The sequence below is a fragment of the Astatotilapia calliptera genome, chromosome 16 (assembly GCF_900246225.1).
Source record: "Astatotilapia calliptera chromosome 16, fAstCal1.2, whole genome shotgun sequence".
NCBI classification, from domain to species: domain Eukaryota; kingdom Metazoa; phylum Chordata; class Actinopteri; order Cichliformes; family Cichlidae; genus Astatotilapia; species Astatotilapia calliptera.
Window position 1 is genome coordinate 33,684,938 of NC_039317.1, and position 65,953 is coordinate 33,750,890.

General features: G+C 41.3%; 1 protein-coding gene across 1 annotated transcript; it reads right to left on the reverse strand.

Moving 5' to 3' along the window:
- Positions 1-37,086: 37,086 nt before the first annotated feature.
- wnt10a (wingless-type MMTV integration site family, member 10a) lies at positions 37,087-60,384 on the reverse strand. The gene is made up of 5 exons (XM_026145304.1): positions 60,143-60,384; positions 59,929-59,998; positions 58,092-58,357; positions 52,996-53,369; positions 37,087-39,407 (listed from the first exon to the last, which is right to left on the reverse strand). Exons 2-5 carry the CDS (start codon positions 59,988-59,990, stop codon positions 38,904-38,906), a joined length of 1,206 nt encoding a protein of 401 aa, XP_026001089.1. The 5' UTR covers positions 59,991-59,998; positions 60,143-60,384; the 3' UTR covers positions 37,087-38,903.
- Between the last annotated feature and the right edge of the window lie 5,569 nt (positions 60,385-65,953).

Sequence of the window (65,953 nt, forward strand, 5' to 3'; positions counted from 1 at the left end):
CCAACAGATGGAAATGAAGTTTATCTGCAGCGAAACACAAAAAATGCACAACAACAATCTTAGTCAGACATCGCTTTCCATTCGGGGTTTGTTTTTACTAATGAGGGTAAATCAGACGACAGACATCTTTCCATCCACGCCTCTATTTGACTTTTTTGATTCCGTATAGATGTTAAGGTTCACACGCAGGTTCAAATCCAATCTGTTTCTCAGTTGGAAAGGACTGCAGCGATGTTTACACAGTAGGGAGATTCCTGCTCCGTAGGAGCGCAGAGAGGAGGCTTTGATGCTCAATAGGAGCTACTGAAAGAGAGCAGGAGGAAGACAGAGAGAAACTGCAGTTGGACAGCGAGCAAAATGATGATGACCCTTCTACAGAAACCTTGGATTGCTCCTCTTGAAACAATCACAAAATATGGGTAACAGATGTTTTCTGTTTTTGTCTGTGGGCTTATCGTGCCCACAGGCCAGCAGCACTGTGATCTGGCCTCGTTTCTCGGATTCTTGGACATTTAAAATATAACACGGTGAAACTCTTGATTCAGAAACAGACTCCTTTAAGTAAAAGACGCTGACTTGAACGTCATTGTTCCACAGGGGGGGAAAAAGCTGCAGGTGCAAGTCCAACTCACACACCTGCCATAATCTTCTCCGCTGTGAGCCGCAGACAACGAAAATACCCTCGATATCCACGGTAACGGCAGAAACAGCAAGCCGAGCTTCGATGCAAATGGACCCTCTTCAGCCCCCTCTGCCCTCTGGCTGTTGTATTTTCACTGAGCCAGAGATCAGGGAGAGCTCTACAGTTCTGTGGATGCCGGCCAGCTGGCTGATACAACCAAGTGGTGGCTATCTAACTTCCCCTCTGTCCCACATCCTTATCTCCCTCCTCTCTATCATTCTCACATCATATTAGCTCAAAAAATGTGCGCTTCAGAGTTATTTACATTTGTTTAAATTTGAAAGTGTTTGGAGGAGAGATTACAAAAGTAAAATATGAGCTAGAAGCCAGAATTATCTGCAGATAATTGAGACAAACAAGGAAGAGAAAAGCTGTGGTTTCCATCTGATCCTGCAGCAAGAGTTCACACTTAAAGTGCTGAAAATTAACACTCTGTCCTCATGCCTGAGCAAAATAGGCACAATAACATACACCAGTATCTGTTTTAGTGAATGCTTTCAAAGCTGCAGTGCTCGTGCTTCAGGTCAGGGAATGCAAACCCTTTAAAAAATCCACAGTCTGAGGAGGAAGCTGACGTGATGGTGATCAAACACAAGGAGATTCTGGTTTGTGTGACCTGTGGGATTTAAGACAGTTTTCTGAATTGTTACTTTCATTTATGATCTTTATTTGGTAAATATTACACAACAACACTAGCTGGGATTAGAGAAACATAATGCTAATCTTTCTCATCTTCACGTGTAAATTCTTGGTTGACACTGAGATGAATCCCACTGCAGCCACACTGAAGACTTCCGGCTATGTGGCTGTGAGAGCTATAGACTGCATTCACAGGTGAAGTCGTGCAGCTGGCTTAAGGATGTATGAATGGTGCAATTTAGTGACTAATGAATAGATTAATGCAGGTTATTGATTACTGCTATATCGTGTGAAAATCCTTCATTTCCAGCAGCGAGACACAGATTTGTCCATTTTTTCACCCAACAAGAGAGGGCAGCATTGCATCCCAGATTTCTCCCGTTCTGCGTGTTTGTGTATTTCTCTTTTTCTCCCGCTCTTAAAGCTGGAACACATGACATCAACCCCTGCATTCTCCCATGTGAATTACCAGAGTCCTCACCCAGGGGTAAGGAGTCATCCAAGGAAAACAAACCAAAGCAACCAAAGGGCTCTATTACTGGAATGTGGGTTTGTTACACCCACAGTGGTCTGCCATCTCTTCAACAGGTGCTGAAAATATGTGCAGGGCAGTTTTCATTAGTTTGATTTCATATGTGTTTTATTTAAATATGGAAAAGTAATTTCAGTGTTTAATTTTACACCTTTTACATTTGGGTGACTGAACGTCTTTTTCCAAGCTGATAAATACTTCCACTTTTCACATACAGCTGAGCAGAGAGCCGTAACCTCTGACCTCTCCACTGCGAGAAGGCGAGGAGAGAAACGACAACACTGGCACCAGATTTAGGACAAAAGCTTAGTTACACGTCAGACAGCGAACGCAAATCTTCTGTTCCGCTCATGTTAGATTTCCTGTTGCAGAGCAGCGGCATCGCATATCACACTGCAGGCAGCAGCACAGCCTAACACGCCTAACAGATCACATGCCTGCTACTAGTGTGGATCTTGTTATTGCAAGGGCACTCTGAGGAGCATTTTAGCCCCACAGTGGGCCTCTCTTACTAGGCTGCTATCGTCCCACATCAGTCCTGGGCTTCTTGATGTGGTTTGGGAGGACGTGATGGGGCCGAGCGGGGCCCAAAGTGATCAGTCGTGCAGTAACATCTGAAACCCATTTCCCCACAATTAAAGAGAGAGAGAGAAACTATCAGGACCAAACATCGCCTGTTTCCACGGCATTGAGTCAAACATTTGCATGTGTGTGTCGATGTGTGTGTGTGTGCTTTACATCCCCGCCACAATCACTCCCAGACACGCGCGCATACGCACACTCCTTTCCCACCCTAAAACAGTGACGGAGCATTTCCAAATGTGTTTACTTACAACGAAAACCGCTCGACACCAGAATATGACACACATCCAGACAAAGAAGCCGAGCGACACAAAGAGCCGGGAGACAGGTGGACGAGTCGGGAAGAAAGGTACTACCTTTGCACACTTGTGCTACAGCCAGTGCAGAATATGCTTGCTAAACCGTGTTGAAACTCCTTTCCACCGTGTGTGTTTGTGTGTTTGTGTGTGCGTGTCTGTATCAGCGAGCTACGCCTGCTGAGCCGCTCCGTCTCGATGCTCGTCGGACATCAAACACAATAAAGCGGCGAGCGGAGCGGAGCTGATTGCTATCTCCAAACGTAATCAAACCAATTCAACCCACTAAAGCACACACACACACACACACACACACACACACACACACACACACACACACACACACACACACACATGCTGTCCTTGTCCAAACCCAGAGTAAAGGCTGCACTCTTCCAGTCATTTCTCAGAGCCTCCCCCTCGGTTCAGATCATTGGTCACGATGTGCTCACCATGTCCTTGGCCTGTGATGTACAGCACAGTCACCCAGGGCTTCTCTTTACTGTGGGATCGGTGGTCGGCCGTTTTACAAACATCCTCCGAGAGAACCTGTCAACGAAGTTCCTATCCAGTCGAGCCAAGAACTGCAGCTTCCCATGACCCTCGGCTTTCACGGGTTAGGTTGAAACCCAAAGATGACCTGTAGGAAAAGCTCACGGTTTTTGATGGCTTTGTTATGAATGAGGCATGAACATGATAATATCAGACTGTGTAAGGGCTGCACTCTGCTCTGAGAGCTCAGCGGTTCTCCATAATGACCTCCGTGTGCACGTGTGGATAACAGATATACAGAGAGAGATGGAAGCAGAAAAATGCTGCATGTGTGAGACAGAGATAAGTTTCAGGATAACTTTAACTACACAGTGAAAAGTGGATGATATCTGACACCAAGCAGAACATACGTTTCATTTTGGGATGTGAGGAAAATCTTCTAAATATCGCTTCTGGATGGATTTGGCTGACAGGTTGTGTGAGAAGCTCAGAACTGGTCAAATCTCTTTTTAGCTCTATGATCATGTTTGAATTAGCAAGCTCTGTGTGCGGGTGTGCATATGTGTGTGTGTCAGGGCATGCTTCATCTGTGTTTGGACAGGTTTAACATGAAGAGGAGAAAGACTGACGAGAAAAGAAAGTGGAGACGGAGGAACACAGAAAAAGCCAGAGATGAACCAGAGGTACAGATGAAGAAGCGCAAGCGATGTACAGAGTGCTGAGATAAAAACCTTGAGAGAGGACGAGAAGGCACTGACTGAGACGAGAGCCAAGCGGACACGCAGCCAAATCACCAGTGTTTGGGTCCTCGCTAAGACAAGCATGATCCGAGTATCTAGGAGTGAGCAGTACTTTCATTGGCCTTCTCTGAAAACACCATCACAGGGAGAGGCATTCCTTAACCTTTCACCTTTTGTAACTTGGCAACAACCAGCTATCGTCTCCTACTGCCTTCCTCGGGAGACGGGAGGGGAGCCGACAAGCATGACATCAATTTGTGGCCGGGGAAAATCAAAGCTCTGAAAAGAGCCGAGCCAAACTAATCTGTTGTGCGTTTGGATTATAAGGCTTGCTTCAACTGCTCGATGTATACAGGCCAGACAGTTTGGGGATAATTAAGATATATTATAACCAAGAATAAGCTAACAGTGTGATGGAATCAGAGACTCAAACACACACAGTTGTATAAATTGTGCATAATCCAATCTCGTTTGTTTGGTTTCTGCATTTGCATTCTGTTTAATTTATTTATGTTATGCCTGTCATCAGAGAGGAGGTTATCCGTGCTAAGCTGACCCAGCTGAAAGGCTTTCCAGACAGGTTGCACTACTTTCTTCAGCACTAAGCGCACAATAAAGCCAAACTTTGGAGCAGTAAGTTCATATGGAAATGACTTTTTCCATCTTTACATTACAGTACGCTGGTATGGCTCAGATCATTCTGATTCATTTTCTCTGCAGCACAGTGTCGCACCTGTAGTGCTGACCTCTGCACGGGGCCCCTCTTGCACAGTCATATGAATCAGATTTACCTGCCCAGTGCATGAACAGGAGAACTGCAGCAGGAAGAAAGAGAAGACAAAGCAGTAAAGAACGTAAAAGGAGGGAGAGAGAGAGAGAGATGGGGTGAGGGAAGATCCTCTGAGGGCAGCAGCTCTGGTTTCATCCAGCCACTGATGATGACTGGCAGCCATGTCAAAAGCTAAGAAGTCAAATGATGCAGTCTCAAGTTCATCTTTAGGGCATGACAAACTAAAGCTTATAATGCATGGTTTTGCAGGAATGTGCAAATACACAAACTCTCACACACACAAATACCTACCTGACTGATTTGAGAAAAAGACACACACACACACACACACACACACACACACACACACACACACACACACACACACACACACACACACACACATACATACATACACACACACACATACATACACACACACACACACACACACACACACACACACACACACACACACACACTGCTCTTTATCATAAGATCTTGACAGTCTGCATTTAATGAGCAGAAAAAACTTTCGGGGTTATTATCTTCACCTAGCGAGTGGATTAAACATCATTACTGCTCTGAGAGCTTCATCTGGAGATTATCTCTGTGATGTACAGTGAAAAACTCAGGCTTAAAGCTTTGTTAGGGCCCAGGGCTCACAGGTAGCAGTGGAAAGATAATTACGTGCACTCTTGCTTTTCTCTGCGCTTGAGGTCTTTTGTAACATTTACAGGTTATGATTTATGCCATGCTTGGATTTGTTCCACCTTTCTAGGTTGAAGGTTTCCAGCTAAAGGAAAACTGTGAACAAAGTCAAGCAAAGTTACAAAAGTGCGTTCATCTTTGCACTTTGTAAATATCTGCATTTCTACAGAAAAACAAGGGACTTTCTGTCTGGGGTGTCTTGACCAAAACCCATCAACACAACACAAACCACTTTTTAAATAGAAATTGGATGATTGGATTTAACTGTGGGGCAGACACATGCATACATAACCGCTGTGTGACAAAACAAAGAGTTATAATTCAAATAGTTTGTCAGTCCAATCAATGCTTTTTAATTCAGTTGTTATTTTTTATTTGCTGTGGTGATTTGATTGATTAAAGCAGCGTTATCTGGAAATGTGTTTTTTCAAACTCCAAAACATTTCACTTTTTTAATCTGCGTATACTTTCCAAGACTCAGATTCAAATTGCATCTTTTGCATACGAGGACACATCTGCCCGATGATTTACTGCAGCCATAAAAGTGCTGCGTTTGAAGCCCTCAACTACAGTTTGGCTCCAATAATTTTGTGCTGTAAAAATCTCTTAGCAACACATGACGGTGTAAACAGGTTTCCATTTTTGCAGTTTTTTAAATGTTGCAACATTTTTAATGCTAACAAGTATGACACACATGCACGTTTATCTGAATTTATTACAGATAAATTCACACAGTGGATTGTATGAAATGAATACTGTACTTTAAATAGTTCCTGAGAAGTTAAACAGCACACACACACACACACACACACACACACACACACACACACACACACACACACACACACACACACACACACACACACACACACACACACACACACACACAGGAAAGCTTTACAAGACAGAACAAATCACCGACCTATGGTATTTTTTAGCCTACTTAAGACATGCTGTGTCACGCTGAGATAGTTTTTCATCTCCTCTTTAATGAGAATTGCTAAGCATTGCTGCCAGGGCAACGAGACGTGTTACGCAGTGACGGTAAAGGATGCAGATTTGGCACAAAGCTTAGAGACTAAAAGAACATTATCTAACACCCAAAAGCCATTTCTCCTGTGAGACTCATCATTAACTACATTTTTGTTTCTGGCCTTTTTTTCATGATGCCATAAACATGCTTTATTGCTCTTTACAACATCACACTTTGTTAGTGTCTCTGGCATCCACTGCGTTGGAACATTTTCGAGCTGTCGCTGCCGTGTCATTGTTACACTTTCTTTACAGCACTGGGACCAGGCACAAATGTTTCAAACTGAAAATTCAAGTTGACACACTCCATTTTTATCTTTATTGCCCGTCTTGATTAAACGCAGTTTGACACCTGAGTCACCTTGCACAGCTGGAGGGCAATCTGTCCTCAGACTGCCTGGGCATGTCTCGGCTTATCCCTGTTCTGTAAGGCGGAGTGTAATGTTTCCCAGTGACCTGTAGAGGGCGCAGTTACCTATGCTCTTGCACCGTGTCTCTCTTACGACCACAGCTGGCTGCAACACCTGCTCTCCAGATGTCTTCTTCTGCAAGAGGAGAAAATGAGTTTGATTTCAAACTTTGTCTCTCTCCTCACATAATCCTAAAAAAGTGCCCTCACAAACGCTACCTTGTCCACGAGCTGTGGCTTTCTCTCTTTCTCTGACCTTCTTTTCCATTCTGACATTGTTTTTATAAGTCTTCATTACACCCAAGGTGCTGCAAGCAAACTTCAAGTGAACGAGGTGAATCATTACCTTTTGAAAGAATGCAATGGATGACCCACAAGAGACCCTCTGCACATCACTTTCTCCCACATGCCTTCTTCGCTTTCAGTGTAGCCCCTCGGGCCCATGAGGTACGATGAGGTATTCATTTTATAATCCCTGTTTTATACAGGTCAACACCTAAGCGCACCAAGACTGAATTATGTGTTTGTTAATATATTTTTTACTTCAAGGATTGTGAGAAGTTGGGAGTTACCACACACAAATGTTTCATGAGTCACATAATGGTTCACAGAGAAAATTAGTCCTGACTTGACTAACGGATAAAGTGCTACATAAAGCTGGCTAAAGCTAACAATGAATCTAGCTGCAGCCAGTGTCTCATATGATTTTACGTTGTTGGGGAGTAAATCCTTTCGTCTTAGTGCAATTATCCTCTGTGTATCTGCTGCAGAGCTGCACGCATACTGCCCTGCTTTGAGGACGCAGCTACTTATCCCATAACCTCGTGCGAGAAAACCGGAGGAGGGAGCAAAAAGAAGGACAGCAAGAGAGAGACTGCAATGGTTTCTGTAATAGCATTTAAAAAAATGCATTCTCATGTTTTAACAGGAGCTACGATGGGAAAATAAATGAAATTAAGCTTCCGAAAGCGCTTCAACAGATGTTGATGTTTTAATGTGCTTCTGTTTTCTTGTATTTTTGGATTTTGCAGTATTCTTATAGATATTAAACACACATAATGGGGTGTTCTATTACACTGACTTTTTTCTTTTATTTACACCACCACAAAATGGCACGCAAATAAAGGGAAGCAGAAATGGCCAAAGTGGAAGGCCAGGTCTTTAATATTTGTCATGAGAGGGAAGCCGCAGGGAGGGTGTTTCCCTCTGGCCCATGGGCCGGTGCTGTGGTGACCGCTGCCTGCCTGCCGGGGCCTCCTGTTAGCAACGATGTTTTATCCCGGGAGCCCGAGATCTCTGGAAAAGCAGAGCCCCATTTGCCTGGGTTGGTTGACTTCTGGAAGCAGAACAGTCAACTCAGCAGCGGATTGGCTCTGATTCTGTGCAGCTGCTCAGAGAGCAAACACCACGAGAACCGCTCAAGGAACCACTCGGGGAACCGCCACAGGACCTCGTGGAGAACCTCGACATGTGTCATAGCCACAATTTACAGAGCTGTGTGTTGTGAAACAGATATATGATACCACGACACTTAACAAAGTTATTTTGGAAATGGTATATAAGCCTGCCGACTACGAGCTCAGCTGCACTGATGTGAAGTTTCTCATTAAAGCCTTAAAGTTAAAGCTGGGAGCAAATGCCAATGCATGCACGTATGCTTTTAGCAAATATTGACATACTTTACATGTTTGTTGACATCCAAAAATTTCAGTGTATTTTTTGCACATCTAAATGTTAAAACTTTCTTTTCATACGGTGCACAAGTTGGCATTCTGACACATGCATGTACCTCCTCTGTGCAAGGCTATTGGTTGACATGTGCCCATTTTTTTCTTTTTAAATAAATGACACTGTTATTTTAGGGTGGATGACTAATATTGCACTATATCATTCAGGTGAAGTATTCTGTGGTCATTCGTAGCTCTTCTCTAGCTCTTTGTGTGATATTTCTGGTCATTCATTCATTCAACACATTTGTGTTACAAAAAACCCTTCAGAGCTGAATGTGTGTGTGTTTACATTTGAAAATAAAAATAAAAATAAACAATCCACCAAACCTTGAGAAAAAAAAGAGAGAAAAAGCACTCAGCCACTGGTTTTAGTAGAAGATTCCTTACTCTGCCACATCTCAGCTGCACTCGAGTCACACTGCCGCCACATGAAAAACACAAAAGGGAAAACACGGGCTTCCCTCTATAGCGAAAACACATCTGAAATGATATAAAGCATCATATATCAAACCCAATCAAACCACACAGGCAGTTAAATGTTAGCTGTCAGATTCGTAGTATGAATAACATCAGTGAAATGCACAAACAGAAGAGGAAAATGTCCATATTCATACAGTGGAAGAGAAAGATATTCATAGGAAGATTGATAGTGATAGTGGTGTACCATTGGGGGTTAGCAGGCCAGCTGTTCCTAGTGTATGGAGCAAATATTCCCAGGCCATCGTGCAGACATGCGCACCCATGCACTTACACCGACACAGGAGGTTCCCAGACACTCCTAATGAGCGTGTGCAGCTTCATGTCCCCCTCACCATGTGTTGAAGTAGCGCGTAGTTAACCACATCAGGGTCTTTTGCCCTACCCTGCTCACCCACAGCATCAACACATGCGCAAACACAGTCGCTCACGCACAAAGGCTCGCCTCGGTGTAATATAAATGAACACAAATATGCAAGAACAACATACGCTGACACCACTTTTATCTACGAGTTTCCTGTGTAAACGTGCGCAGACCACACACTCACGCACGCTCGACCTGACCAAAGACATATGGAACCATGCAGGGGTTCAAACCAGTAATGTGTTTTTTCCAACTAAGACATTTCGCTGGCTGAATCTGGTTGATATTACTGTGGTTTTGGTTGGTTTTGGAAATCTTTGGAAATCTAAAAAAAATATGCTGTGGGAAAGTAATGCAGCAAGAATTCTAACTATATCTGCCATTTTTTAAATGTTTAATGGATGTTTTGTGCTTTCTGCAGTGTTTGGCGCTACTTTCACTTCTAAGTTAATAATTCACTAAACAAAGCATTATGTTCCTGAATGTTTCAATTTAATCTTTTTATAATGTCACTGTTTATTGGGCCAGTGACTTAAAGAGTGAAAAAATGGGATTTTATTCTTAAGAGACTGGTCTTCAGTTACTAATATGTGCATATTACTCTCTTATTACAGTAAGATTTATGAAATCACAGCTGATTTTGTTTGTTGCATATAGCTGATCCTCCCTGAGCCTGATTCACCGGGAGGTTTCTTCCTGTTAAAAGGAAATTTTTTTATTCCCACTTTTGCCAAGTGCTTGCTCCTAGTGCGTCATCCGGCTGATGGACCAAGCAGAGCACAAGGAAGAGTATATTCGCATATTTTTGGCACTGCTCTCATCTAATAACAGTTGCTCTCTGCAGGTAGACGAGCAGTCCAAGGCTGCCCGCGGACTGTCTGCATGCTGCCACCACTCAACCATAATTTCCCCAAAAGGCAAGAAAGGAGGAAAAGGTCTGAGTGAAGAAACGGAACCATTGCGACCAAAGGGGAAGCCATAAAAAGCACATCTTTCCAACGTGTTTCCACTTGAGGGACGACAGTTAAAAAAATAAAAAAGTGAGACTGTTGGTGAAATAACAGTTTCCCCTTTTCCACACTCACCGTGGCTCAAGTAAAACAAATGTTTGCAGTCAAAGTTGATATAAAAAGAAGAAGATGGTCGGTCTGCCCACGAGGAGAACCTCAGTGAACAATAATGAGAAGAAAACTCCGGATTGTCCTGCATCCGTGGGGTAGCACTAAGAATCAGAATGTAAGCGATGACAAGATACAAGCCATTTTTAATGAAGGTTAACAAAAGTATTTTCTTTACATGCAATTCATTTTGTATTTGTTTTTCAACATCTTCTGGCTTCTGGTCTTTTGGAAAGCTTTTATTTAACAGCATTGCAGAAATATGCTTCTTGTGTTAGTGTTACTGCTTCTGGCAATGATGTGTACTTGTATGCATTTGTTTAATGGGCTGCAGCTAATTTTTTGATTGCAAAACTATAATCCTGTGTATATTAGATCAGTTTCTTTTCCTAACACGTACAGCATTCTTGGAGGGAGTTCAAGTGATTTTTCTGTTGCTTTTCTCCGTGTAATTTTTCTAAATACGCTCACATAGAAAGGTACACTCCGACAGTCTCACATTCAGCTGGGGAACTTGTAAGTACCTCAAACTCAAAAGTCAAACCAGTGCAGATTCCCAGGTCTGAACCTCTTTGAGTGATGGTGATCCTCTTTGACCCTGCGGAGGACCTGCCGGGGTCATACCTATTGGAACGGTTTTGAGTGCTTTCAGTTATTCGCTCTGTCTGTAATTAAAGCTATAAATTACCTAAGATTCATTATTGAGGAAGGGTACAAGAGGTGATCGAAGAATAACCACACCGATCCGGCCGGGTGAAGTCAAACGATGATTTTAATGAATACACGCGTGGGAAGACACTCTGTACGCAGACAGCCAGTAGTCTTCAACTTAATCAAAGCATGAACAGATATTTTATAGCATCAGGGTTTGTTTACTGACGCCCCTTCATACGTCACAGACACATTTTATACATAGATCAGATCAACATCATCATGACTTTTCACCCAGAAAATCATCTCCTATTTTCATGGCTTGGTACTTTCCGTTCTTATCTTAAAATGAATTGTTCCTCTTTCTTGTCGAGACAACAAGAAACGGTTCCTCTTTTACCGAGACAATTTTGTAGTTACAGCCAAACATAACTAACCTCTTCCTCTAAATAAATCTAATTTAAAGTGTGTGTGTGTGTGTGTTGACCTCACATGCTCTTTCTCAATTCACCTGTTGCACTTCTGACCTTTTACCAGACCAGAAGCTCACTGAGACTATGTGTATGTCTTCTACTAAATAAATGTTTTAATCAAGAACCTCTACTAAAACCTTAATATAAAATGATCTGATCTTAAGGCCTTCTTAAAGCTATCTGTTACATTGTTAAAGCCTCGTCTTAGCCTGCGGCTCAAAATAACTTCCTGGTTTCACTTCTGCATACAACTTCCTGTCAGCCTGCAACTCAGTCTTTCTGAAAGAGACACTGTTTAAACCTTGGAGTGCAATATCCATGCTGCAAATTATATTATTAATGCAATAACAATTATTTAACAATAGCAGTAAAATAATTTCCCTCCTCGACAGCTGCAGCTAATTTTTTGATTGCAAAACTATAATCCTGTGTATATTAGATCAGTTTCTTTTCCTAACACGTACAGCATTCTTGGAGGGAGTTCAAGTGATTTTTCTGTTGCTTTTCTCCGTGTAATTTTTCTAAATACGCTCACATAGAAAGGTACACTCCGACAGTCTCACATTCAGCTGGGGAACTTGTAAGTACCTCAAACTCAAAAGTCAAACCAGTGCAGATTCCCAGGTCTGAACCTCTTTGAGTGATGGTGATCCTCTTTGACCCTGCGGAGGACCTGCCGGGGTCATACCTATTGGAACGGTTTTGAGTGCTTTCAGTTATTCGCTCTGTCTGTAATTAAAGCTATAAATTACCTGGTAATGGTGGCAGGGTGTTAACAGTGGCTTTACAGGCTCTGTAACATGCAGGTGCTGCCTTTAGGCGCGCAATATCATCAGACATTTGTTTACAAAATCTCAAATAAATAAATATCAGGGTTTTTCCATTAAAATTGTAATGATAATTTTCATTGTGGGAGAAAATGTTAATTGTGGTCCTTCTGCAGTCAACACTGATGTAGAGTGGCATCGAAATTTATAAACTATAAAAAGTTTAAAAAAACGCAGATAAAGATGAATTTAAACTGTTACAGTTAAAGTGATAAAGATATTGACTAATGTTTGCAATACTTCTGCAGTGTGTAGCATGTTTGTGCTGCATGCAGTGTGGGCTCTTTAGAGCCTGATGTGAGGTGTTTCTGTCTGTTAGCTGGCAGCACACCAGGGACAAAGCCACGCTACACTGATGGCAGCAAAATGTAAGGCCGGTGTGAAGAGAAGGAACGGCTGACTTCATGGAAATATTGACCATGTTGTCAGCATCTCACCCCACAGTCTGGACTTGTAGTTCGCTCGATAAAAACCTTCCCATGATACCACGTGTGCACACATGCACACAAAACCATGATCGCATTTTCATCAGCGTCTGTGTCTTGCATGGTTACTATGGCTATGAATAGCCTCGATTTCAACCGTAACCAACCATACCAGAGATCCAAGATCCAAAAAACATCATGATAACCAGTGACTGTATATTTTAGAGACTCGGCTTTGTTCTTTCCTCCAGTTCTGTGATTTAAAGTTCAAAATAACACATGAAAATGAGAAAGGATGGAAATTACACTAGATGGTTGGCTCACGGCTGGTATGTTTTACTCCAAGTCAGCGCAAAATGTTTGTGAGAGAAGGCCTAACTGAGACGTATGGTTGTTTGAGTGTCGCTGATTGGAATTACGTTGAGGGAACTGGCTCCAAATCAGAAACAGAAACTGGTGGGTTTGTTCTTTATGCATGGGAGGATTAAAGGTCTACGTTATGGATTAGATGGGCCACACTCAGTTTTCTTTGTTGTGTTTAAAGATTGCATTTTGGACACCAGAACAGCTTTGGTTTAAACTGATATTACAAACAGACCATTTAGGGCTAGGTTCAGCTATTAGCTAAAAACCTTCATGTTATGAAACATATTGTAACTGAGTATAAATTAAGGTCTAAAACTGCAACGCTATTGTAATGGTCCCCGCTGGATACTCAGATGTAGTAGCACTAGTTTATTGTGTTTGGTCGGTGGATGATGAAAGCGCCACCTAATAATCACTGTTATCTCAATCAGAGGCTTTAACTCCATTTGTCAGGTCTGTGTGTGTGTTTGGGTCAGACAGAGCAAGTAAACATGTTCCTGTGAGAGAAGACTTTAAAGAGCTCCTCCCCTCCATCAGAATCATCTGGATACAATTGTGTCATTATAGCGAACTCCTGTGTGCGAATGAGAGGACGTTAAACACGATAAGGCTTCTGAATGAAGCCTTCGCTTTCAGTCACTGCCCTGCTTGGCTCTCGGGAGCCACACAAGAGACTGCAGGAAATAAGGCTGAGCCAAGCAGAACCTGATTTGACCTTTGACCCCACTTTGCGACTGGTTTCAGAACGATGACTCAACTCGCACACAAAAACACTTACTGTGACTCAAGACTAGTTCCCGTAAGATTTTACAGCACAGGAATGTTCAGAGACATTTCTTGAAACCATTCACCATTTTTCCCACAGCAGTGACCAGAAATCACAAATTTATCACAGGAGCTCCCACCGCGTACTGAAAACACTGTGAGAGTGCTGATCATACATACAGCCAATAAAAACAACACTACTGACCATTATTACACACTGCATCAACAAATGGAAAAACGCAGTGTTCAGCTGCTTGTAGGTCATATATTTCTATCCCCAAATATGTCACCCTACACTCCTCTCACAGTCTGATTAGTGGAATTAGCAATTTATCACCAAAAAAAGCTAAAATAAAAAGACTGAAAGAGTGGGAGAAGCAGAAAAAATGATCGGAGAATTTCCTTTACAGTTAATGCACTCATTTTTTTTTAATCATGAAATTGTAGGACAATCTTTTTTCAAACAAAAAATTTCCCCAAATTTACAGATGAACACTTTTTGATCTGAAGCAATTTGAATGAGCGGAGTCTAACTGCTCAGTAAACTTGCATAATAATTTGATCACAGTTTTCTGGAGAGAAGCCGAAACAACATCTTTTTCCCATTCGTGTGATCACATTTTTAACACAAAGAACACAAAATGGAAACATTTTGACCGTTAATCAGTCACACGGAATGCTATTACCATGGTAACTGTTCCTCAGCGGTCACAGGTGAAAGAAAATGAGTCTTTATCAGGAAGTCAGAGACCAAGTCCAGCCATAGCAACAATCCCACCTCAGACAGTATATAGTTAATATTACACGGTATTATTGACAGACTCATGTACTGCAACTATTTCAGATGCACAGATGTGACAAATAAACATGTCCAAAGCTTTGTGTGTATTATTTGTACCCTATTTGTCTGTATTTTTGTCATGTAACATGAAATAAGATTGGAAATGAGATTTTTAATCTCAATGAGATTTTTAACCTGGATAAATAAAGGACTAATAAGAAGAAGAAGAAGAATTAAGTATGAATTACCAGAAAACAAAATTGTACGATACAAATGTGAGAGGGGAAACTTTCTGGAGTACATCAGTGACAAATGTGAAAGTCTCTTATCTTATCTAATCCACAAACTGTGAATACGATAAACTTTGTGAACATTTCAGAAACTACAGTAGTCCTATAATACGTCGTGTATCTTAAAAGAGAAAAAACAGTTTACAGAAACCAGCCTCTATAAACGCCTGTAATTTTCTCCTTACTGAAAAGCGCGTGGGTGTTATCTATTCCTACCAAACTAGTAATCTCCACAGGAAAAATGACTCAGTTAACATAACTATAGAGATTTCTCTAGTTCAGCTTGCTATGACTGCGGATGTAATTGTGGATTTTATGTAAATGTATATGCCTGGGGCATGAATGTGACTGTAATATACCTTCATGTATGTGACCCACACTCGTGGGTCATTTAACAAATAAATTCCCCTGATCCTCAAAAGTGACAACCACTCATTCACCTGACCTGGGAGTTAACTTCACCCTTTAATTTAGGTACAGCAACAGGCTGGTCCCCTCATCACAGGCCAGTACCTCTTCATTTAATGGCTCTCTCATTTTTCAGGCTCGTCAATCTTTGTCCCATATGTAGAGCAATTTGTCACCGGAGATGTCTCCATCGCCAGATGCTGGATAAACGTGCAGTGGTTGATTTTACTCAGGAGAGCAGTAGTGATCAACAGGGTCAAGATTCGTTTGTTAAATCGTTGCTTAAAATCTTATTTATGTAAAGTGTATTGAACAAATTTTAGATACAATTACGAATTAAAATCTATTTGTTCTTTTTATTCAGCAAATTTTGGATTATGGATCAGTTACAGTTTAATTTGATCTTGTTAGAATTAGAGAATTTTTATATTCAAATCTGAATATTTGCTTACATTCTTACAGCTAATACAGGTAAAAGCAACTGAACAGCCTTGGTAACCAAAGCAAACACTGAACTTTGGACACACTTGATCTGTTCGAGCCAAGTTACAAAATATATCTGCTGAATAGTTTTGTAGCAAAGTTTCTCATCCTCTAATATTTATTCTACTCTACTATTTTATTTAACACTGCTCTTAAGTACCCAAGTAAAAGAGGATTGAATTAAGCAGCCACTTGAACATCCCATGAACGGAACATAGCTCCACTTTACCTCCACTTTACCCTCCCCTGCAGCTCTCTGCTGCTGATTAACAACATCCTGAATCCTGTGTGTGTGTGATCAGTTCTGGTGTGGGGTGACATGATGGCTGCTTTGATCTCACCATCACCTCCTATGAACAGACGCAGCTGGCTAGGTGTGGGTGTGTGCACGCTGCACGGGTGTTGTTTTTAAAGTATAATAGAAATGTGTGATTTTGAATTTAAATTATTTATACGAGGATGCAAACCTTCCGTTATTATGAGCAACTTTACTTTTCACCATGTCTGCTATAGTTGGTTCTTCAAGTAGAACCAGTCCACCACCAAAAGCACCTGTAGGGGGTATATGAGCACTGGGCCATCCAGCAATGGAAGAAGGTGGCCTAGTCTACTGGCATTTTTTTGCAAGCTGTGAAGGATGGTGTGTTGTACTAGACTTATTGAAGAATTATATCACAATCCTGACAAATAGTTAAAGTTAATGATTTAGCCTTCAAAATTCCCAAATCTGAATTTGATTGAGGATTTGTGGGATGTGCTAGAAAAAACAAGTCATGGAATTTCCGCCTTGCAAGTCACAAGACTTGAAAGGATCTGTCACTAACTGCCTCGGCGCTTAATACCACAAGACACATTCCTGTAACTAATACTTTATGTACTGTAAATAACCATCAGTTCTCCCACGTTGGTCATAATGAGAATTTATTCCTCTGTTATACAGATGTTGCTGATAGTTCTAGCCAATGGCAATATGAAACAATATTATCCTGCTCTCTTTATATAAACCTAAGCCTGACTATACTTGCTCAGAGCTTTCCTCATCACCCGGACAAGCAGGTGAAGGCAGAGAACTGCATAAGAAAAGAGCCAAGCAATTAAGAAACTGAAAACATGTCAAAGTTGTTGAAGCTGTTGTTGAAGACAGCAGCTGGGAAGATAACCGAAGGACAGATCAGAGAAGGGAAGAGAGGTAGATGTAGGGAGACTGGATCTAAGGTCTGGAGAGGAGGAAACCACAGAGAAAACCTCTGTGGTCAAAGCATCCATCATCCTCATATTACTGCGATGGGAAGAGATTGTTGACCTCACCAGCAGATGTGCAGTCTGCTGGGATGGGCTTGCCAGGGTTGGGCATGCAAGGAATAGTTATATTCTTGAGTTAATACGGATATTTCCATTTAAGTTCCCGAATAGCCGATTTGCTTGAAGGCTTATTGCACGTATGAATTAAAGATCATTTAGACATTTGCACTAATGCATGACTGAGTGCTAAATAGTTTCTTCATTAAGTTAGCAAAAGATCACTAATGTGGGGGACGAGGCAAAAGCAAAGTTAGCTGAAGCTAAGAAACTTTAGAAAAGACAGAAAAATCCAGAAGGTCTTGGTTTAGATCAGAGAAGGAAGGGGGAGACTAAAGAGGCACCGCCTTTTGAATTTGGGATGTGTAATCCAGGACGATCCTTTCATAGTAAGACCCACCTAAGAAAACTTTTACCTTTGACTATCATTCCTGGTACGTTCAGCCAGTTGATACATAGTTGAGTAATGCCACCATTCTTTCCTTCTCAGTGCTTCTGAATTTCCCCCCAACTTTTAATCTTTTTCTGTTTTTTCTTACACAAACATACCTTCTCATCTTCTACTCTTCCCACTCACCTCTCTTCTGGAAAGTCCCCTGAGTTTGGAAGTAGTACCAGGAGCTGCAGCAGCACTGTTTGCGTCTGGTGAGGGGAAGGCACGCCACTGGCAGCTGGCCTACCACATTAGAGGACTTTGGTGTATGTATGTGTGTATATGCATGTGTATGTGTTCTTGCATGTGTGTGAGTGCATGCATGTCTGTACAATAATAAGAGCCCTGCAGTCTGTCAGCCACAAGGCAGCAGCTGCTCAGGCCCACAGATTAGAGACTTGCACTGCACTGGATGCCCTTAGTGAGTGGTTAGATGGATGGATGAATGAACGGATAAATGGACGGATGGATGGTGGTGAGTTGTTGGGAATTGAATCCCTTCCTCTCTTAGAAACAATCTCTACACCTGCCAAGCTACACAGCAAAAAAATACACTCATTTATTTTTTCCAATTAAGTGCCTTTGTCTCCGTTTCTCCTCAAACCATTTATCCTGCCACTGGTGTCAGAACAGCAGAGGTTTCTACCTAGAGTGGTGTTCATTCAAAAGCTATTGTTACATGTAACTTATTCTTAATGAAGTACAAAAAAATGATACAGACGTGATGCTGTAATTCTTTGTTTTATCTCATGGTGCCAGTATTGTCTCATTTTCACGTTACTTAAAACCAGACACAGATAAAGAAGTGTTTCTTCCAGGTGTGCAGTGTGACATGATGGCTCTGAGGTTTGGCACAGAGTAGCACTTTATTAATGTTATTTATATTTTATCAAAAATCTCAACCAAAGAAGTCTTTTGCTTGTTTTAATTGTTCAGCTTTTCTCAAGTAAAGTCAGTTAAACTATAAATATAGTTTTTATTGTTTTGTTTACTTGCACTTACATGGTTTCCCCTAGTTTCACTTTTGGGCTAGCTGATGACAAAAGTTATGTCTCTGAGACCCGAAGAGCACCGAGCAGACTCGTGAACAAGGGAGGTATAAACAGGAAACGCGTCCATGGATGATGAATCTGGAGCTTTGGCAAGTATAGAGACTCTGATATGTTTCCAAACACATCTATAAATCAACTCTTCAAAATAAATTAAGAAATTGAAATTGAAATTGAAATGTACATCAAGATACATTATAAGGAAGGGAAAAGAGGAAAAAACAAGCAAACCATACAAAACATGTGAGATTGACCACATGAACTTTTTTCTTTTAAATTTGTGCTACAATTTACTACACATTCATCTCACAGTGTGACACAACTGAAAATGATTTTTCCAAGAAAAATACACATTTTTCTTTTAAACCATAATGACAGAACAAAGAAAAAGCTAGAAGAAAACTACCATCACAAAAAGAAAGCAAACAACAATTGTCTCCTTGTATTTAACAGAGGTGAAAGTGCAAACACAAAACAACTGGAGAAAGAAAATATGCATAATAAGAAAGGGCTAAAAAAAAGATATTTTTTGGACTTTTGGAAAAAAATTAATAGAATTTTAAAAAATCAGTATTTCCCATATTAGGGTACATGAGATGAAGTGAACTCAGAAGTGGTCATCACACACAAACTTCTTCACTATAGTATCTTTGTCATGCATTCAAAGTGAATTCACTGCTATAAAAGATTAGATGTTTGCTATATTACCCACCTGTGCATAAAATCTGTTTTACGGTGGAATTCCCCTTTAGGCGGGAGTGATCATTCATATACCAATGAGGCATCCCGCTGCCCCCCATATGCCTTGTTGTGGTTTGTCTAGGTGAGATGAAGGCTATTGCTGTGACACTGGGAGGTAGGCACACTCTTAAATACTCCCTCTTTGTGTCTGATCCATCTCTGATCTCTTTGTTCCCTTCACTCTGGAACGCGCGTGTACACGATCGCAAAGTACATTAACACTAGTGAGTGAATGCAAGTGTCTGCAAGCACGCACAGACCCACAAACATACGCACACTCCTGCTGTTTGTCGATCCCTGTAACAGTATACTCCTAATGTCATAACCCCAGCAAAAGCACAGCCCTCCAGATGTCTGGTGCGTGTGGGTATCAAGTATTCGACTGATCACATAAAGTGACTGCTCGCTCACTCACTACATCAGACATAATGTTCAGTTACCTCACGCACACGTCATCCAGCCAAAAGGTGTGATTGTGTCAGTGGTACAGAGGTGGTTACTCACAGCAGCGGCTGCCTCATACAAAGAGGAATGCTGTTCGCAAGACATTTGGCGCAGGTGAGGATGGGCCAAATATGGTGTCATCATGTTCAGGTGCTGGAGATGACACGAATGAAATAAACATGTCGAACAATGACATACTGTGCTAGTGTACTGCAGCCAGTCAGGTATTTAGGGTCATTTTCTTTCATGGCAGGAAATCAGCTTCAGAATTACAAAATTACATTGCAAACATTATTCTGCGCATTTTTGGAAAAACAGTCAGGACCAGAACTAAACAGTTGAAGAACATTTTTAACGTAGTCAACCTTACCTTTCTGAGTATGTGAACACAAACGCACTGGAATTTGATTGAAAACCATTAACCCTTCTGAGCCTGTGATCTCCTGGTACAACTGCAACCAAATAAGGTTGAGCAATTAACATGTCCCAGGTCGCAGTTTTCTTCCACTAATGGCTTTGCCAAAATCAGGTCAAAACCGCACGCAACAACAAAAACATATAGTCCAGGAACAGGCTTTGTTGATCTCATCAGCTGTTCATAGCACTTCCTATGTTGGAATAAACGTAATCCAGCAGGAACTATTGCTTCCGCCTATCCTTTTTCAGGGTCGCAGGAGCCTATCCTAGCTGTCTTAGGGCAGGGTATACCCTGGACAGGTCACCAGTCTGTCACAGGGTTAACACATAGACAACCATTCGCACACACATTCACACCTATGGGCAATTTAGTGTTTCCAATTAACCTATCCCCACTAACTGCATGTCTTTGGACTGTGGGAGGAAGCCGGAGTACCCAGAGAGATCATGCAAACTCCACACAGAAAGACCCCGGCCTGACGGTGGAACTGAATTGCTGTGAGGTACTACAGTGCTAAACGCTGTGCGGCCCCTATTGCTATTGAAAGTTTGACTTTGTACCTTCTGTATAGTTCCTAGAACAAGTTGGAAATAGTTTATTTTGACGTTGTTTTCTTTTCTTTCTTTTTTTTTTCCGCAAAACATGCGGTGGTTTACGACACCAACTCTCTGCCATCTATAATCCAGTTTTGAGATCCCTTCCCAGACGCCTTAACACCCACTCACATCCTGGGCCATCCGATCTCAGGAATTCGCATGATAAGGTGGGGCCAGGTTTCACAATGAACTCACCCGAAACTCTGGCTGATTGGGACCCACACCCAGTTTCACACCTTGGGTCAGGCGATTAGAGGATCATCAGGGGGTCCTTTTGTCCCTCGGTGGGGGGAAACTCCCACTAGGTTTATATCTGGGACTCTCCACCATTTGACCTTAGAACTGAAGAAGCTTCTCGGATGAGAGGTGAAACGTCTTCAAGCAACTTAAAGAAGTCCAGACGCTTTTCTTTGCAAGCTCCTTTGACTACGATGACCTGGATGACCGAGAACCTTCACAGACAAAACATGCGAACATTTTGAAGACATTCAAAAACATTTCCTGTAGTTGGAAACTATTTCAGGCAATTTTATTTTCATTTACACATTTTAGGAATATACCTGTTTTTCAATTTCTTTGTAGTTTATTGCACCTTTTAGCTTAATTACACTAGGTAACAGGTGTTTTATTGAATAAGATACTTGTATCGCCTAACTCATACAAAAACAGTTTTTGTAGCTTTATTTTAATATTATTGTAGCCACAGTGGAGTTACTATCATACTGATCTTCTTCAATGTTGTCACGGATCTTCATTACGTTACTGACATGTGCACATTACCACCATATTGTATTTCCCGGCTGGTTGTCAGAGGCTCCTGGAGGTTGCTGAGTGAAACTGGTTGTAAAAAAGGTGCTACAACAAAACCCGGTAGCGAATGTTTTGGTTGCTAGCAGATTGCCATGGCTACCTGTAGTTTTTCATGTCGGTCTGTAAACACTCGCTAACTGCTAGCCGAGCTGCAGTAAAACTTTACTTCAAAGTAAAATTTGCAGCTCAGTGTCACAGTCAACTTGTTTCAAAAGGTGCAACTTTTACTTTGAAGGCAAATGTGTGACTGGGGCTGTAGCAATCATTTTCCCAGTGACTTCCATCAACCTCCAGAAATTTCGCACATCCAGTCAGAGAATGCTGGTGGTAGCCAGATGGTCACTGGCTGGGCTGTTTCACTTGATCCTACATTGTTTCCATGATTGTCACACATCCACGGTGGTAGGCAAGCTAACGTCATGGTAAGATTAGTGATCATGAAATACGTGAGGTAGCAATCGACTGACCTTGAGATGATAAATTAAGTCTCAAGTGGGTAATTAAAACTATAATCTTACCTGCGGACATTAGTCATCATCATTAGTTAATATCCTAGTGAAGACAAAGAGTTGTGTTTAAAAGTCTGCCTGTAGGTCTGTGAGGTCTCTGGACTGTAGAGGTACATGCTGTATGTGTGCGTACATATGCAATCACACACACATAGCATGGAGCAGGTTTCAACACTGTGGTAGCAACGCAGCCTTGGCACTCCCCTCCTGACATGTTCAAATCTGTCCTCATCACTGATTCTCCTCTTAATCTGTACCTGATCACCTCACTCTGTCACACTTGAAAGGGAAGGGAGGAGCAGAATAGAGAAATTATACTTTATCTGTGTTCCTTCATACAGTGGCTTGCAAAAGTATTTGGCCCCCCTGAACTTTTCCACATTTTGTCACATTACAGCCACAAACATGAATCGATTTTATTGGAATTCCACGGGAAAGTCCAACACAAAGTGGTGAATACGTGAGAAGTGGAACGAAAATCATACATGATTCCAAACATTTTTTACAAATAAATAACTGAACAGTTGGGTGTGTGTAATTATTCAGCCCCCTTTGGTCTGAGTGCAGTCAGTTGCCCATAGACAACTGACTGCATTGTCATTGCATTAACGCCATAACGCGGCAAACCTCCGTTAACGAGTTACCGCGGATCGCCCCGTGCGTCAACACGTTAACAAGCTAACTGCGCTAACGCACTAGTTCCCACCAATTGAGTGTCACATCCGACATACTGTTTTACTTTTGTCCATGGCACGCTCACCATCAGGGTCATGCTTCACATGAAAACCAAAATAGGTCCAAACTCCAGATCTGAATGAGGGTGGGGGAGGTTCAATTTCAGGTAGCGTCCACATTATTTCCTTAGGGATTAAAGTATTCTGACTCTGATTGTTTCAGGATGAGCTGCCATTATCCAATCACACATCTGCTTACCTGCATCTTTTGCTCGTTTCTCCTCCTCTTCTTTTCTCTTTTTTCTAAACTGAGCAGCTGATGGCTTTGAACTTTTCTTGTCCATCTTCCACTGGTTTTCATTTTGCACTCCAGTATGAACACCCATCCCCCAACCCGAGGATCGCCACAACATAACCTAATAGACCTACACCTTAGTTCACAGATTCACTTTGTCTAAGGTTTATTTCTGGGAATTCACACAACCCAGGATTCAAATCATGAATACATGATGGGCTTGGATTTACAACATTATGAATGAAATGTGCTCTATCTGGAAGCAGCCGGCCCCCTTTCGACAGGTTGTGTGAGAGACTTTAAATCATCAAACTGTAAATTTTAAATTGTTATTGATCCTTTACCCCGAGTCCTAAAGTGTATATTTGTTTTCTTACTCTTCTTATATTTATTGTTTGTTTACTGCTGTAACTGCAGCCTCGTCGTCTCGTCTCTCTATATACTGGACTGTATGTAGCGGAGATGACAATAAAGTTTACTTTGACTTCAGCAGCGAGCAGGCGCACCGAGGGCTCTCGCGCTCACTTTTCGCGTACAGAATTTCGAAAAAAACAACAACAAAAAAACAACAACATTGGTGCAAATTATAAGTCTGTATCATGATGTCTGGTGTTTTCGTGTTTGTTGGGTTGTTTTTATTTTGTTTTATTTTGCGAGTTGGTTATTAGATGCTGCTCCAGCCGGTCAGAGAATCCCCCGCCCTCTCCTCCCTTTTTTTTTTTTGTCAACCCCCAGAGCATGATGCTGCCACCACCATATCTGACAGTGGGGATGGTGTGTTCAGAGTGATGAGCAGTGTTAGTTTTCCGCCACACATAGTGTTTTGCATTTTGGTCTCATCTGACCAGAGCAGCTTCTTCCACATGTTTGCTGTGTCCCCCACATGGCTTGTGGCAAACTGCAAACGGGACTTCTTCTGGTTTTCTGTTAACAATGGCTTTCTTCTTGCCGCTCTTCCATAAAGGCCAACTTTGTGCAGTGCACGACTAATAGTTGTCCTGTGGACAGATTCCCCCACCTGAGCTGTAGATCTCTGCAGCTCGTCCAGAGTCACCATGGGCCTCTTGCTGCATTTTATGATCAGCGCTCTCCTTGTTCGGCCTGTGAGTTTAGGTGGACGGCCTTGTCTTGGTAGGTTTACAGTAGTGCCATACTCCTTCCATTTCTGAATGATGGCTTGAACAGTGCTCCGTGGGATGTTCAAGGCTTGGGAAATCTTTTTGTAGCCTAAGCCTGCTTTAAATTTCTCAATAACTTCATCCCTGACCTGTCTGGCATGTTCTTTGGACTTCATGGTGTTGTTCCTCCCAATATTCTCTTAGACAACCTCTGAGGCCGTCACAGAGCAGCTGTATTTGTACTGACATTAGATTACACACAGGTGCATCTATTTAGTCATTAGCACTCATCAGGCAACGTCTATGTGCAACTGACTGCACTCAGACCAAAGGGGGCTGAGTAATTACGCACGCCCCACTTTGCAGTTATTTATTTGTTTGTTAATCATGTATGATTTTCGTTCCATTTCTCACCTGTACACCACTTTGTGTTGGTCTTTCACGTAGAATTTCAATAAAATTGATTCATGTTTGTGGCTGTAATGTGACAAAATGTGGAAAAGTTCAAGGGGTCGAATACTTTTGCAAGCCACTGTAAATACTGACATGATTTTAATGATGCTGCAAAACCAGAGAAATGACAGATCAGTTATTCACTCCAGTCACCTGCATGAAACTGAAGGTGAAAGTTTTAGACACTCTTTCCTTTACTTTAACAATAGACTTCATGCTGCATATGTATGAGTAAAAAAGCAATGTGAGTGTGTGCGTGCTAGACTCAAAAGGCTTGGACACATAATCAAAAATAATATCGGTTTCTGTTGCCAAAAAGTTTATTTGACTTTGAAAAGTTGTAGAAGCATGTACTTAAGTGGGCGATAGTTAGTTTCATAGTCACGTATGGAAAGTAAAAAAGTGGATGGTACAATAGGATAAATATAGTTTAGGTAGTATAAGTAAAGCCAGAGTGTAAAGTATGTGTGAGCAGACAACTAAAGACTATAAACCCACAATAAGTGGAAAAAAAGGCCAAGTGTTCCAGTCATGTTGTACCACAGTCTGCAGGCAGGGTTGCCCTGCGGGATCATAGGAGAGAGAAATGAGGGATGGACAGGAGGGAACGGAGGACGGAAGAATGTGAGGAATGAAGGCTGAGCTCAGCCTGGCAGGTCTGTGCAGAAACAGCATGCACAGTGAACTTTAGGTAAGGTAGTAGAAATGGCCTAGGGACATGTCTTTGTCTCTGCTCTTTTACCAATAGATTGCTACTGATTATCCTACATCTAATCAACTCTTTCACCCGTTTTAGACCACGCCTCTGTTTGCAGCTCACTGAAAAGGAGTGAAGGGTACAGAGAAAAACTGGGCAAGCGTGACATCTGTCTGACTCAATAGCACTTAATTAATGAAATGAAAGTGCTGAATAGGAGAACATGTAGGAGAAATGTATGGTGTGGTTCTCACAGTAGCTTACAGAAACTTTTAACATCAGCATGCGGCAGCAGCAGCACCTTCAGCGCTCACACACAGTGCAGGATAGCTTCAGGAAGGCTTAAGAGTGTGTCACTCTCATTTTGGCAGCTGTACAAATCAAACACACACTTGATGTATTTATGCATGTAAAATGGACTATGTGGTAAATCATCATGCACACCAAAGTCTTTCATTGTTCCAATCACACTGTAATTTACAGCCTGTCCATAACCACGTATTCTTGTATTAGTCACTGTAATGATTATCTTATGGACCGACAAAGAATGAAAAAAATCTTAGAAATGAATTTATGATATGTGACAAGTAAAAGACATCACTTTTCATGTAAGCGTGTAAGAACTGCAGCTGTTCTGTCGTGTATAGTTTATTATGTATGAGTATTGGATAGTGAAGTCCCATCTTGGAGCCTTGAGCAGACCCTTTTGGTCTTCGCTGTTTTAGTAATTTGACACCAGACAAGACACTCATATGCTTATTGTTCCTTCTGACTGTGAATTATGGGGATTATAATAAAAAAATGAAAATAAAAACTCATCAGTAAAGGTGTTGAGGCCACAGATTAAGGGAGCAGGGTTGTAGTTTTCCCATAAACTTCTAAAAAACAAACTGCAGTCCCACATGCAGCCACTTGAAGCCAAAGAGAGTCAATCCAGAGACCCGTCTGTTAAAACGGGTCCCCGTCTGTTTTTAGTCTTGTACTAAAAGTGGTTTGGATTTCTGTACCGTATCTCTTTCTTTATAGTAACTGTACAGGAGCTGTGCTTCTTTTATAAACTTTATTAAAGCTCAAAGTTAGGGTGTGGCTGCTATGACTGTCAGGTGGATGCCAAAATAAAATGATGCCAACACTAATTATCTGTGTCTGTGATACACCCAGTCCTTTCTTATCAACATTTCTAGCCTTACTTGATCAGCAATGCAGGGGTGTACAAACGTGGTGAGGCATCCTCCAAAACCTCCGACGTGGCAGAAATACAAAAGCAGAGCTTCACAAACCACTGTGGTGGCTGCGTTTATCTTTTTCTTGCAATCCATGCTTGCAACCACAAGAGTCTGCCCCTGCTGGCCATTAGAAAGAATGCAGAATTAAGGCAGGTTTGCACTAGCTTCTCTTTTTACACCTTAAATTTATTTATTCCCTAGTCTATGATACATGATAGGGTGGCTATCAATCATAAACAGCCAGAGAAACTAGAGCTTTTTATCACAAACGCACTGATGCATTACTGACAGCAGCCACTAGTTTACCTCTTGCCTCTCACTGATGTGCATCAGCAAGTTTTAGTGCTTTAAATGGTGACCATTTGGAGGGGATCCAAACGGTGACCGTTTTTCTGACATGCCGATTAATTAGAAGTGTTTTTGATGAGTGGAGCTCAATATTTAGATTATAAGAAGAAAAAAGGTTTCTCTCAGATTCCCATCAAAGCTATGTGCTCACTACAGCTGAGAACAGTTTTCTTAATGACCATGACTGAGATCAGTGCCATGAAGTTGATGATAAGGATTTTGAACTTCCCAGCAAAAGATAAGTGGAATTCCTCCACTGCATTGAATCTCCATTAAAACCAGAATAATAATTATATGACATTGTTCTGCGAATGCGCAGGTTTTATTACAGTGCCTTTTTTAAAAACTATAGATGTATCCTGAAGCATAATGCAAGTCACGCACGAGTACAAGCAGCTTGAGCTGAAAAGTACATGACAAGTCCATAACAAAGCATGCAATTTTGTTAGACTGGGCAGACAATCCGAGCGGACCACCAGCTCTGCAGACACAGTGCCGCTCAGTTACTTGAACTCCTCTACTGATCCTCAGTGTCCATTATAATGTTTTGATGCACTGCAGGTTGCAGTAGAATTTAACAAGGAATTACAGAGCTACAAATGAGAAATTACTGACAAAGTTGTTTGGCTCACCACTTGTGTTCTGATCTGTCTGCAGGGCCATACACACCCTTTCTTTGAGGTTAAGCGTCTGGTCTGGTTAAAAGCTGTGGGCTGCAGTCTATCATGGGTCAGTAGAAAGAAGAAGGTAGGAAGCGGAAAGGAGAAAGGACATAAAACAGCCCTCTGAACAGTTTAAGATTAAAGGGTAGCACTGCTTGTTCCTCACAGTGTTACTAATGCTCAAATTACTAATTATAATGTCTCAGATGTTTGAAGGTTTAGTTGATGATGCAGCAGTTTGACTGGTTTGAGGAAGACAACTCATCCCCGCCTGGAAGCAGAGAAAAGAAATCAAATTTCACCTTGGAAAATTTGTCTGATTTACATTAAATGTTGTTTCCTTGTCAACTTTGTAGGACTGTTGAAGGTGCTTTTCCAGTCACGCATGCTTGATGATGGTCAATCCATTAATATTTCTTATTACAGCTTTGTTGTAGAGTCATGAAATACGGTAGATAGAAAAATGTCCGTGTTACTTTCACCTCATGTGGTGACAGGCATGGCGGGTAGCACAAGGTTTTCCAGCAACTCGGGAGAATGTGTGACAGATGAGGAAGGAATGCAGAGATAAAAGAACAAATAATGGCACATTAAAGTCATTCCTTTGTTTGGGGGAAACAATCAAGATATCAGCCATCTGAGATGAGACTAGACCGCCGAAGGTAAAGCCACAGTTTTAAGGAACAAGAGGTCATTTGATGCCTTGCTGGGAAAATTGATCCCATTCTTGTCTTTATCCAAAACAAGAAAATCTGCCAACTGGTACATTCAAAGTTTATTTCTATAGTCTACGGGAAAAGCAAAACTGCCAAATGTAGAGCTTTGGTGCTATTTCTTTTCTTTGGGAGCCGTGACAACAGTGCATTAAGGCACTTTTTAATACCTCAAGCATTCATGTTTGTTTGCTATTGCTCAAACGAATAGGCAGTGGCTTGACAGGCGTTTCTCAATCTTTTGTTTGTACTTTTGTTCTTACAGACTTGTGAAATAATCATGAGTCATTTCCCAACCACTGTCCTGATTTGAAGTCAGCATTTTAGCCTAGCCCGACCCAAATTTTGCTGTCTTATACTTTGTCGAGCTCTAAGTGCAATATTTCAGCTGGATCACGATGCGTCACTGAAGCTAAAGGATCTTCCTCGGGAATACCAGTGGACCAGAGGGGCTAGCCCTTTTCCATAAATAGCCCCTCTTGTGAGGCGATGCTTGACCTTCGCTGATCAATATTTTAGAAAATTGCTCCTTGTGTCACTCCCCATCTCCCAAGCTGACAAGGATGAGATTGTACTATGTGTATTTGTGTGTAAGTGTGTGCCTGTGAGGCTGAGCGAAAGTGATTTCGTCAGCAGGCCCATAATGTTTCTCTACACCATCTCATTCCCTCTCAGGCTTCAAGAAAGTGGAACTCGGATCCAGCAAGTGTCAGCTTAGGTCGAGCGGAACATGTTCCAAATGGTGTTAAAAGCATGTACTTGTTGGCCTCTGTTTTCAATTATTGATGAGAAAAGGCACGCTAAAAATGATCCCTGTTTCCTTTTCGATCCTTCCCTGGTGGAAGAGCGCATGAATTAATAACACAGATCAAACTGCAGCGTTAGCGCAGATCAAGCATTTGTAAAGAAGCTGAAAGGACTGTATACAGGAGAGGCCTATGATATAATGTGGCTTTACCTTGAATGTTCTCTGTTCCTGTCACATCCCATTTAATTTTGGAACGCAATTCCTCGAGGTGTAGGAATGATGAATTAGTAATCGCAACATGAGGCTTGGGAAGAAATGTCCTGCAAAAAGTTTGAACCGAAATCTTTGCTGCAAGAATTGGCAAAGAAAGTGTTGCGATCTATCATGTGGAGAATAGATTTTAGCACAGTACTTTCCATGTTACCATATCAGTGTATACCAGCCGGTATCGAGCAAATCATCAAGTAAAGATACAAGCTGACAGACAAGATACATTTATTTATAAGGACAACTATTTCAGCTGGAGAAAAAGTAAAAGTACATATGAGCTTTGGCTGATGTTTCAGCAGAGTAATCGGGTGGGTATGTTCTCCGTTATACTTGCATTTCTCTTTATTTGAAGGTATCGCATGACTGATACATCTCTGTGTTACAGTTCTCCCTACGGCAGTCTACATTTGCTTTGGTGAGTGGTGCAATGGAGAACTCCACTGGGTAGTGAGGAAAACAAGATCTCTCTACTTCCATCAGAGGACGCATGTAGTAGTCTCTTACTATCAAACATGGCACTCCATGTTCCCGCTGGACACAGAGACTCAACAGAGACAGACAAGGACCGAAAAGGAACTCAAACAGAAAGAAAATTGGCAATAAATTCAGTCGGGAGAATGCTAGATTAAAGTAGTTGAATCTGAGAGCTCATGTTTCCATCCTAACTAGCCTCCAAACACGTTTTCAGCCACCCTTGCTTGTGCCAGACAGTTCACAGCGACTAATGCAGTGTGGGGGAGGTTTGATATAATGGCTGACATCTTTACTGTATCAACTTTTCAATTAGTTATTTCCAGAGATGGAATCCGATTACTTTTTTCAACTAACGAGTAAAGTAAGGGATTACTATTGCAAAAATGGTAATTATATTACTGTTACTTTCCCGTAGGAACGCTGCGTTACTGCGTTACTAAAACCGTGATTTTTTTTGCAAGAATGTCTCATGACAGTGACGTAAGCGAGTGCGACGTTCGTGACAACAGCTGTGTGCAGATCAACAATGGATCATATATCGAGTGCAGAGAGAGTATGAGCGTGCAGCGTTTAAAGCGTGGAAGTACTGACCTTACTTTGAGTTTGATTCCATAAAAAGTGACAAAAACATTAGTGTCCGCTGTGCGTGGGAAGAAAACTTCTTTTTACAGCGAAAAAACCCCTAAACTTCCAACAAGCACCGAGTAGCTACGACGTGATGGGAAACTCACAGAGAAACTCGCGGATTCTTCCACTGACCGCGGCACACCTGCACCAGGGTAAACCTCCGCCTGCCCCACTCCTGCTTTACAGGTGAAAATAGAGCAACAGGACCGCTGAGTCTTTGACTTTATTTATTTTCTGCTGTGTTTTACTTGCATCTATTTGAAAGACTGAGTGCAAACACAAAAAATATTTTATTTTATGTGCTGGAATGTGCAGAAAATAGGTTTACATGTTAAACTAATTTCTTCCAGTCAGAGAATGTTGCATATAATTACATTTTTGCTTGATGCATAAAGTTAAAAGATTAAAACTAATAAAACAAGTTTTAAAAAGAGACTTTTCCATTTGATTACATTTTGTATGATGGATTATGTAGAAAAAGTAGAATTGGGCTGAAAGATCTATCGCTTTATCACCTCTTCAGGTTGTAAATCGTGTTTTTAAAAAGTAACTAAGTAACTAAGTAATTAATTACTTTTGAAAATAAGTAAACAGTAAAGTAACGGGATTACTTTTTTGGGGAAGTAATCAGTAATTAGTTACTGATTACTTTTTTCAAGTAACTTGACCAACACTGGTTATTTCACTGCTTTTATTGTGGCTAAAGATGAATCCAATCATCTGACATGGTGTCAGTTGGATTACCTCCATTTTCCTGGCTGTCACATTACTAACCGCTGAAGAGGTGGAGATACAGAATCATCCCTTCCATTAAAACACAGAAATCTGAGTTTTTTCATCATCTGTCTGTTGTTTCAGAGAAATCAGCATTTGTGGGGGAGCTTGTGATGATTATAGTTGACTAATAAGTTGTCATCAGCTCTGGTCATTATCTTCTCCTCACCCATAGACAAGGGTAGGATAGAATAAACTAGAGCAGGGTTGGGGGAACTCCAGGCCTCGGGGGCCGGTGTCCTGCAGGTTGTAGATGTGTCCTTGATCCAACGCAGCTGATTTAAATGGCTAAATTACCTACTCAACATGTCTTGAAGTTCCCCAGAGGCCTGGTAATGAACTAATCATTTGATTCAGGTGTGCTGACTCAGGGTGAGATCTAAAACCTGCAGGACCTGGTGATTCGCAGCACACTTTGATCAACGCTGTGATATCACTTTAAGTCAGTGAACTCTTTTCATAGCACATAACTTAGAAATAATTTAACCCTGAAGGGCTGGTCTGCTTCAGTTGATGTGATTAAATTTGCCACTTGTGTGGCCTTCTCTGATCTGCAGAGTATCTATGATGTTGTTCTTCTAAAATGACATTCAAGAACTTCCAAACTTTATTGAAACATGCATTTTATGTAGTCCCTTCAGAGTTTGGTCTGGTTACTCATAGCAAATTATTAGGAGTAAGCCATGAAAAGAAGACATACTGGCTAAATGACTACGAACTTGTTCTTGACTAAATGGTACTGTGGGCAGCACAGCATGAGGGCTGGAAGCCTTAATTGCATGGAACTTTGCATATGTGTGGTAGAAGTGTAATCAGTGAGGGAAAACAAACTTTTGAAACCTTATTTTTAAGGGAAGAAAATACTTTTCAAGTAGTTTTTATCCCATTGAGATTATGACTGTAAATCATGCATTGACTCCCATGCAGTTGTCTGCCTGCTCTGAGAACATTCTGAATTTCCACATACTTGGTAGGATGCTAATGTTGCCCGAAGGTCTTTTTATTCCCAGGTCACACTGGAAACACTGCTTTTTTCCAGCTTTATAATGTGAAATAAAATCACAAACACTGGCGTTAGCAACGTAAGAATTCATATTAGGAGTATCTTCATGGTTAAATTTTTAGCTCTGTATTTTTTTCCTCGTTTTGGCACGATGCATTTGGTTATGTAACCTTGATGTAGTGACTTAATGTGGAAATAAATGCACAGAAGTTCTTGAGTTATTTATCTTTATATATTACTGATCGTTGGCTGAATAAATCACCATCTGCCAGCACTGAACTACAGACAACCAAACTGCACTTTTATGTCTCTAATTCTATTTGATTGAAATAGAATTACCATCATACCACTGTGCAGAAAAGTGGTGTGATGGTAAGCACTGCAGCCTCACAGCAATGACATCCAGGATTTGAGTCCACCAGCTGGCTGGGGCCTCAGTCTCCATGTTTTCCCACACGGGTCAAAAGACATTCCCGTTGCTCATGGGTGTGAAAGGTTGTCTCTCTCTTTGTGCACTAGCTTTGCTAAACTGGCAACATGTTCAGGTTGTACCTGCCTCTCACTCCATGATAGCTGGGACCGGCTCCAGCAACCATCAAAGTGGAAGAAAATGAATGGATAAAAATCCTGTTGCAACTATGATAGTACAGAGCTTCAATGATCACTGTTGTAGTGTATCACTTGTGCTAATATATGATACTTTTGGCCACACTACTGATCCATTTTACTCAACTTGCTGTTTTGGCATGCGTTACTGTTATAATGTTCAGTGAGTTTTCTTGTAGAGACTGGTCCCTCACATTTGTTCTTTTCCTGCAACCCTTGAGGGAAAAAGCAAAAAAAAAAAAGGAAAAGAAACATTTATTCCTCATCCAGCAATGAGCTGTCTGTCTCCTTGTGTCTGACCTCCTCTTTCACGACTTTCTTTTACTATTGTTTCTTGATCCATCTCTATGTCTTTATTTGAAGTGATTATTTTTACTAGGAAGACCCGTGGCTCGATTCATGGTAATGCATCTACTTTCGGTTGCCTACTCAAAACAACCCAGCATGACAGTGGCTGAGGATACAGCTATGGGTGGGAACAGGAACAGACAATAGAGACTAGATTTGTTGTGGATTGCAAAACTTTGCTACAAAAAGGCCCGCACACTGACATGAATACAAGCATGCCCTAAAATGAAGAGAAAGAGAAACACTTACATGCGTAAATGCTCATGCACAAAAATATAAGGTGCTAGAAAGGCATGACTGGACTCGCTATCGTTGTCGTTATCTCCTGTGTGCATACACATCCACAGCAGTTACAAAAACATAGTTATAATTGTGGCCTTGTTGCTCGAAGTAATATGCAGAATTTTATTACAGTAGTTCGTTTACATTACGAGGCATCTGATCGAACAACGTCAATTAAGCAATTAGATTTGAAGTTGATGAATGTGTTTGCTCACAGTTTGATATGCAGAACATAACCAATCAGTCTTCTCGAAATGCATTATCCCCAGAAGTGGCAGAAAAACCTGTGCATTTCCCAACCAATGTTACGTAGGAAACCCAATATTTTCATTCACAGATGTTGATTTACAAGATTAAGCCCTGGTTTTGCCCAGTGAAGACAGATGTCACTTCCTGTTATTTATATGCATGGTGAGTATCCAGTTAGGCTTCATTGCAAAAGAACCTGACCTTTTTCTTGAAAACATAAGAGAATGTTTAAGAAGTGACATGCCAGTTCATGTCAAGGGATAATAACATAATAAATCTCATTCACCAGCATGATGTTGTTTCAGCTCAAATCTGCAGTCACTTTGGAACCTGCTCTCTATCAAAATAACAGCCACTGTTCAAATAAACTCAGCACACAAGCCCGGGCCTGGTGTTTCTGACGTTCACAAGCTCGAGCTATTCTCATGAAGATTAATGTTTTTCTCTCTCTCGCTCTTTTAGGTAATCTAATATCAAGCACGTGTTTACCAAGGATAATGATATATGTTTATGATATATCAAATACGATAAGGTTCTTACGTGTCCATTTTGCCACGCGTTTCTTTCCAAGTAACCTGAAACCATTAAAGCAAGAAGTAAGCATTTTGAATGTCTGTGTAATACTTCTCAGATACAATAGAGAGGATCAGCTGAACTTTGGCTTGGCTGCAACTAAAGCCTGCCGCAGCAGTTGGAGTTGGTTACTCAGCCGTGGCTTTAGGTTGTTGTGAACACATAATACTAGCATGCATACACCCACCCTGTCACTTGTCACGCATGCAAAAAGAAACACACATGCTTCCATAAACAAACACTCATGTGGCGTTCACACTGTGTCACTGCAAGAACACCGTCTCACATAAACTATTTATTGTGCAGCTTTTTTACCAGGCAGCACAATGTAAGAGGGACCATGCATGCTACACGTGCAGTTGGTGCTCCGGATAGCGAGAAGAGTTGTAGGTTTGGTTAAGAATAGAATCGCACGACTCTGAAACAGCACCGTTTTACTGCACATCTGTTTACTTTGAAAGTGTATCTCTTGCATTCTTACACTTGAGTTGGTGACTTCATCACTTCCCTTAGGGTGCAGAATATATAAGTGAGTCAGGACACTCAACAGGATTTCTCTCTGCACGCAAGCAGCAACTGGTAAGGGAGGGTCTACACTTGACCACAGACATGTGGTCTTATCTGTTCTGGGTATGTGTCAAGATTCCTGATAAAATGTCTAGTGCAGTATTAATGTAATTGTTGTAATTACAATTATGGTTTCAAATAAGGGTATTTTTTCTAGGCTTTATAAATAATGTAGAAAGAATTAAAATTTCTATGCACTTGCTCACAAAGCACTTGCTTTCTTTTCACAGAAACACATATTCACAGATTACATTTAACATAATGTTGAGTCAAATTAAAGGTATGTTTCTAGCCCTCTTTTGCCACTCAGATTTTCTTTACTTGTGTTTCAAATGCTAGGTCGCAACATTCAATGGACTTATATCAAAAACTGAATAGTGGCTACCAAAGATGAATTAAACTTAATAATATTTATGATGTGGAGGAAAGCCTGTATCAGTGTAAAGTGGTGGATGGATGAGTTGGCAAATATGGGACATCATGTGCATCCTAAAAGTAAATGTAGATAACACAGAAGAAAGAACCAAATGGGGTTTGAGGTGGTGCAAGCATTGTTACAGGACCAGAGTGAAGATGGAGCAGGTGTGGAGACCAGGAAGGCTTAGAGAGGAAGAATTTTAATCACCTGGGCAGAACACTAGCCACGGGTTTCTTGAATCTCTGTGAGAGGTCCTGGGTTCAAATCCCGGATGGGCCCCCAATTGTTTCAACTAGCTCCGAGGTCACAACAAAGAACAGAGACATGCTACCCATTGAATAGGGATTACCAAAGTTTTTTTTTTCTTTAAAAAGTGTAATATTTACCATTATGTCCTTATTAGTGGGTAAAGCAGTGCATAGATGAGTTGTCAAGTCTATAGGACATGATGTACAAATGAGGCCCAGAGACTGCTGCAGGACCAGAATGAAGACGCAGCAGAAGTGGACACCAGGAAGGCCTAGAGAGATTTTAAATACCAGGGCAGGGCTCTAGCCAGGTGTTCTGCATTTTTAACCATCTCCTGAATCTCCACCCAGGAAACTCCAGCAACACAAAAACACATGTGCACATTGCAAACCTGCACAAAGGCCTGGGGCTGCAACAAACTAAGTTATTTAAAAGAAAACTCAGCAGATTTTCTTTTCCTGGCTCTGATCTTCAGAAAAATCACTGGAAAAAAAAAAGTTTGAAATGATTTATGACCCCCCTCCCCCCCTACACCAGCACCAGCCATTACCAGAGGCTTCGTGTTGTCTGCTTGTCTAGCTGTGCATCTGTATGTGTCATTCTTGTGAATGCAGTATCTTAGGAATGCCTTGAAAGAATTTCTTTAATGCTCCCACAAGTTTTAACTTTTACATACTAGACTCTTAGAAATGCTGCTCTGTAACTTAACATGGTTTTCCACATTGTGACTGAGTTGCTTCCACTTTGATAAAACCACTTACAGTTGATCGTGGAAGTAGGGAAGAAATTTTACGAATGTGTAATCGGAGACCGACCGATTACAATAGCACGGATTGACTGAGATCTTCAGAATGACCCATTTTTCACAAATAACTACGTGTTTGATTTTTTCTGTCCTGTCTCTCTTCCCTAATTCGCAATCAGTCGGCGCAGATGGCCCCGCCCCTCCCTGTGCCTGGTTCTGCTCGAGGTTTTTTTCTGTTAAATGGGAGTTTTTCCTTCCCGCTGTCGCCAAAGTGCTTGCTCATAGGGGGTAATTTCATTGTTGGAGTTTTCTCTGTAGTATTGTAGGGTCTTGACCTTACAGTATAAAGAAAGATCTGATCATCAGGGGGATTATCGACTTTTCATGGAGCTGAAACTGAAGAAATAAAAATCCCTGACGCCTAACATACTGTAGCACTGAGTAAGCAAAGAATTCATCATCTTCAGCATGGTTCATGAAATAATAAACATTACATGTTTCTTTTCCCAAAATCCACTGTTTTCAGGTTCTTTATTATTCATCACATTAAAGCTTCTTTCATTATTATGGTCTGTCTTTATTGTCTTACAAATATTAAGTTATCCACAAAAATAAAATAACTTAGATAATAACCATATTAAAACATACAAATACACACATACATACATTTATGACATGAAAAAATGCATATTGCTGATATCTTCCCAGAGTTTTCCTGGACACAGTTAAGTATGTGCAAACTACTTATCAGGATCAAAATAAACTGTTACACTGGAAATATAATCCCAGATTTTTTTCTCTGCTTTCAACACAGAAATATATTTACTCAAAATAAATTACACTGTCTGATAAGGAGCCGTACTCATACAGGTTTCATGAAACCAAATATGATCTTATAAATGTGTACAGGCAGAAATCCATATCAATGTTCTTTTTTTCTTATAGATAGTTAGAAGTTGACATCAGAATATCCCTGTAGTACACATCAAAGAAGTGTGAAGTAGGTGAGTGTAGATATATTACACAAAGCTTACAGTGTTGCACACATTACATTGCATCACAAAACAGGAAACATTTGATTGATGACAGTTTTGGATGTTTATAGTGTGAGGAACTGGAGCGTGTTTGTGCGCACTCAGTTTCCTGAGGCACTTTAAAAATTATTGATGGTATTCGGTGCAGCATTATTCATTTTTATTTACAGTGCTGTTCAGATCATGTTGACGATGAAAACCGTTCTCGGTCCTCTTACATTACGTACCACACACAACACGGACCACACATTTTGGATGACATAAATCTGGAGCTGTGCGACATCTTCAAGGATTTCTGAATACCTCAAACGGTTTTCGAACAGGGACTATGAAATGAATCTTATAGTGTATAGACACGGTTCTTGGTCTGTCTGAAGCTTATTAGTGGAAACATTTACAGTATCTAGACAGCCACCATGAGAGAAAAGGAAGTGTTTTTTTGATACTTGGAGTCAGCGCCACCAATCCGGGTTTCAGATCACACTTTTGATCTTTAGACTTCAGCCACTCAAATTCATCGTTGCTGTTTCTAAAGAGGTCATTGTCGTGTTCTGCTCATGAAGGCAGCATTGCAATCAAATCAGTTCTACCTCTTTTTTAACATTTTTAACATTATTATTAGTGTTGGCAGGGGTAGTAACACTGACTTTCAGTTGAGCCAGACAATCATTCAACGTATTCCATGTGCAACATGATAGCTGCTATAAATAAATATGGAAAATTCTGAACTGTCCTTAAACAAGGTATAAAATCCTTCAGTGCCCCAGATATGTAAGTGCTTTGTCAAACTGTGTGCACTATGAGTCCTGACGTTTTGCCTCTACATGTAGCAGATAAAGACAAGGAGACAAGGTAAATAATAACCATGGCTGGATTTATGCTATGCTATAAGTGATGGTACTTGCAATTGAGGATCGAGGGACAACTTTTTGGTGTACGATCTGTTTCAGAAATATACTTGAGTTTAAGTTTTGTGCAGATCTTATGTTCCCCCTGCAAACTTTCTCTCTACTACTTACTTTAAACTTCCTCTTTGCTCACTTGACTCTCATGCAGCTCTGTGCCAGTCACAATATATTGAATTTATTTCAGATTTGTATCTTTAAATTACTATGTTCCTCGACCTCGTGATGAAGGCAGTATACATCCAAGGTCTTTGAGTTGTGGCACCTTTTCACATATGCTGCATGTGCACATTCTTTACCAACATACACTTCTATCTCACTGCTGGCTCAACTGCTTCCCACTCTGTTCTTGCACATCTTCTCTGCAAAGAAAAACTGCAGTCCACCGCAAAAAAGAACGGGCACACAACTTATGGTCACGTCCCCATTTCAAAGTAATATTCTGGCTTAAAAAATGTCTCTTTCTCTCCGTTTTGTTTGTTTAGCCTTTTGGTGTGTGTTTCTTCATTTACAGACGCTGACCCACTCTGTTATCCGGCACTCTTCACAGACCACGTAGCAGCACCAGTGAAACTTGCAGTTGCAGCGTTCGCTTCGCGTCTGCTGCAGAATGTTGTGGCCCCTGCCGCAGCACAGACTCTCACAGTTGTCCATGCCCGGGCTGGTCTTGTTGCAGATCCGGCCCTGTGTGCCCGCTGAATCCGAGCCCAGGTCTCGCTCGCAAAAATCTGGTGACTTTTCAAAGTAGACTAGTTCGTTGATGCTGGGTCGCCGCCGATGGTGATGGTGATTGTGCTGATGATGGTGATGATGGTTGTTGTGATGGGAGTGGTCCAGCTGTCCAGTGTTCCGGTTGTGAGCCTTGATAAGCGTGGCAATGTGGAAGCGTTCTTTGAGGATTGAACCCACCACCCGGAACTCTGGAGTGACCTGCCAGCAGGTTTTCAGCTGGCAGCTCCCCGAGGTCCCATGGCACTTGCATTTCCTTCTCATGTGGTCGAGCACCACCTGGGAAAAACGCAGAGAAAAGGAGAGAGAGTAGGATGGAGTGAGGAAGGAAGCAGAGGCGAGGAAAAGAGCAGAGAGAAGAAAAAAAGAAGATTAACACCTGCCTCGATTACTGGTTTTGTTTTAAGGTTAACATATACAGATGAAGGGTGTTGCTGCACTGACTTTATTTCACCATGCAAGCCACTGTCCTAGTAATGAAATGAAATGCTTGAAGGAACATTGGCTCCATACTGAAGAATCCAGGTGGTCTGACTCTCAGTATGTTGTTAAATATGCTGCTATCAAATAACACACATGGATGCAGGTATCACCCAAACAGATAGCGCTGTCATTATTCATCTTTTGGCATCAGGTAGAGACTCTGAGCATAACCCACATGTAGCTGCACATTAGGCATCAGAGCATAACACTATTTACATATTTTCACTTTAATAGTTTAAGGCTGTCCAATGGAACTGCACGGACATCAGCAGCTAGATCTGCTCATTGAGCAGGCCCTGATACAGTATACGAAAACACTGCACTACTACACTGCACACAATTTAATTCTTACATTAAGCCTCAAAGAATGTTTATGGAGTCTACAATCCAAATCTGCACACATAAACAAACAAAATATCCCGTTATAGCGAACGGTGCGGGATCTGCGTACACATATATCACTCATGACAAACCCTCGGTGCATCTCTGTGTGTGTGTGTGCACGTGAATGTTTATCAGTCATCACCAGCCCTAAACTTTAAGATCCAATTACCAACAGGAACACCAGGCCACCCAGAGTACTGACAGATGATACTGCTGCCACCCCTATCAACACACTGGCGCAGGCTGGACACTCGCACAATTAAAGACATGCTACACATGTGCTAGCAATAAGGGTGCTTATTCTCTCATACACATGAAAAAACAAGAACTTCACCCACACTTGTTCACTTTAGGTGGAATCAGACAAAAATCAATACATGGCTTCAGAAAAGGTGTTTGTGGCTATTTGTCTATATTCACATTTTTATGTATGTGGTGAAAAGCCTGAGCTGTTCCTCTGCTTTTGTATTGTTAAGCTCTGTTTTTTGTGTTTGTAAATTTTATGGTAAAACTACCATCTAATCTTTTAAAGAGGAAAAATAGAAAGTACAGAAAAAACATGAGATAAACCTTTATTGAGCTTTTTAAGTCTTAAAATCTTGTTACCTACCAAAATTGGCCAATTAGGATGGAAGCCAAAAATCAAATACCCAGTCGTCTGTTTTATGCAGAGGTAGCAGGACCAATTTGTAAACGTCGTAATGTTTTGAGGGTTTGTGTGTGTGTGTGCAGCACACTGTTTCATGCTGTGCTTTGTGGGTTTCCGACTTGAGCTAACATTGCCAAGTAAAGGCGTGAGTCATCTGTTCATGGCAAACATGTGAAATGCACATGAAAAGAAAACCCTCGTGTTTGCCACCGAGGCAAAGTTCAAAGGTGACCAGTAATATTAAAAACATGAGTAACGGCACAAACACATCAGGATGTGATGCATCCGTTTAAAGCTGCAAAATCCTACATATAGTGTTTGAAAATACATGTTTATGTTTGGAGATATGTTTTTCTGCCATCACTCAAGCTTGCCAGTAATGAGTCTTTTAAGTGGAGAAAATTAAACGTTGGAGGCACCGATACTACACTTTAAAGCCATTTAGATGCTATATTATAACAATCGTGCAAAAGAATGCAAAATATTTTAACCTTGCCCATCACTGTATGTTCATAATGTGCTACAATAACAGAAAGTGACTTAGGAGTGTGCTTTTTGGATAAACATGGTTACACTGTCATTGGGAGTGTTGAAAGGAAAGTTTCAAGACGCTGTGATCAGTGGCGAGGAGACGCTGTACTAGACGCTGTACGGCTTTATGGTAAACAACACTATAATTGCTCAAGCGGCACTTGCACTGAGTTCACATTGTAACTTCTGGCTCAGTTTTTACATGAGGCCAGAGGCAACCCCAGAATCACAAACGTGCTGGCCTTAAACACACAGCAAAGTCTGTAATCATGAAACGCTCCAACCCACTTAAACCTTAAAGAGACAAACTGACCTAGGAGTCATAATTGCATCCACATTGCTACTGTTTGATGGTATATTCACAGCAGGACAGAGCTTTCAAAGAACAGTAAAACAACAAAACAACCAGCTTAAAGAGAAAGTTTCTTTCTCAATATGAGATATTGTTGCCGGAGAAGAACAGCAGCATCCCTAAAAACATCTTTCATGTTTATCAGAGTGGAGAAATTCACATAAAAGAAAATCTTTTCTTGAGATGCTCAGTGCATATGGAGATTAGCGTGCTGTGCATAATCAGTCAGTTGCACAGCACGACTGGCTTCCATATCTAAATTTCAAAGTGCAACAAAGCACATCCACACAGAGAGCTGCAGAAGTGAAATCAGCACAGCACGCTCCTCCTCGGGAGAAGGCTGATGATACGAACGCTCAAAGAGTCAGAAGAGTGAGGAACTCTGCAGAAATGGGCCACAGATTTCTAGGCTTCTGTGAATGAATTCTGATGCATCACTAAAGACAGCATCAACGTTTGCTTTTCACATCCATGAGCAGCATGCATTCGACCCATCGCTGCACGGTCACAATCATACCCTAACTTTTAGAACTAAAGGGCATCTTGCAAAGGTTTCGTATCAGCCATGTACCCGGGATTTCCTCGATGGCACCTGTTGCCAAACTTTCATTTTGATCTCAACAGTCGCCGGGTCACAGTCACGGTTGAGATGACTGTTAAACATAAATAAAACAGAACTGAACAGATATGTGAAGACCGAGGCTGGCACATGGACAGTTCCTGTAACGACAACACTGAACATCTCTAAGACAACATTTTGAACCTTGCTCTCACGCTGGTTAAAAGGCAAGTAGGTGTTTCAAGTCTTCCACTCACTTTTTTCCAAACTACAAATACTCTGATAACTCAGACCGATGCAGCAATATTAACTTTGCAGTTTTTGTTTTGCTTTTGGTTTCTGATATAAAGTGAGAAAGCAGCCAAACAGATTTGCAAGAGATTTCGATACTTGGTGTCCAAATTTTTGCTGCATTTCTGCTGCATCTTGCAACATTTGGCTAGATTCACAGGGAAGCGTCTTTCTTTCCATTTAAATTTTAACACATCTGTCAAAGCAGCATCAAAGGAATAATGTCTGAGTTCTTGTTCAGGGTGTATTTATTCTTTAAACACGAGGCATGGTGCACACCCTGTCGTCTGACTGGGTAAAGTTTGAAAAAAGCCTCAACAAAAGAAAATAACTGCTGGTGAAAAGTGATTGATGTGTGTGGGAGATGTAAGATATTCTTCTGACGTGCAGATGAAAGGCACGTACGAGGTAACATGAAATCAGTGTGACGCTGGTTCATCTGATCATCAGAGGAGCACTGGTAAAGGACATTTTATGCAAGTAGAAAGAAAGACAAGGGCACCCGAGTGAGTTATTTTACCCAGATGAATGACATTACCTTTAATAATACGACATCTTTGTCACATCTAATAATTGCTGTGGCTTCACTGAGCGCTAACTCCTCTTTTTCACGAAGGATGAATTGACAGATGACGAACAGAAAAAAAAGTCAACAACATTCACTTGTTGACTTCATCTATTTATAGAAGAAGCTGGTCTAAAATGAGGTTTTGTGTTGGTAACCGTTCTAACATAATGAGCTCCCCCTGTCCCTCTTCATTTATCAACATATTAAGTGTACTTTTCCAGATCTAGATGGCTCCAAGAATGAGGCTGTTTTGATTAATGACCAGATGAAAGGTTGTTATTTTTTCCTTTTGGTTTCTTACAGTTGCTCCTACTCATCTGTCCCTTGGGGCAATTACACTGCGCAACAAAGGAGACACAGACAAGTAACACAGAAAAATGTAAGAATATATATCAGTATATTTAGTTAGATGATGGGCGCTACATTTTCATTTGAAAAGGCCAAACTTTTGTTGACACCACTCTGGCAGTCTGATAGTTTGGAAACAATAATGCACACACTTGTGTTCACTGCCCGAGTCGGTCTTACCGGTTACCGTTTGTCCTTCCCTGGTTTGTCACGCTAATCACTTAACCCTTCTCTGAAAGAAAACAAAGTTACCGGCATTGGCTAACAGCTGTTTATTTAACATGAATACCAAATATGTTGCTGACCTTGTTGCTCCTGCACGCAGCTCTACACTACCTGTGCAGGAAACATGCACAGCAGACATAGATGGTCATGTGCAGTAATATTGTGTTTTCACTGTGTACCGAGATTACATTTGAAATGTTGATTAAATTATTTTTTTATGTGTCATTGTAGATGTAAAAATCTTTGATCGTGAAAATGAACCCCGAGGGCATTTAGGGCCCGTGGAGGAAGGAATGTGAGGTAAATTCAGAGGTGAAGGGTGGAGAGAGGAAAAGAGGCTGACAGGAGGAGATGAGCCAAAGGATTAGATACATTGTTTGATACACAAAGGCTGTTTGAGAGAGAAGTGTGCGTGGGTGTTATCACAAATCGCCTGCCTATCAGCCGTATAGATTAGATTGTGGTCAGCAGTATCAAACCTGTCAGCAGGGAGTGTCTTGGCAACGAGAGATGGACATACACACAGCTTGAGTGACACTTACTTCTGTTAGTGTGCTCAGGTACTGCAGCCAGAGTTTGGGAAGAATAAAAAAGGACAATGTGTTAAACAAATAAAACAGCTGCCGGCTTTTAGAGAAAACAAGAAATCTTAATTTGCGGCTCACTGCGTTCTTGGGTCTTAAATCCTTGTAACGCATTTGATGAAGAATAGTTATCTGCATTAAACATTATCCTTTCAAAGCACTGGAGTAAGAATTTATTAATAAATGCCATTTTATGACTAATGCTTTGGTTTACCCAGCACATACACAACAGACTTCTTCAAAGTGGACCACAGTTAGGGACAAACATCTGGCAGGTTTTAATTGGCTAGAGAGACAGGCATCTATAAAATAACCCCAGACAGAGATCAAATACAGCATGTTGGTGGCAGACCAGGACCGTAGGCTACATAACACAGTAGACTGGGGGAAAGTACAAGCAGACTACTGTGCAACGAGCACGGGTGGATGAAGTAAAGTAGAGATCAAAGAGCGCCTGAGTATGGGTCAGAGTGCATTAATTAATAGAACGAGTATTTTAGGCACTTTATGCGTTTAACTGGAAAACAAAAAAAGGGCACTAACAGGCAGTGATGGCTGCCATTCATATACATGCATGTGGTGTGGGAGTGGGGGGGAGATGGGGGTTTCTCTTCTAGCTATCACAGGGAGATGGTAGGGTCCACCGTGGACAACTTACCAGTCTGTTACTATTAATATTGTTAGTATTATTACACATTTGCTTATTTAATGACTCGTGTTGTGTTACAAAAAAAAGAAGTACGTCATGTGTCAAGTGAATTTTTACCTGTGTGCTTAACAAACCTCTGTATGTAATTGGAGGGTTTTTTTTTTTTCATAGAGCACATAATGAGGCACTTTTCCATTTCTTGCGTTCACTTGCCCTTGGCAGCTCTCTCATAACACACGCTGTGATCCAGGATCGCAGTATGCTAAAGGTAAAAGTATTACCACACTCCTTTTAGCCTAATGTTACAGCAGGATTGTCATCCTTAGTCAATACTGACTCATCTGTAATAAAACAATTGGTGAACAGCTCAGGGAAAGTCCTGCAGCTCGACACAAAGTAACATTGTCTTAGTTTGTCTGTGAGTATAAGTTCCGTCTTTTTTTTATCAGTCTTCATCTACTTTAAAAAACAATTTCTGCAATATTCTAATAACACAACTCGGTCATAAAAATGATATTCCCTGTTTCGTTGGGTGCTTTGAATTTAATCGGTGGCCGATCCTCGTGTCATCACCACCGACTGTATTTGGGAAAATCCTAATCTAACGTCTGCGTGTCCCACCGTCGACCCAGTTAAGTGGATAAACAGCAGACTAGTCTGCATGCTGCCTTGTGTTTGTCAGTTCAAAGAAAACCTACTAAAGGACTTTTAAAGCCAAGCAGCAAGCCGGAGCGATATCAAAGCACACAAACAAATCCCACAGCAACACATTAAACCCAGACATCACTTTAAACAAATCAAACGCCTCGCTTCAAAAGAACAGTTAAGCGTATGCAGACAAACACACACGCAACCACGCAGACGCAGTGACATGCTTTTCCTGAGCAAACGCGCTCCATATCTGCGCTCCACAGACCGCGTGTGAATTTGCAGCTGTATGTACAGCGTTTACTCTCTGTTAGCTGCAGACGCTGTCCACAGCTACTTATTTAGAGACTCTAATAAAATGTTATTACCAGCATAAGCACTTCCACCTGTTGAACTATGGAGCGTTTGCCTCCTTGTGCACTTTTGTGTGTATCTGTGTGTACGCATGCTTATGCATACATGCCACAGAGTGTGTGTTAGGTCAGACAGTACTGTCAGGACTCAGGAATGCCCCGCCTTCCTCTGATGATATGGCGTCTGAGGATTGCAGGGCTAATCTTTCTATTTTTGATCACACACACGCACGCACACGTGTGGTTTCAGAGTCCATTAACACAACTGGCTTCCAAAGAACAGATCATCATCGCTCCAAGGTTATATTAGCCGTGAAGAGATGTAAGAGTCCCACTTTAGCTGGTTGGGATGATTCTCCAAGGGTTGCTGCTCAGATTCATAATGACTTAATTATGACTTTGATAAATCTTACAGGAGCTTCGGTGCCCCGCTGAAGGAGCGTCATGCCTTGAAATTCACAAAGTAAGTCTTCAATTGCCCGGAAACATCAACACTACAAAATAATACTGAATACTGGCTTATTGAATCTAATTACATGCAGTTTTCTTTGCCAGAGTGTTACTTAACAATACAATGCACTTCTCTGTGTCCTCCTACTCTTGGGCTAACAGTGTGGGTAGATGCCAAAACTCCCCATCTCTTCAGTATATTGCACCATCTTTGCTAAGCCATTTCCAATTTTTGAGCAATCCCATTAGATCTGAAGGATTTGACTTAAGTCCCTCTTACAAACACACCTATTTATCCCGTCATAACCTGACATGCTCGCAAATACGGGTGATGAAGGGTACCTGCAATTTTATTCTTACTTCAAAGCCAAAACTGCAGTGTTGCACCCCGTCACGTAGCGCTGCACTTGCTGCAAGCTCACCTGCGTCCATGAAATACCAGAGACACAAGTGCTATCATGAACACAACTTTATTATGATTTAGTCATGGCAAGCGTTCAGATGTTTACCAATGTTTAAGTGCGAGTTGCCAGTTGCACATGCTCGAAAAGGGGTTGAAGAGGAGTTGAAACATATAGTTTACTCCCGGTAAAGCAACACACCATCTCGTCTTACTCCCCTGAAGTCAGGCCCTGATGGTAAATTGTAATTATGAAGAAGATGTTTGCCAGTAACTCAGCAGACTGTTACATAGCCAGCATTGTCACCACCTGCCTAATGAACAGGCAGGATTCAACAGCACCTCGAAATGGCTCTAAGCTCTGCAACACGAACACAAGAACGTGTGCCAAGCATTTGTTTTGAGGTGTGCTGTTTAAATGATTGATAAGAACGCTGTGAGTCTGCCAAGAAATGTACTTTGGGATGATGAGTTTCCATGTCATAAACTCTTAAAACATGTCGCCGGCCTTTTAAAAGCGCTCTTATAACGGCTGAACGGGAGTTTGTTTGTTTAACTGGAGAAAGCCAGAGGAACAAACAAAGGGAGGGACTGTGCTTGAGGGGCTGGAGAGGCTGGTTCTGTAATAATTGTTATATAGTATTTATTTATTTAAATCTCTTATTTTAATTAAATTAAAGCTTGTGCGCATACGTAAAGTGTACTCTGATATTTCTGCAGCAAGGCCTGTTGCAAAGAGGTTGGAGGAGGCAGTGCAGGAGAGGGGGAAGAGGGGAGGGAAGGAAGGGCGAATCTCTTTCTACTTTCCGCCCTGGTGTTTGAAGTCTAAAATCTTTTGCAGGGTTTTAAACATCTGTTTCCAAACTGCCAGCAGCCACTAATTAGGGCTAAAAACAAGACGGGACGTCGTGAGAACCTTGGGGTGGGCATGAGGCGACATGCACACCCCGCTAAAAACCACCGCATTCCTCTGCTAACAGACTGCTGCTCTGAAAGAGGGGAGTCGGGCAGGGGGTGGAAGGAGGTGAAGTGGTGATGGCGGGTAGGTGGGAGCAAAAGACACGCAGAGAAGGGTGGCCATTATTTTGAGGAGGCCCCACCTGTCAGTACTTTCTGTTTGATTCTAGGAGCTGTGTGTGTGTGTGTTGCGAGGGTTTTATTGCACCTATCAGTATTTCACAGTACCACCTCTGTGATGACTCATAAATTTGTCCTCTGTTACTCCCTGTCTTTTTCCTAACCTTACCCTCTGCTCCACCTCCTCTCTTGGTTTCCCTTTCTCTCTGATCTTTGCCTTTTTTCCAGCACAGGACGGCCTCTGTGTCTCATCACTTAAGCAGTTATTGCAACCCAACAAGTTGGTGAGACCCTTTGAGAAGCTCCTGTAGCTGGGGTGGGTTTGATATTTGAAGACTAGTTTTAAGAATATTTACCATAAAAGTATCCACTGAGCAAGTTTTGCAATCTCAAAATCCTCCCACTCCAGTCCAACTAATAGTTTTTGTTTTCAGTTTTGGATAACCAGATGTACCAGATTAGCCAACAGTAAAAGATTTTTACTCCAACGAGGTCATGTGACAAAAAGGAAACCAATAAACAGAATTTCAAAATACCCTCCTTTAAACACTAAACTGTAAAGGAAATTAAAGTGTATGTTGCCAGTTATAGGTTGTTTTTCTTTGAGCTGTTGTTGCTGTTCTCACCTGCAAGATGAAAGTGTGGCTGATAAACTCGTTTTTAATCTTTTTGTTTGTTTCTTTAAAAAAAACAAATTAAGGTTACGCCAAATGTATAATAAAGAAGCGCTGTATATAAGGCTAATGAAGTCACTGGTATCTGTGTCAGTCATCACGTCAGTCAAAGGAGATTATCTAGAGTCAACAGTTGGTGACAATGATATCCGATATATCGTCAGGTGTCATTGTAAAAAAATGATAAAGTTGATTTGCACCAACAAACAAAGGAAAAAGGAAATAACGTGTAATCGCTTCAATATCTTTTACTAAAAAAAAAAATTTATTTTTCAAAACAGTTACACAATGGCTTAATGTTTTCACTTGTCCTACCTGAAATTAAATCTTTATTATTGAAACGGTTATCTATTATTATGTTTCCTAGCAACAAATGTTGGAAACAAGTTATGCAAAGCTAGCAAATGGAAAATGCATGTATGGGACGTTCGCTAGTTACTGAATTATCTCTGCTACTTAGCTAACAGCCTGTGTAACAAATATATTGTTTATTTGTCAAACTTTCATGTTTTAGATTTTAAAAAATCCTAATATTAGTCACAGATCATCCAAATAAATACAAAATGCACTTTTTAAATGATGATTTCCTTTATTAATGCAAAAGTATGAAAAAGTAACTGCGCCGCTTGTTAAATCATGAATTAACTGTGATTAACCACATTTTTAGAACGCTAAGTTCAATTTAAGTGCCACACCCAGACCCGACTACTGCCAGACCTGCTGAATCAAGAAATCATTTAAACCACTAGAACCTGTCTGACAAAGTAAAGTAGGCTCAAAGTTACAGAGCCATTTGTAAGGCTTTGCGACTGCAGTGAACCACGGTGAGAGCCATCACCCACACATGGAGAAAACTTGGAAGAGTGGTAAACCTTCACAGGAGTGACCAGCCTGCCAAATATACTCCAAGAGCACAGCGACGACTCATCCAGTGCATCACAAAGAGCCCAGAACAACATCTAAAAAAACTGCAGGCCTCACTTGGCTCAGTTAAGGTCAAAGGTCACGATTAAATAATAAGAAACGGCATCCATGGGAGAGTTTCAGATGTTTAAATCAAATATCAGAAAAGTGATTTAATTGATTGTTGCTGGTGCCGGATGAGCTGGTCTAAAGATTTCAGAATCTGGTGATCTACTGGGATGTTCCCACAAAACCATGACAACGAGTTACAGAGAACGTCTCAAAAAGACTAAATATTCAGTGAGGAGCATTTTTTCTGTGTCACAATGCCTTGTTGATGCCAGCGGTCAGAGACAAATGCTCAGTCTGCTTTGAGCTGATAGCAGATAAATAACTGCTTGCTACAATTAAGAAGAGCAGCAGACGTCCACACGGATGCTACTCATGTCAGCTAAGAACAGGCTACAATTTGCACGGCCTCACCAAAAATGATACCAGAAGGTGAGAAAAACATTAACTACTCTGAGAGCCTTGATTTTTGCTGTGAGATTTACATGGTAGGCTCAAAATCTGGTGTAAAAAACATGATCCATCTCACACTGTATCAACAGTTCAGGCTGCTGCTGATGGTGCGATCACATGGCGCGTAACTTCTTGTCACGCTTTGGGCACCTTCCTGCCACATGAGCATAGTTTAAATTCCAAACCTACCTGAGTGTTGTTGCTGACCACGCCCATCCCAGTATGACCATCTTCTGATGGCTACTTCAAGCCAGAAAACGCAACACGTCACAAAGATTCAATCGTATCAAACTGCTTCACTGTACTCAAAGTCACCAGATCCCAGTCCAACAGAGCACATTTAGGATGTGGTGAAAAGAAGAGTCCCATCATGGATGTGCAGCACAAAATCTGACGCTGTCTTCTTAATATCAACCAAAATCTCGGGGGAAGGTTTCCATCTGTGCCTCGAAGAATTCAGGCAGATCTGAAGGCAAAAGAGGGCCTGACTCAGCACTAACACGTTGCCAGTGAGTTTACTGTATGTGCTATAAATGCAACTTTTTAAAGCCCATTAGTTTGCTCTCGTTAGCACATAGAAGAACTCCAAACCACAGCTCACAGGAACAGATTTCCCTGAATGAAGAAATGAATACACAGCAAATGATTGACAGAAAAGAAAGACAACCTGGAACGTGCTGCAATAACACGGCGCACGATTCAGTTTTCTACCTCAAAATAATTAAAAGCAACATGCACGCAATGAAACATGCACAAAAGAAAAATGAATCACTGTTTCATTACTCATTTCACTTCAGCCCCCGCTTCTGTTTACTCACATTTCCACCGTACTGACTGGAGGTTATGTCACCTTATCACTCTTTCTACTACAGGGAGGCCAGCTGTTGTTGAGTTCGGCTTACGCACTCCACATTTGTGTTTTGTCTGCATAATCAAGGAAACCAGAAGTAAACTGATGAAAAGATACAGGCCCAAATTACTCTGGAGGAAATGGGGAACAATGAGCAATTTACGCCCGCTTCTCGTCTCTGCTGCCCTCGCAGTACTGGACGTTGCTTATCACGGTCATTTACATCTTTCTATTCCATCGTTTGAAACCCAATCAAAATTTTCAAAGTTTTGAAAATACAGGTGCTTTTCATTTAGTGTATTGTGCTGTGTCCTAAATACCCCAAATACCCCGAACCCTGTACTGTAAACCACACAATCAGTGACGTGCTGTGTTTTGGATGATTGCTGCTTTGGATGACATCCTGACTGATCTGACGCTAATTAAAATGACCAGCAGGATATGAGGCCCATTTTAACAAAGCAGTTCATCTGGGCTGACAGCTCTGAAGAGACGATTCTTCAGTCAAGTTGTCCTACTGAACCGTTTAGACACGGTGTTTCAAGTAATGTGCTAATAATTAGGACAAATATGTCAAAACCATTCAAGCTCGTGCTACTTTGACCCTTAATAACAAAATAACACAGTTATTTTCATCACTTTCACAACACGCCATAAATTTAAGTTTCAGTTAAGCTTACACTAAACCTTACAAATGTGTGTTAGGCATAAAGTAGAATTCATAAAGTGCGCTTCAAAAGTTGCTTCTGAATTCTAACATCAAACATCAAACACTGAGAGTCACTTTTTGTTAGACAAGCTTAGTGTGGGACAAAGACAATAAACTTTAAAAGTATTTGTCTTGATGCGCACTCAGTTATCCAGATAAGTAAATCCCAAAAGGTTGATTCTGTTCATCTGGATGTTTTCGGTGGGAGAAACGATTCGTCGCTCATCCAAGTGACCATAAAAGGTCAGTTAGTCCCATAACATGACTAGGGCTGCCACGATTAGTCGACTAGTCACGATTACGTCGACGACTGATTTAATAGTCGACACGTCGTTTGAAGCTTTGTAAGATCACAAAAGACGCAGGAATAAGTAGCAGGATTTAAGAGTGTAATAACGGACTGAAACAGAAGATGGCAGCACAGCATGTACAAGGATGCCAGCTGCCGTTAAACCCCGAAGAAGAAGAAACTGTCCCAGAATTCATACCGCGACCCATCGCGGCCCTGCTCAGTTTATCAAGACACCGCATATTTTCAAAAGCGCTCCGACGTTTTCGGAGACGTCTGTTACCCACTAGCTCGATAGCTAGCCGGGGGCTAGGTCACTAGAGCCGTGAGAACACCGGACTCCCGGCTTCAAACCCACCGCCGTCTTTCGCTACTCAGGTTAAACATGATATATGAGTCACTTAGATAACTTAAAACTGTTATTGTTTGGCTTTTTTCAGTGTTTTATTTGTTCCTGAGTAAATCGGTTTGGCTGAGATTAAAGTTATAGTTTTTACACAGCTGAATAAACGTCAAGCAGACAGCTGATTATCAGAAGTGTGAGATGCTCAAGAATTTACTCCGGTGTCCTGTTATATTTTAGATAGCAAGGAGTTTATTAAACTTCACCGAAACAATGTGCAAATTTTATTAAAATTTAATAAACTACCATCTTGTCTTTATTTTTACATGTTGGACTATTTGCATATTAATAACTGACCTCACAGCTCATTGTTCCTTCAGTGGTGCTGGTTTCAGTGATTGTGCAAATGTCCTGTTTATAAGAGTGAAACCTGCAGTCAGCTAAGACTGAAGAAGTCACCTGATGATGATGATGATGATGAAACTTTTCTCCCACTGAAAACGTCCCGATGAACAGAATCAACCTTCTGAGATTTAAAAGTAGTTTTTATGAGATTCTACTGGTTCTACTGCTTAGTTGAGCATCATCCATGCTTTTGAGTTGACGTCCCCTGTGACCATACAATCTAATATAACTATGTTAAAGCTTGATAACTGTTTACTTTTACTCTTATTGCTTATTTTACCAGTTCTCTAAATCTTTAGACGTTATTGAGGAAGGACTCAATTGCAATGACCACATGAACCTAAACCTCACATAATGCAGTATGAAACACTTCTGAATCACAACCCCTGACCCTCTAAAACGTTCATAACAGCTGAAAACACTGTCATTTTTGATAAACTGATACAGGACAGAAGCGGATGTGTAGTATCTACAATCGGCCCTTTGAGCTTATTTTTTTTTCATTTGTTCTGTCGTAAATTGTGTGTCTGATGTTAAAATCTTTTAATGTAGTACAACAAAATAGCAGCAGTTATGCAAACGTGGGGAAAAAAGACCCACAAACACACACTTTTCACTCACCTGTCTCCCAACTTTATTATTATGCAGCCTCATACGAGCGTGGATGTCTTTGTAGGTCTCACGGGCATCCAGGAAATCCCGTGAGAACTTCTCTCCGAATTCCACGTCAGGGCTGCAGCCGCCCCACTCCCACGAGTCTTGGGGCCCTGGCAGGTCAGCCGGGAAGTGCTCCATAACACCGTGCACCATACCCTTCCCTCGCTGGATGGCCTCGACTTGCAAGCGGTGGAGTTTGATACGGAAAGCCTCCTCGTCCCCTCGTCGCTTCTCGTCACAGCCACATGCTTTCAGTTTGCCCATGGAGCAGGCGTTGGCCACCGCGTGCACCACTCCCGCTGCTGCAATGGCATACGCAAAGGCACTCTCTCGAAAACCTGCAGGTAGAGGGGCAGCATAGTCATGTTGTTTTAAGCTAATGTGAAAGTAAAAGGTAATAAGAAGTGTCAGAACCAGGAAACACTTTGGAAGTGGAAAGATGTTTTCATTTAAAATGCCAGATGGACTGTATGCTCTCAAATGGTGCTCAGTGTTTTACTGCTGTGTGTGAAGTAACATAAGAATCATCAGTTCTTACAAAGATTAACCGGAGGACCATGTCAGTGGCTATAGAGGCAAGTGTTTCACTTTGAGACAGAGTTGACAAACTTTGAGAATTTCTAATAACTCTTAAGCAGAATACATCATCATATATGTGGAACCAAAGTGAAATGAGAAAACTGCTGGCTAAAAGAGCGATAGAGAAGTGAAATGTGCAGTGACTGATCATTTATATGACTAAGATACCAATTCAAAGCTTTACTTGTTGTACATTTTTGATTTTTATAAATACCCCACAGTTGTATTTCAGTTACAGTGTTACACGACATTTACATGCTCAAAGTTTCCTCATTTCGAGATTGAGAGCACATTTACATTTTTGCTTTCTTTATTTTATGCATCATAAATAACACGCAGAGCTTTTTCTTTTTTACATGCACACACGCACAGGCCGAGACTCAGAGCGGAGGAAACATCTGGGACAATAACAATTCAGTGTTCCAAACTTCACAGGCTCCACCACTCCCATCAGAGGACCCACGGGGTACTTGCACACTGTGACTAAATAGAGCTGTGACTCCTTCCTGTGACAACCTCCACGACCACACACACACACACACACACACACGTACTCCATCCGTGGATCTTTCACCCAGCTGTAGCTAAAATCTTGCTCTTGTTAAGGATAGCTTGACTCCATGGATTAGCTCCACAGAAGATTACAGATCTTTTACCTCCAGGTCCGTGAGGTCATTCCAACAACTTCTCTCACCTACAAACTTGAGGCGACTGGGCCAAGCTCCCTGTCAGTCCTTCATACTGCTCCCTTATTGGATTATTTTTAGCCATTGTTCTTAACCATGGTTAGACGACTTTTTCAGTTATTGTGTTTATTATGCTTTGTAACCGGGTTCTTTTTAAAATGTGCAATATAAGTAAAATTGACTTATTAACTGTTAACCCGGCTGTTACTAGTCTTTGAATTTGGGCTGATTGCTGGCTGTACTTTGATCTTTGCTTTTGTCGTTTCCTCTATTTGGATGACAACTCGCCACCAAATGAGCTGTACATGTGTTTAACTTAGAGAGGCTCATTATGCCGTACCGCAGCTTTCACCTTGTAATCATTTTAAATTGACTCAAAAGGAACTAATCCATGTAAAGGAGGCAAATGAATGACTGTGTGCGTGTAATATCCACGTATGACATTAGAGTTAAATGCATCCCTTTTTTTCTTCATGACGTAACTCGCATGCAGCACATGTAAGAGTGTATCTGACGACGACTGACCTGTAAATCATAAGACTGCTGTTATAGCAGCCTCTCCTTACACTTACACACACACGTGCACTGGACGTACGCTAAAAAAAAGAGAAAGAAATCCATATCTAATTGTGGAATCCGTGAATACCGAAGGATAAAGTATGACAGAATCATTTGCACTCCTGCCCTCTATAGTGTTTATTGTTAGATCTCAGCTTACTGCCTGTCAAGGTACCCTCAGGTTGTATAAAAGCAGCCCCACCGGCTACGGTTATAATGGAAACTTGTAAAGAAAACATGAAAAGAAACCACTTAGGGGTTTATAGCACTGAGCTCGAAGGGGAAATGATTCAGGCTGCTTGTTGGAGTCAAATAAAAAAAGCTTTTAGCTGGATCTGCCCCTTTAAGCAGGGTTTGAAGTTACTTCCTTATTAATAAATTTGAAAATAAAACCCTGATTAATTTGTTTTAGTGAGATATGGTGTAAGAGTTTACACTTTTGTTGCTGTATGCATAGAAATATTTGCCTTTGCACAATAAATGCTGTTCTCATGATAGTCAGAGGGAGTCCAGTAACAATGTTTCTAAAACTTAAAAGGACGTTTTCAGGATATTGTCATATTCTGAATGATGACTGTGCTTCCAACTACAGTAGATGTTCACATGGCTCTTCTAACTGAAATAACGTCTCCACCGGTGGTAACATCCTCCTCAATAGCTCAGTGAGCTGAGGCTGGCTGAGAAGCTGATAGTCATCATCCTTACAAGCTGCCAACTGGAGGCAGTAAAAACAAGCTATAAACACCTTGTGAGCAAACTGCTGATATTGGGCAATCCTCATTTTTCACATGGCCGATATCCTTTAATCTCTGTTTTCACTCTGCTTTGACTCTTAAGAGGAAATGCATGTGATCTACTGATATCATACAGTAATACATAATAGCTTCCTTAATATTTAACATGTAAATAGGAGCAATTATACTTTTGAATACACCCCAGAAATAAATGCACACACTCCAAAATTGTACCGTCTATAAATAATTTGACTCACTGACTCACAATCAGAGCCCCCAACCTTCCTCCACCCCCACCCAACCACCTTGACCCACACTGAGCAGGAGAGGAGCGCAGCATGGCACTTAAGCACATCCTCATACTTAGAAAGCCCGTTTTAGCTCTTGACCTGCTCCGAGCTGGGCACTGCAACGCGAGCACCCGGAAGACCGGGAACAAATCAATCTAACAAATAATTCACCGGCTGTGGCACGCCCGGCTGAACTGATGGCAGAGGAAGTGGCAAAATGAATTAAAGATTCAAAGGAAACTGTCACTTTGTGTTACAGAAACCGACTAAACAGGTTTGTGCTTTTGCCTCGGAGAGTTGGGAAAGTGCTGAGAGCAAATTCACAAGCACTTGCACTGGCAAGGGAAGAAAAAGCATTAGGAGTAGCCCAGCCAGGGAACACAGAGACATGGCGACAGAGAACGAGATGGCAAAAGAAATGCAGAAAGGCACAGAAAGAGAGGGAACAATTCTCCTATTTCTGTCCATCTCCGTCCTGCTGGGCCCTCCCTTTAGCCTAGTTTTTAATGCGGGCTAAATGGGAATTAACATAGACCCGTAAAAGTTATCGAGAAACCATCAGCAGAAAGGATTCGAGCACCATCCGATGCAGTGACACCAGAATAAATATTAAAATGTAGAGCACCTGATAATCTATTCAAAAACCTGTTTAGAACGTCACATGTAGGATTTGAGAAAGCCCTGCAAACGTAGCCGAGTAAGCGAGTTTTCCAGTTGGAAGTACTTTCTTCAATTCTGAGCTTTTAACACCACAGATAAACTTGTTGCTGCACTACATGATGTGGGAAGAAAATACCAGTTTGGTACACACGAGCCTCGAGTGAGAGCGTATTTGAGTTTTTTCAGGAGGAGCTGCACTGAATACATGCACTCACCTTCTGTATAATCCACCTCTGAAAACGTCCCTTATTCAAAGCATTCATGCTTACAGTAACTGCACGCAATGATGGCTGCAGCGTGTCAACTTGTATCCATTTTTTAGCTTGCGTGGAGAGGATCGTATCAACATGTAACAGATGAATCACACGATTTAAAGAGCTTGTTTATGTCAGTGGTTTGGAGTTTCTGCACCCGAGGCAAACCAGGGATGCCAGACAACGAGCAACTGCCTCTGCTAATAATGACAAACAGCTTTTCAATGAGTCAGTTAGGAGTGAAAGCAAGACCAGAGGTGAGAAAGTATTTACTGTAGCTAAAATTATTATATATTTTGTGTTATTTCATGGCAGTGATAGGATATAGTCCTCAGTGAGGGTTACAAACCAGGGTTTTTCTTGCAGAGATGGTAGGAATTTTTTTTATGATAGGTAAGGTCATCATTAGTGTCTCAGAGAAACGTTCTTTGGGAAATTTTAAAAAAGCCAGTTTTTCACGCTTGTCTTGAAAGACTTTCACTAAAAACTCACAAAGCTAAGCCAAAGCAATACACGTGAGCATCTCAACCAATTTTCTGCAACTCCTAAGATGAAAGTAAAATCGAAGGCCAGCTAAACTGAAGACTCAAACTACCAACCGCACTGTGTGTTGCATCTATCCAGGTGCTCAGGCTACTAAGAAATTGATGCCTTTTCCAGTCAATAACCTGCGATGACACCATCTGAAGGCTTCCCAACTCTAAAGCTCCTCTTTCATCCTTTGTGGCTGACTTGCAAAGCTCCAAGCCCTACAAAGCGTCAAGGAAAAATGATATGCATGAGGCTTGGTAATCTGAAGGTGACTAACTGCTTTTGAAGTTGCCTGCTCTTTTGAATGGGTTATTGAGAAGCTTCAGCGAGGTGGTTAGAAAGCAGATACCAGTCTGCTAGGAACGAGAGATAACTAGAGATAACCTGTTCATTTGGAGGACTTGTTTCCGAGTTAACATTGATGAATTATAACTACGTGGAAAATAATCTCTTTTTATAATCTTGTTTGAGGAAATATATTAACTTTTGTTTGGGAGCTTTTGTATCTCTGTGGCAGCTAATCTTTCTAAACCCATCCTTTCAAGGTACTTCATTGAAGTGCAGTTGAGGAGGAAACCACAGTCTGACTCAAGAGCAAACTTATACCTGGTAACCTGTGGTGACATTTCACCTTCATAGTTCACTAAAAGAAGCTTTTAAACTCATTCACCCGCTTTAGACAATACTGTGTGGTAAATTTTGTGTAATTCATATATTGGGACTTTTAAAAGTTTATTTTTTAAGTAGAAAAATTGGGTTAAAACTGACCTCTTTTGAAGACTATGCTGTCGTAGGGTATTTTGTTTCTAGTCTCCAGGCTGGAGCAGTTCCAGCGGTGCCCTCTGAACTGGTGCTGGCACTCATGGATGGCAATCTGGATTCCCTGGATTGCTGAAGCCGTCACGTCTGGGTTACGCATGCACACCTCCAGCTGGCGCCTTGTCAAACCTGGCAGTGTCAGACACACCGTGTTGGCATTCAGGATTGGGTCGATGTTGGGGAGCTTCAGGCCCAAGATTTCATTGGAGTCTACCCTGCACGGAGCAAGTTTAGATCAGGTTACTGACAAGATAGATGTGCAAGTCAAATCTTCTGTCTTTTCTGTGTACTGATGTTAGTCTCCGAAGGTTCGTTATAGCGAGACTCGTAAGTTTTCTTTTAATGTTCCTCTGGTGTCACCTCGACACCCACTTTCCATTGCACCCTGCCATGACTTGTTGGTCCCTGGTTTAACCGATTCCTGTAAAACCCCCAAAATACACAAATGTGTGTGCTATGTGGTAGCGCTGATAAAAACATCTCCAGATGCTGGTGGTTTCGGAGGGGAACTGTACTCTTTAATCTGTTAGTATGTTCTACTTTTCAGATTGATTCACTTTATGATTGTGCATCTGTTTTGCCATTGGTTTAAATAAAAGTAATATTTAAAAAAAATGATTAATCCTTTAAAGTCTTTAAAAATGTGCATACTTAACTCAGGATGTTTTTATTGCAGCACAATGAATTAAGGCAAAAATAAAAACCTACGTACCTGCCACATAAAATAACCAGAGGAAATACTTTAGCACATAAATTGTTATTAGCAGTAAGGTGTGTCTCTGCACTCAACTGTCTCAGCTTCTGTTTCAGGTTAATCGTGTGAACAGCAATAATTCAGCTGACAGCCTCTAAAGCGCGTTTGTGCTCCACAGACGAACAGTAACAGCAGCAATAAGAAAAACACACGATGCGCTCCTGATGACTGAAAGCTGTCCTGCTTTTCTTTTCATGATCTTTACAGGCAAAACACAGGTTTGTGTGTGCCGCACATGCAGCCAGCCAACAAACAGCCACGCGCACTCCCAGATGCACACGCAAATACAGGTGTGGGGAAGAGACAGCATTTACACACACACTCTGCTTATAGTCTCGTAAACACGTGGGACCTGCGAGAGTGTCTTCTGCAAAACTTCTCCACGAAGCAAAGAGAAGAAAAAGTCGTCAGTGTTGGAACACACACACACACACACACACACACACACACACACACACACACACACACACACACACACACACACAGTGTGCCGCTTATCTAAGCAAAGTAGCTTTGGAGCGATTAAAAAAAACAATCAATCAATCAATAAAACAACTTGCCACTGCATGTTATTCATTTGCATGTTACACTTTCAGTGTGGGATTGCTTTTTGTGGCTTTGCAATTCCAGTTTGACTTCTGTTGGTACCTGTTGTGTTTCCGGCTCTGAGAGTAAAGAGCAGCACAAGTTCAAAAGCTGCCTTTCCAAATTTTACAGCTGGAACCAGCATGTGGGCAAAAGTGTTCAAGATAATAAAGAATAAATAGAAATAAAAAAGAAAGCACACAACTGTTTACACTTCATTATATTTATATTTTAGGCGCAGACAACCTGTCAGTGAAACATTTAGCTGAATGAATGAAATACAAATTTTACGTCGATAAATAAATCTGACATCTCACAACATCCTGTTAACAGATTTTTAAGTTCAAATAAGGAGGCTCGATGAAAGATGTTCTTTAATTGCGTTAAAACAGCAGCTTGACTTAAAGTTTTAGTGGAATTACTGCATTCCGTATTAATTTCACTCACCTTTTATCCAAGAGACAGATAGCCACCAGGACGCATGTCATTCTCAGGACCGAGTTTTCCATGTTTGTGTCTTGCAATAAAAAATGTTCACAAAAAGTTGTCAAAATTAAGAGTTTGGTTTAAACTAATTCCAGTATTTCGCCACAAAGTTTAAAAACGGGGTAAAAGGCTCCGGCTGAAGAATTGAACTCTGGACTTGACAGCTCCGACTAACCTGAATCCAGATGCGCCAGCCAGCGGCGGGAGACTCATTCAAGAAAAGTTTCATCAACCTCCCAACTTAATGAATGAAGCGGGGGGTTGTTACAAGTCTGAGGAAAAGTCCGTGTTTAACCTCTCAAACGCATCCGTTCTCATGCCGGTATCTCCGCCGACAAGGCTCTGGTGTAACATCCGAGACAGACGACTGAACCTATATAGGCGCTCCAAGTGAAGTCTGCTGGAGTAGCGCACAGATAGTCCTCTAAACTGCTGCACTTAGCGCTTCGCCAGCCCACTTTTTTTGCGTCACTCAGGGAGTAGGAGAGCGCCGAGGGAGGTCAAGTGCCTCGTTAAAACAGGATAGAGATCCTTCTAGATAAGAAAACCGAAACACTTAGCCCGCGCCCTCTGAGGAGCGGTGCTGAGGATGAGGATGGGGGATGAAGAGGAAAGTCGCGCAAAACCGAAACTTTCTTTTGCGTTTGATTTAGTGGATTGCTTAGATGATTGTGAAAGACGATGATGAATTTGATTAAGAAGTGGACAAAGAGGAAAAAAGAATGTTAAAGCTGAAGGTGTTTATGAGCTCTAAGGGAATATCCAAACCTCATGAATTATTTTTATTTTTATTTATTTAAAAAAAAACATTATTTATAATGAGATTTATAATCAGTCCCGTAACTTACCACTGACCCACTATTTCAAAAAATTAGTCCATGACTCATTTCAGACTCGTGGTTGAAGGGCTGCTCCACTGAGTCCACGTCCGTGAAATTACGCAGACATATTGAGAAAACAGTCCAACATTAAGGCAATAGTACCTGAGATATATTTCCATGTATAAGCGCTGTGGGTAAAGCCCCACAAAGCCTACTGCACTTTCTATAATGCAACCAGCAGCATAATTGTTTCTAGCTATAAACTGAATGCACTTTGCTCCATATACAGGATGGAGGTGGCTTTCAGATCGAAAAGATTGAAAGCCACTGTTGACCAACAGGGGGCACCTCTTCTAGTTGCAAAAGGAAGTCGGATTTCTTAAAAGCCCGTGGAAAAACCACCCAGCTGTTCCCCTGATGTGTGGAACAGCTGGTGTAACAGTTACCTGATAGGTTTTAGGGTCTGGTGATGGTGATGGTCAGTGTCACTGTTTAGAACGGGTAGAATCTCGAGGTCAGTTCTTCAAACTCAGAAACCAGTAAAGTCACAACCACTCCTGCTGACGTCATCAGGGCGGACAGTTTTCTCAGAACCGAGGAAGGAGTTTTTTTCACGGACCATCTCAAGCATCCACGTGAAAACAGTCCAAGATGTAAGCTGGATGTTGGTTTGCAAAGTTTGGTAAATCTGAAGGTCCTTATGCATGAAAGCATGAAGAACTGAGGTGTTGTTAAACTTGCTGGCTCCCGTTGCTGTCCAAACCTTGCCTGTGTGTCATGGACTTTAATCGTTCTGTTTAAACGACTATAAAGTTTAAGAAAAAGCTCCCTGGTTGATGAACACCACATGATATCGCTCATCTCAGTGCTTTATGAGCAGGCTAGAGTAAAGAATTAGAAACCACAAATAAAAAGGTTTTCCCCACCAGTGCAGTGAAGCAAGCATTCTGCCAGAACGGAGTAACCAAAGTAGTAAAACACTACACAAGTTTAGCGTTCAGACGCAATTAAGTTGCGATACACAAATTTAGAAGCTCAGGGAAACAATCCCACATCAAGTTTTCTTCCAGTGGGATTTATCACAGCACCCTGATCTGCAAGATTTGGCGGGGACGGCAACTTTGTGACTAATTATTTCAAGGCATCTAAGGAAAGCTGGATTGCTAATAGACTTGGTGGTTTTGGGTCTCTGACTTCAGCAGGATGTGTCGCATGCTGTCATCTGGAGCCCTTTGTGTCTCTGGCTCTCGTCATGACTGATAATAAAATTACTTTCTGAATCACAGTTCTTTATAAACATGACTGATACTTTACCCCCCTCTTTCCACTTGGAAAATCAAAAACAGCAGCACAGAGGGCCTCTTTTGTAACGCAGCGAGGCCGTCCTGTACGCCAACCTGCAAAAAGGTGTTTAAAAGGTTTTTCTGTGCTGTAAAACACGAACAGGAAACCAAACAAAAAGAGGAAAACAGAGGGAAAAAGATCACATGACGAAATTAATAAGACAAGAAACCAAAAGACATTAAATCAAAAATTAAATTTGTCAAGTAAATTTTTACTTCTGACTGACTAGAAATATTGAGCTCATTTAAGCTTAATCTCATATTCATGTTCAAACTGAATCTCACTGAAGAAGGACAAACTTTACCACAAATCTCTTTATTTAGGGCTACCGTGCAGAACATTGGCCATCGCATTCTGGCCTTTGCCAAACATTCTCACACAGTGAGACAGAGTCTGTCGACAGTGTGCAAAGTTTGTGTTATATGTAGTGACATGAAGAAGAGTAGCCCCATGGAGGGAGAGTAAGCCACAGCCGCTGAGTTTCTGAAAGAGCCAGTCGAAATGTTTTGATGCTCCAGCAACTTGGAGTTAATGTCATCCTCATGAATGGGCAAACAGCTTTAGTGTGAGGAGGGGCTAAACACACACATGCATGATGCTTTTTTGCTCGTAGACATGGATATTACACGTACTCTACATCAGTGTGGACAAGTGTGTTATTTAGTAACTCATCCAAAAGTGATTGTGTAATTATTCCCATTGTCAGAAGGCGGAGACAAAAACTTCCCACAGCAAATTTCAGCAGTAGTGTTTGTGAAATACGTCGGAGATGATAAGTTGGAGGCTTGTTTTTCAAAATATGGATACGGGTCCCAGCAGGAAACTTTGACACACGCATTGCATATTCATTTTGTGTGCACAAGTCACACGTATGTAAAAATGTACTTCAGACAGCATGCACATGCAGACTGGGCCTGTGCACGCGCACACACACACACACACACACACACACACACACACACACACACACACACACACACACACACCTCTGTTTCCCTTTCCTCACCACTGTGAGTGTGTTTCTGCTTGCATTTATTAAAAATTATGTGGGAAACATTACAGAGCTCCTCTCACATTCTCTGACTCTTGTGTCTAGAGACCTAAAGACTTTATTTTTGTCAAGTCCACTTGCCAGCTTCCTAATTTTGTTTCTCAAGGCTTTTGTTTTAACACGATTTTCCCGTTACCCTTATTATTTTTATCTTGCACTGTTCACCCTAACTTGCTAGGCAACATGAAATACAAAACCACTGAAGGTTTAATTCAATAATAAACTAAAACACGGAGTTTTCCCAATAGCGCCTGTGTTCTTGTTGAGCTGCAGTGTCTGGTGCTGTTGAATCTTTATTGTCCTGCAGGGAGAGAAACGACTGAGCTAAGTTTTCCCAGCAGCGAGTGCCGTGTAAACACATAACGTCATATAGCACGTATGAATATGTAGTTTATGGTCTTGTCCAATCAAAAGCATTCATTTAGCACTATATTGAAATATACAGAAACATGAGATTGACATTTTTCCCTTTGTACTCCAGTTTGCGTATTTTAGCTTGATGTGTTGCTTCACACAGTTCAAAACTCAATTTGATGTGTGCCTGTCATTGCAGGCTCAACAGAAAGTATTTCCCTTCCAGAGGTCAGGTCTTCTCTGATTTTTATCTGTAATAAATGTTACATTTTTAAATTTACCCCAGTTGTGAAGTAAGACGTCCCAAACTGTTTTCCATATTCTGAAACGTGTGTGATGGACACAAAGGTTTAGATGGCAGATTTACATTTAAAATGATGATTGTTAGATATGCTGATGATTTGTCTCATTAGGGTTTAATTTAGATCATAATTAAGCTAAAATCACGCACCGACGTGTCAACAACACTCGTCATTATAACATAACTGACTTCAGAGGTTGAAAGTGCAGTTTAAATATGATTAGCAGAAAGGAAATGATCTGGGTTTTATATGCATTTAACTACTGAAAAACCTCTTCATATTATTATTATTCATATTAACAAATATTCTGTATGCTATATTCTTTTAGAGACCAAACTTATACCAGAAGAATCTGCTCAGAGCTCAAACAGGTCCAAGTTGCACAAAATGCTGATTTACTTTAGTTATTTTGCTTTTTATGGCAACATTTCACTCCTTATAACTGGATTTTGCAAAATGATGCAAAACACTGAGGTGCATTTAAATGACACAAAATGTGCTAAAAGCAGCAAACTGCTGATATGCACTTGCCTGATAATCACACGGGCAGGTTTTCTGCTGATTAATCAAAGCAGTAGTGGTGCTGGTGAGAGTTTTTCATGGATAAAGGTGAGCTCTGAAACTGTATCAGGTGGGAGCGGCGGCAATACTCTCACTTAACTCTGGGCAGGAAAGCAAGCAATGAAAAAAAGTGTTGAAGTTGCTGTTTTTATGTGGATAAAAATTTCTTTTCGTTTATCTGCAAAGTTCGTCTGCACCGCTCCCCTCGTGCTTGGTTGAAAACCTCGGTAACTTTGGTCTGATTACGTCTCTGACACTTGTAAAGTCAAAGGTTGAAGCGTTGTGTCTTTACCTCAGAGCCTATCACGCGGTGCAGTGATGGACGTTCCTTAGTTTGAGCTCCCCCGGTGTTGTTTTTTACTGCAGTGACCTTTTGAAGATGAACTTCACCGCTGCAGACATTGCAGAGTGGATGTCCTGGTTACCTTCACTGAGTCAAAAGTCACACACGTGACACAAATAAAATAAAAGGTAGTTTAGCCTGATCTGATTGATGATAGAAGCTCAGGTATAATTACAACATTCAGTAATTTAAAGATAGCTCGTGGCTATTTTGCTAAATCCCTCATCATCTCTCTGCCTCTTGGCTTTTCTGTACCTCACTCTTTACCTCAGCACATGGGGTAATGACACTCTGACTGCACACTGTGCATGTGCAGTTTATTAACCAACATAAGTTATGTTTGTCACACCCTCGCTCTCAGTGTCTCTCTGAGAAGGGAGTTCAGGCAAAGTTCACATTTCTTTGAGAGTTTTGGACCGAATTGACGAAAATGAGCAAAGCAGAGGAGAGCGGCGGAGCAGAGGTTAGTCAATTACAAGGCTCAGCTCTAGTAACAAACTTCTAACAAGCAAATTCTTGGCTCTGCGCTCATGTGTGTGTTTTTGGGTTTTTGTGTTTTTGAAGACGTGCAGGAGACAGAATGAGAGGAGAAAAATAGCGTGGGTACTTGCGAGACTGTCAATAACCAAGAGTTTGTATGTTTTTGCATGCAGGCAGGATTCGACGAATACTGCGAAGAAAGCAGCAACTGTGCAATTACATCAAGCTCGGACAAATGACAGGGCTTCCAATTAAACCATCTGCGTTTGAGATCAATAGCATATGATTCGAGGCATGTTTTGAAAAACAGAAAGCTAAAAATAAGAGGAGTGAAAAAGGACGTGTATGCAAGCGTTACTGTGTCCCACTCACGTCTCTTTATTTTTCCCAAACGCCTGGCGCAGTCACAATCACCACTTTCCTACAAAACAAGCAAACATTATCTTATGGTCTCTGTACCTGAGGCCAGCTTCAGCAGTTGGGATTGGACCACTCCTGTGGTGGGTGGATCCAAGTTTCTTGTTTGGACTGAGCTGCCGTGGGCTCTGCCACCTGTTCCCCCAGGTAGTACCCTGGTATTCCTGCCTCAGGAAAGGTTGCTGCATATAGATTTTGGTCTTTGTGAGGCTCATTAGTGTCAAACTTGATCCAGCCTCTCGTGCAGGAGACGTTGTCTCCAACAACAAACCCTTCCTCCAAGATGGTGATCCATGGAGGGGGACAAGGTAGA

Coding starts and splice junctions, on each gene's coding strand:
- wnt10a (XM_026145304.1), bottom strand. CDS start 59,990: ATGGAAAACTCGGTCCTGAGAATGACATGCGTCCTGGTGGCTATCTGT. Junction 53,370..58,091: donor CAGCATAGTCTTCAAAAGAG/GTCAGTTTTAAC, acceptor CTCTACCTGCAG/GTTTTCGAGAGAGTGCCTTT. Junction 39,408..52,995: donor ATAATAAAGTTGGGAGACAG/GTGAGTGAAAAG, acceptor CGTTTTTCCCAG/GTGGTGCTCGACCACATGAG.